The 68776-nt window shown below is 32.8% G+C and overlaps 2 protein-coding genes across 4 annotated transcripts; one reads left to right on the forward strand and one right to left on the reverse strand.

Annotated features, from left to right (window-relative positions):
* Positions 1 to 8516: 8516 nt before the first annotated feature.
* On the reverse strand, positions 8517 to 17806 carry LOC127708141 (transmembrane protein 26-like). The gene is made up of 4 exons (XM_052212980.1): positions 17762 to 17806; positions 14410 to 14483; positions 12165 to 12282; positions 8517 to 10402 (listed from the first exon to the last, which is right to left on the reverse strand). The coding sequence occupies exons 1-4, from the start codon at positions 17804 to 17806 to the stop codon at positions 9554 to 9556; spliced, it is 1086 nt and encodes a 361-aa protein (XP_052068940.1). The 3' UTR covers positions 8517 to 9553.
* Positions 17807 to 18544: 738 nt separating this feature from the next.
* LOC127710115 (protein PFC0760c-like) lies at positions 18545 to 59645 on the forward strand. Of its 3 annotated transcripts, none has more exons than XM_052215859.1 (5): positions 18545 to 18728; positions 38085 to 38528; positions 52506 to 52556; positions 54064 to 54145; positions 55626 to 59645. In XM_052215859.1, exons 2-5 carry the CDS (start codon positions 38228 to 38230, stop codon positions 56920 to 56922), a joined length of 1731 nt encoding a protein of 576 aa, XP_052071819.1. In that variant the 5' UTR covers positions 18545 to 18728; positions 38085 to 38227; the 3' UTR covers positions 56923 to 59645. The 3 variants fall into 3 exon arrangements, with proteins under 3 accessions (XP_052071819.1, XP_052071817.1, XP_052071818.1); XM_052215857.1 differs by lacking the exon at positions 18545 to 18728 and adding an exon at positions 23366 to 23532; XM_052215858.1 differs by lacking the exon at positions 18545 to 18728 and adding an exon at positions 23366 to 23532 and having other exon boundaries at positions 54067 to 54145.
* Positions 59646 to 68776: the final 9131 nt, after the last annotated feature.

A 68776-nucleotide genomic window follows, 5' to 3' on the forward strand; every position in this document is an offset into this window, starting at 1 on the left:
AATCCATCAATGGGGATTATGTCCCTTATACATTGGTAAAATCAATACAGTCATAATGTAACAAAGTTGCCCCTTCATGTACCAAGCATTTTTCACTATGTAAATTTTCTGTATCTACAACCATTCGGGAATTATAGGGAAATGAAAGACATATAAAAATCTAAAATATGACCTTGACCTTTGACCTTGACCTATATTTTCAAGTTATGGTCCAATGATCTCAAATCAAAAGACCCTAAGTCTTTACAACTTACGGTTCATGAGATTCATATGCATATTGAAAAGTAAAATATTCAAGGGGAAATAACTCCTATAAGAAGTCACTGGATCGCTTCGGTTAAAATTATTTCAAGTTGCGACATGTGGCAAGGAACATTTAAAAAAAAAACATTTGCCGCTAACTTATATAGTTTATGAAGAGTAGCGATAACAATGGTTTTTGTAATTGGGGAGATAACTCCTATAAGGTAAATAGTACACTTTGGTGCCCCTAATACAAGATAGCTTTTATTAACCCGATACTTGGTACCAAAGATCATTTTGATATGTTGCGTACTTTTTTTGACTTTTGACTTTGAAAACGGCGGAGGAAAAAGAATAATAATAATAATAATAAACAAACGAAATACAGTAAGGTCTTTCCATTAAGAAAGGAAAGACCTTAATAATGACCGACGAATATCAAGAACTTCGTCAGTGATTGTCTTTATTTTATATCCACATTTTTTAATTGATCTTGATGTCAGATCTTTGATAGCTTTGTGTTGATCTCTTTGTATCAATATGGTTTTATGTGTCGTTGGGTTGCCTTTTGGTTGAAGTATAGAACACATCACCCTGTATTCATATTTCTCAGGATAAATGTTTTGACTACAGAATTATGAGTGGTTCGAGCAGTTGACTAGTATGCATATTTTTTTCCAAGCGTGATATGTTATTTGATCTCGATGATATGTTTTTCAAGCTTTTCATAACGTGTCGATATATCAAAAAAAAAATTATTTTCGTTTTGTTTTCAGTTTATTTGCATTGAAGTGTAAATATACACACTAGGCAGACAGAGTATTGTAAATGACCATGTGTTATTTTTTCTTCAATCGATTTGTCTGGTAAAGTTAAAAGTTCAAATAATATCATACGTTTGTTCACAATACATGTATGTCTGGTTTCTAAAGCTTAATATAAGTATCTTTTTTATCTTTTTTGTTCAGATATTGATTTCACAGCAAAGTCAAGAAATGGTGTTTAATTTTGTTTGCTGTGATATTTGTATTGGTTACAATGCCTTTATATCTGCAGTGATATTTGTATTGGTTACTATACCTTTGCGATAGTTCAATCAAAAAATTTTGAATTAAATTCCCTGAATCATCATAATATTTTTAGTATCTATTATGAAAAGCTAGGAGGTTGATTCTTTGAATTAAAATAGTTGTTGTTTTATTGGATATAAAGTTTGTTTATTTTTCTGTATTAATCAAACAATGTTTTCAATAACCCATATGGTTGATTACATTTTAAGTAAATGTTATCAATATGATAAAATAATTGTTAAAAACAAATTTCTTTAAAAGGGTTATTTGAGGAAATTGAACTCAATGGATCGACAACGATAAAGAAATGTAGTCACTGTATAGAATGCATCTATTAATACGAAAATGCGTCCTCTTGTAGTAGTTCTGCGACCATCAGCAGGAAGGGGATTTTAAAAATAAATAATTGGTTTGGTAAGAACTGAAACAAATAACTTTGCTAAAGACAGAATGAAAATAAATATTATGCAACACAAAATGCACGAAACAAATGTGTGCAAAAGTACAAATAAATTTTCGCGCGGCGATAGCGCTAAAACAAAGAGAACATCAATCATACGTAGCAACAGACGAAAATAAATTATTTATCCGGAAAAAGTCCTCCTGAAGCCCCCTCCCTTCCAGAATATCAAATGATCGTCTCCTTAGTACAATTCACGATCCTCTTGTTCATAACTGGATATCCCAATTCCTGCTAGTATAGATATTTGAATTCTAATTTGTAATTTATTTCAATTTGTATGATCAAAATTCCAATTTTTACTGGTAGATATTGGAATTCCAATTTTTACTGTAACATATGCATGAAGTAATTATAAGTGACTGAATTAAACTCGTTTAAAGGACTTATTTTAATATCACTATGAACACATAACAAATGAATTAAAGAATAGCTTCAGTCTCTAGAATCTATACTCAACGACCGAATATAAAATATCGGTAAGTAACCATCAGTCTATACTCAACGACCAAACATAAAATATCGGTAAGTTACCATCAGTCTATACTGAAAAACCAAACACAAAATATCAGTAAGTAACCACCAGTTTATACTCAGCGACCAAACATAAACTTTCGGTACGTAACCATCAGTCTATACTCAACGACCAAACATAAAATGTCGGCAAGTAACCATCAGTCTATACTAAACGATCAAAAATAAAATATCGGTAAGTAACCATCAGTCTATACTGAACGACCAAACATAAATTATCGGTAAGTAACCATCAGTCTATACTGAACGACCAAACATAACATATCGGTAAGTAACCATCAGTCTAAACTGAATGACTAAACATACAATATAGGTTAGCAACCATTAGTCTACACTGAACGACCAAACATAAAATATCGGTAAGTAACCATCAGTCTATACTGAACGATAAAACATAAAATATCGGTAAGTAACCATCAGTCTATACTCATCGACCAAACATAAAATATCAGTTAGTAACCAGCAGTCTATAGATACTGAACGACCAAACATAAAATATCGGTAAGATACCATTAGTCTAAAGGTGCGTCTTCATGGTTCGATATTCCATCCGATTTCTATCCGATTTATTCATATCAATAATGTCGTTTCGACGGAAATCGCACCGTTTGAACACTTAAACCTGATGTCGATTGGTTAATCAAAATGTCGTTTCAAAATCGATTGGTACCCATTTTCATCCGACAAATATGAACGGAGAAACGAAAAATTTTGGCGTTGATACCAAAAAGCTGTGTAAAAAAACAAAAAAACAAAGAAAAAAATAAATTAAAGTAACACACATGTGCAGAACACTTGGTTCAGAACCTCCACCCTTTTCTTCTTTACTAACAGTGTTTATCTGTTGATATGCATGCTGATTTTTTTATAGTGCGAAAAAAAATTGATTTTTGTACCTGCATTATGTTTTGTAGAATATTCATTTTCATCATGTCTTGTGCAAGGTTATCTATTTTCAGCTCTAAACGCAATATTTCGCTAGACAAACTACATTCATCGAGCGTGCATCTATCAAACATTATTAAAGTATAAAAATCAGAAGATGTGGTATGATGGTCAACGGCTTCAACAATGAGCAAAACCTACTGTTCCACACCAGTCATGAGTATTTCAGTAAAACTTATGATTGCTTTGAATCGTAAGATTTTTTGTAAAAAGAGCCACAGACCTCCAGCTAAGTTCACTTTGCAGATTTGTATATATATTTATATATAATCGAGCTTGATATATTGAAAAATGTGATTTAATGTTTTTTTTGTTTTTTGCCCTGTCTGTTTGTTCATTTATTGTTAGTTTTTTATTTGTATTTATTTGTTTTTCCTCGTATTTATTTATTTCATATTTCTTATACTTATCACTTATCATAACATCATGGATGAAGAAAACAAAGGGTTAATTGTATGTACGTGAAATGTATTGCTATTTGGTTCTTTTTATATGTTTCCATGCATTGAAGTCGTCATACTCTGTATTTCATGTATATGTAGTCAAATTTTGTTCCAATGAAATATGTTTTCAAACTGGACTAAGTAGTTTTCTCGTTTGAATTGTTTTAAATTTTTCATATCCGTATCGCGGGGTCTTTTATCGCTTGCTATGCGGTATAGGTTTTGCTCATTGTTGAAGCCGTACGGTGAACATATTCATTTGTAGTTGCTTACCTTAACGTCATATGTTCTCTGGTGGAGAGTTGTCTCATTGACAATCATACCACATCTTCTAATTTTTATACTTTAATAATTTTTTCTGTTCTAGAGATTGATTTTAAACAAAGTTGAAAAATAGCATCCAACGAAGACATCACGTGCACCATCATGACCAGTTCGTTCTTTTTTTTTTACTTTTACTTTATCTTAACTTCATATATAATGCATGTTATGTCTAATACTGTATAATGTTATATTATTGTACTGTTATATATATGTTCTTAAAAGAAGAGTATAACTGTAGATTACATTAAGTGTGTTGTAATTAAATTCAAACTAGACAGACCTCCAGCTAACTTCACTTGGCAAATTTTACGTCATGGATTATATAGAGATTAATACACGGCCTTTTCCATATCGGCCGGGGTATCATCCCGAGACCCCCATATCAGCCCGAGACGTAGTCGAAGTGCTGATATGGGTCGAGGGATGATACCCGGGCCGATATTGAAAAGGCCATGTATTAATCTCTTTATCATATACTTCCGAAAATAAAGAAGATTGACACAGGAAGCTGATATAGATTTACTGCCCGGGCGGTTACGGCCATATCAGCCCGGATAGTGACGTCATTGGGCTGATACGGGGTTATCAGACCGGGTGTGCAAATACGACTTGTTTTCTTCCGGGGTTACACATATGCAAAAAGCACTGTATTACGCATGAAGTATATGATAAAATGTTTTATTAATCGAATCAATTAAACTCATTTGACAATATTCAGAACTATGAATATATAATAATAGTACTCTGTAACATTACGATTAACGAAGAATAATACTTGTGGGTGTGTCTATTACACCAGCTTAAAACTTGTACAAGAAGCAGATTGTGCATGTTAAAATAAATATTTACTTTCAGTAATGGAACTTTACAAAGACTGTTAATGATACTGATTACTACAAACACACAATAATTAATAATTGATAAGATTTAATCACTTTGTAAAAATATTAAGACCAAACAAAAGTAAATAAATATCGTAACAATATTTTGAATAGAAATGATTATCGGATATTTGATTGTTGATAAAGTTTACTGTGTAAATTTACTGATCAGGAATGATGGAATACGTAGATTGATTAATTGGTTTTTTGCTTGATGAATGTCCAGTGACAAATATTTCATGCATATGAGATACGATATAATGAAATATCTCATGTAATATATACCCCTGTCTACTTGTCATGGTGTTACTCGTCCGGTCGAGATGGGAACGTTAAATCTGATTCCCCGTGAAGGGTGAGTTCCATACTCCCTGCACGTCAAAGAACCTTTGCAATAACTGTAAAGTGTCAGTTGGAAGCCTAGTGCAAGGTAGAATTTTTCCATCTATCCAACATGCCCTCATTTTCCAGGAGCAGTCCTAATTTCCCGCCCTTTATTGGCCAACAAATCTTGCATAACATATCTACTGTAACAACTTTTCATTGTCCTGAATACGCATTAACCATTTATTGAAATGTTTATTTATTTGTATAGTGATTAAGATTTTAAAACAATGTTGACTGTTGTACCACAATTTTTTACCTTTTTACCTAGTATGTCTGTTTGTTTTGCTCATACGTTTTTGTCAATATAATGGAATTCTATGCGACTGTCAAACATGGTTTATGTGTTTGAGATTTTGATTTTGCCATTTGATAAAGGACTTTCCGTTTTGAATTTTCATTGGAGTTCAGTATTTTTGTTTTTTCACATTTACCACTGTTAAGGAAGTAATATTTAACCAATCAATCAATTTTGTTGTGGGTAAAACTATTTATTAAGTTTATGAAGTCCAATATAAATATATCACAGTAAGATAAATACTAATAATATGATAACTAGGACAGTCAGCTTTACTCGGCTTAATATCGGTATACAATGCTACTAGTAGACTCAGCCTAGCGTATACAATGATTGATATAATTTCAGTAACTAAATTTCCTGAATCCTTATTACATAAAATAAAGGGATATATATTAATTTATTTATTAAACTTATTGATTTCAAATCAGATGTGCAGTCATCCTTTTTCTTATCGCCATCGCAAATGTGTGCTTTTTTATAGCCATATCAGTTCCAAATAATTATACGAATGAAAGTTGGCCTACTGGGTAATTAAGTCGATCTACCACACATATCTGTTTTACATCATCTCTTAGAATTTATGTTTGGTAAATTAATAATTCAGTTGTTAATCTATTGTTTTTTTAACTTTTCATAATATTGTGTATTATATCCCTCGTTTTTTTATATATCAATATATTTTTTTTCTTTAATTTGTGCATTTTGTTCAATTCGTTTTATTTTTATTTTTGTTCTGTAAATTTCATAAAACGCAAGGCAAAAGTCAATTATATCTAAATTAAATGCCTAAAAAGGTGTAGGCAGAGCAGAACCTGCGAGACGCTTATTTGTAGTCAAGGTCGTTAATCAACCCCGTTGTAGTCAAAATATCCTTAAACATGTATATATATATATATATTGCTAGTCAAATGCGTTTTGTTAAAATATACTTTTTCACTCATTTGGTCTTTTGGAAAATGTTGTTTGTGCTGTATTTAGACCCCTCTACCAAGAAATTTGTTTTGCATGCTCACGAATAAAATTGCGGTTTTTATCCAACGCAATCATAGGTTTGAACGTTGTTTTCAATTTAGACTTGTTTATATATATACAATAAAATTGAGAATGAAAATAGGGAATGTGTCAAAGAGACAACAATTCGACCATAGAGCAGACAACAGCCGAAGGCCACCAATGGGTCTTCAATGCAGCGAGAAACTCCCGCACCCGGAGGCGTCCTTCAGCTGGCCCCTAAACAAATATGTATACTAGTTCAGTGATAATGGACGTCATACTAAACTCCAAATTATACACAAGAAACTAAAATTAAAAATGATAAAAGACTAACAAAGGCCAGAGGCTCCTGACTTGGGACAGGCGCAAAAATGTGGCGGGGTTAAACATGTTTTTGAGATCTCAACCCTCCCCCTATACCTCTAGCCAATGTAGAAAAAACAAACGCACAATAGTACGCACAGTAAAACTCAGTTTAAGAGAAGTCCGAGTCCGATGTCAGAATAGGAAACAAAAGAAAATAAACAAAATGACAATAATACATAAATAACAACAGACTACTAACAGTTACTGACATGCCAGCTCCAGACCTCAATTAAACTGATTGAAAGATTATGTCTTCATCATATGAATATCAGGCACAATTCCTCCTGTTAGGGGTTTAGTATTATACCATCATAAAATATATGAGAAGAACATAACCCGTGTCATGCCAACAACTGGTTTTAGAATAAATATGTTTAATTCCGATGCAAAGACCCTATAAGTGAATCAATATTAAAGCCAAAATATGCAATCTTTAATGACCTGACAACAGTATCGTAACTATATTAGTCTAAATTGAACACAACGTTCAAACCTATGATTGCGTTGGATTAAACACAATTTTTATACGTGTGCATGCAAAACAAATTTCTTGGTAGAGGGGTCTAAATACAGCACAAACAACATTTTCCAAAAGACCAAATGAGTGAAAAAGTATATTTTTACAAAACACATTTGACTAGCAGGTCGAACAACTGATGTTCTTAAACCCTGCTGATTTGTACACCATATCCGGATTTCGACAATTAATGTCTCTTCAGTGATGTTAGGAATCGAAACGATATTTGGAAGGCCATATAATTTACCTCAATTTAGGATAGACTTTTGAATTTTGAAAGAGTCAAAATAGGATGAACGGATCATATAAACCCGAAGGCAAATATAATACAAGCCCAAATCGCCAATGGCAGTCAGCAGGGTTTAAAAACATTCAGTTGTTCGACCTGCTAGTCAAATGCGTTTTGTTAAAATATACTTTTTCACTCATTTGGTCTTTTGGAAAATGTTGTTTGTGCTATATATAGATTCTACCACTGCATCGAGTGTGATACGATATTTATCCACTCGAGACAGTTAAATTTTCAAATTTAAAACGCGAGGCTCGCCGAGCGTTTTAAATATTTAAAATTTAACTGTCGAGAGTGGATAAATATCGTATTACACGAGATTTGGTGGTGGAATCTATTTCTCTAATGATTTTCAAACAATATGCAGGCAAACTTATTTCGTCTTTTCAAATGATCTGTAAAAAGAAGTGTTCTTTCTATGTGACGTCATCAGGCATGGTCGCCTTTTGTCATGTCGTCACAATAGGACATTCAGAGGAAAGCAAGTAAATTCGACGTCATAATCGGATTTTATCCAATGAAGAACTGAGATCAAACGAACCACACGTTGATTAAATTTTTTTTATACAATGGGTGCAGAAAGGGATAAATTGACGAAGAATTAGAGAAATATATATATAATAACGTCTAAACAAGTGACAACTCTACGACAGATCCATCCATTGAATACACGGCTAAAAACACATATTATATTCATAATTACTCTAAATATCAGCACAATGTAAAATCTGCAAATTTGCGGAAGCAAATTTTTGTTCTTCCATCGCCGGGATTCGAACTGATGCTATTCGGATATCGAGACAACACCGCCAGCACTGTGACCAGCGCTCAAGACCACTCGGCGGGCGTATGACATTTGCGCCGATTTTATAAATTTTCAATCTTTCATTTGCGTCGATTTAGTTGTTTCAATTTCGCCAATTCAATAATTTTAAGTTCCATTTGCTCCTTTTTGTATTTTAGTGCTGTAAATAGATTTTTATATCATTTGATATTTTATTGCTATACTCAGTTATTTTAGTGGATGTAAACAGAGTGCTTTTTTTAACCTTAAAATTGACTTGTTTTGCTCGAAATCCTACTTCCACCTCCCCATTGTGGCAGGGGGAAACAGTTATATGCATGTTTTAATTAATAATTCATAACATAATATGTATAACTGGCTAGCGGAAGAGGTTTATAGTGATAAATAAAAACAGTTTTTACCTGTAATTTACCTGTAAAACAATCGGCGCAAATAAAAGAAAAAATCGGCGCAAGTGAAAGAAAAAATCGGCGCAAGTGAAATGCAGATCGGCGCAAATGCAAAACGCCGCACTCGGCCACCTAGATGGCCTAGTGTTACCTTTCCTCGTTAGTAGAATCTAGAAGGTTGTGGCACAGTACATGATATATTAGGCATGGAGATGGAATTGATTGCAGATTAGCTAAATTGTCTGTCGTAAAGGATCGTAAGATGCAGTCACAGAAATAATTATTTGATAAGTACGTCTAAACAAGATTTTCAGATTTAACATTGTTGTGCTGATATTTAGAGTAATTATGAATATAATATGTGTTTTCAGCCGTGTATCACCTTCACTGGTGATCCAATGCATGGATCTGTCGTAGAGTTGTCACTTGTATATATATATATTTGAAATTGTAACTTATTAACCGGTTATGTGCTCTTCTTGCACATACTGCCTTGAAGTTCTCATATTACGGTCAGGAATCTGAGCGATGTTAATTTCTCCTGTTATTTCCACTAGCGGTAAATTATATCTCTTTATTATGATACATGTAGTTAATGATTTGTTCTTTTTACCTAGTAATGTTACGATGTTTTGCAGTTTCTACTTTTAATTTTTCTCGATTTATCTCCAACCTAGAGTTGCAATATTTCAATAGACGGCGTTTCTTCTTTTGTTTCTTCCGCAAAAAATTGTAGATCTGCTGGTATTCTACTATTGTTGAATTGATTGTATGTAGACTGTCAGATCTTGTGTTTATTCCCGGAGAAACCGATCTCAACTGTGCCTCTATATTAGCCAGATCCATTGCATTTCCATCGTGTGCAGTATGGCGGATGTCATGCGACCTACTGACTTGATTTATCGGGACGACGGGCCAATGGATTTTGAATTCTTCACACAATACACTTATAATTCTATAAAACAGCATTAAAAGCAGCAAAACATTTTTGGTGATAAAAAATAATGTACTGTACGAAGTAATATTATGCGTAGCAATGGTATATGCTCGCATTATCAAGAACGGTAACTCCTCCATAAAGACAGAAATCGTGCAACACCAGACATCTGTTCCAAGAAATATTTTTTTAATTTGAATGATTCGTCCTGGAGAACTGTTCTCACTTGTACTTTGAGTTTCTGTAAGCACAAATGTAAACTGGACTACGCTTACACTCCAAGTTGTCAAAATTGCAAAGACCAGACTTTTATCCGCGCGGACTTTTGTCTCATTTATGAGAGTAAAAAAGTCCGTTACGTCACATGCCTTTCCTATCAAAAGAAGCAATAGACTAGACAATTTGTCTCGTGATAAAGAACCCTTTGGTAGCAACCATCTTCCGAATATTATACAAAGTAGAAATGTTTGTTCCAAACCAAAAATCCATGTTTCATCGTTAAGATATATAGGTATGATAGACTGCAATATAAAAACAATGGTAGCAAAAATATGGCTATATAGACTAGTATATGACGTCTTTATACTTAATCCTTAGGATGCGTACTGATTGATACTTTTAAATCTTGAAGAACGAGATTTATTTTTTAGTGGTAATTAGCTTTGAACTAGCATTTAGTAACTGCGAGTACTCTTATATCGGTGCTTCGTGTCCATTGTTCTATGTTTGTTATTTTTGCGCTCCGTGCCGATCTATTGAGTTACGCTGATTGCATCTGATACGAGGAGGGTTGAACGCTCACAAACATGTTGTACCTCGCCACATTCTTTATGTGCCTTTCCCTAGTCAGGAGCCTGTAATTCAATGGTTGTCGTAGGTTCATGTTTGTCTTATTTGTTTTTCGTTCATTCTACTGTTATAAATAACTTAAGGCCGTTAGATTTCTTGTTTAAATAATTTTACAGTTTTCATGTCGGGGTCTTTTATAGCTAACTATTCGGTATTGAGTTTGCTCATTGTCGAAAGCCGTACGGTGGTCATTTATGTTAATACCTAGTTCATTTGAACACTGTTGGATATTGGTCTCATTAGCAATCATACCACATATTCATATTTTAATACTATCAAATAGAGAGTAGAAATATAAAGATTTCAAGGATTTTATCCGCAGATATACAAAAGTGAACATTAAGTATTTGTTTTAAATATTTTAACCTTATATACAAAAAAATAATTTTATAAGGAAAATATATGGAATAAATTATTCCCATGATGTTTTATTTACATGTAACTTTGGATCGTCCTAAATGTGAATGAAATATTTGCCACTGGGCGTTTAACGAACACCAATTAATCGATGTTTGAACGCTCGAAGATTATTACTTGAATGGATAATCGATTATATTTTAATAATCGAAATATAGAGTGCGTAGTCAAAGGTTGTATTTTTATTATGTTTATAAATTCCTTTTGTTTTTAATGAGAAAGAATACAAACTTTAACTTTTATTTTCCATTTTTTGTATTTACCAATATATCAGAATGGAATATAATCGATTAACTAATTGTTAGCCGATTTTGATTCCCCGATCTGTTGAGTATGCAAACTCTGGCAATGGTAAAACGTATGGATGAACTAGTCTAAGAATACAGTACTAATTATTAAGACGACATGTTATCGGGATTTCTTAAGTCCATCTACATTTGAAAATATTAAACACTCATAGTTTTTTTTACTTATCAAAAACCCTTTGTATACAATGTTTTACTGAAAATAACATTGCATAAATTTTGTTCGTTAGGTATAGATTTTCGGATTTTACCCTCATCAGGAACCTTCAGATCTAAACATTTGAAAGCTAGGGATGTATAAATACGAAGAAACGTTTAGGGCTATATGACAAAAAGGAACCTAAAAAGTATAGCCAATTTATCGACTTCGCAAATGGAGTTGGAATCTTAGTTTCTTAACAATTTCGTAGCTTATCAACTTGGAATTTTAGAAAAAATACTAGACACGTATTTTATAAATGATGTCGATCGATACAGAAGCACTGACTTCTGAGGTTAGTTAATGGTATAGATTATACTGATTGTGTAATAACATGTCAACTAGCTAAGTAAATATTTTTGTAGTAAAGTTTGTTTCAATGTAAAGTCAAAATTGTGCTGCATGTATTTTATACACTAAACTTTTAAGGATAAATGTATTCTGGGAGTACTGTGAAAGAATCTATAATTAAATAACATCCATAGAAAAACACTCCAAAAGTCTAGTACTTACATTTGATGCGCCTCTAGATGTTGTATTAGTCGTACTTGATGTAGTATCACGGAAGAGTTCTAGCTGCCATATGGACGGTACATTGACCAACGAATATGTTAGAATGCAGGACGAAAACCTTCAATATGTAAATGAATAAATAGAAGAAAACAAACAAACAGTCTTGTCAATCGCAATGTACATTCAGTACATATACAATAACTTTTGTTATGGAAAATAGGGATGTAGATTTTTTTCCATTGGCATGCATGTTGCTTTTCTTTTATACCACATTCAACATAAAGGGGTAATCTATTTCTGATATGATTAAATAGTGGTAAAATCAAATTTAAAAATGAGGATAAATTATGTTTAATAGATACCAACCGTTTCTTTTATTGTATCCTTGGTCCTTTAGTTCAGTTCGGTGTTTCGAAACTTCATTAATCCGACACCCCAGTAATTATACAATATAATTGATTTGAAATATCAAATAGTTTAAAAATTCCTCGTAATGGGGTCAAATCATCCTGCCAAGTAACCTTGAAAATGCCCTAATTTGGTCCGTGGCTGTATAAATTACTTTTGTGTGCTTTTAAAAAAAAAATGTTTTAAACGCATTTTGAAATGAAATTGTTGGCAAATTATAAATGTTACAAAATTTGTAAGATTTTTACACCTGTTACATATTTATAATGTGTTAATATTATACCCACTCATCTGTTTACTTCTGTGGTACCGACCATGAGCGACCCTCAAGTGTAGCCAAGGTCGTTAAACACACCCCTAGTAGTACTTCAAAACACATAATGATTATGTAGGTTGTTGTCTAGCAAACAAATTAATTAAAACTGAGGCTCCGGACTGTTTTGAATTGTTTGCTGCACGTGAGTTTTGCTCCATGTTGAAGGCTGTTCTTTTGTTTTGTTTTTTGGTTTGTCAAATGCGTGAATGGTTTTTGTTCATATATTAATTCACCATATCTTTTCTGCTGTATTCAGGGTTTGGATTATTTAAGAAAAACGTATATGCCCTCAACAAAAGGAGCCTATTACTAATGGACGAACAGGAGCCCATTACATGTACTAAAAAAGAGACTAGCAGTCTTCAAAATACAGCATGCAAAGAATAAAAATTGAGATGCACGAATATCGCAAAAATTAGGGATTGAACTCTTGTGCTCCACTAGTGACACCCGCCGCCATTTAGTAGCATAAAATTGAGAGGCGAAAGATACCAGAGGGACATTCAAACGCATAAGTCGAAAATAAACTGACAACGCTATGGCTAAAAAGAAAAGGACTAAAAGACAAACAACAGTACACAACACACAACATAGAAAACTAAAAACTGAGCAACACGAACCCTACCAAAAACTGGGGGTGATGTCAGGTGATCCGGAAGGGTAAGCAGATCCTGCTCCACATGTGGCACCCGTCGTGTTGCTCATGTTAGTACGAACCCGGTAATAAGTCTAATTTGGTAGGTCACATTCGGGGAAAAGGGACTGGATTGTAGTTACGACAATTGGAACATATCCGCTATCATCTGTGAAAAGGATATTCCATAACGGTCAACCAACTCGATGGCGTCCGTAAAATTTACAAAGGGATACTTATATTATACCAATAATACATTAGCTGAAATTTAATTGTTGTTTTATATAATACTTTGGATGTTATCATTAGTTATCATTTTATTAGGTTTGCTTATATCTTAATACACATGTATATATCCTGTGGTATATACGAAATTTGTTGTTGATCTTGGTAGATCTTCGGAAACCTCGTTATATTTATCGAAGTTGAACATACATAGACAACATTGCTGAGTACTACATGTACAGGTTTAAACCATCCCGCGCATTGACGTCTGCTGTTATCTTGCTTTGTGGAATGTGCGATGAATATGGATTAAAGTGGAAGTGGGTCATACGGCAATGATTCAGAACCCGAACGACAAAAAAAAGTCTTTGGAACATGACTGGTGTTGTTTCATGTACTAAATGTACAATATTAGGTCAATGCCAGTAAAGGATCATTTTTTTGGAAGAGGTTTTTGAAACTGGGGAAGGGCGATGTTTACCAAGCACTTCAACAGTTATGTACTGAATACAAATAGTTAATATTTGTCCGACATTAACCAAATAGTGTTTTTATTCTGCAACTAAACATTGCTACAAATATGTTTATGAAAATATTAACAGAAAAATGAAACTTATCTTCTATTCCTAAACAAAACAAGAATGTGAATAAAAGTGACGTACGTGACATGAAATCGACATTGCACGAAATATCCCTTTGTTACTATATTTGGTAGGTATAGACAACAGGAAGTGTTCTACCTGCAGTATAAAATGAATCTTATGTTTCATATGTGTTATTTTGAGAATAATAACATTACATGTATATTTCAGAAGAATCCATACTTTTGATTGGCTGGTAACAATCGTGAGGCATTGTAAAAATGTAAAAATAATAATTACATTAGATGTATGTTTCATTATTATATGTTATTTTGATTGGCTAACAGCAATCTCGCGTCATTCTTCATTTCAAAATGAATTTCATGAATTGTACCATACATGATGACACACGTTTCCACAATAAAGTGCACAGGTAAATAAAAGAAAAAAAATGATAGTAATCGTGTTTGCATGATCATAGCGAAAAAATGTAATTATAAGTATTGAATGCTTCTTTCAGTAATTTCATAGGGTTGTAAAAGCGTTGACCGTGAGTACATTTTTAGAGCGCTTCATACAAAATGTACTTCGGTCAACGCTTTTACACCCCAATGAATTTACAAAAAGAAGCATTCAATTCTTAAGTAAAAAAGTATTTAGGAATGCTTTTTGTAATTTTATTGGGATGTAAAATCGTTGACCAAAGCACTCTTTGTATGAAGCGCTTCAAACTAAAAATGTTCGCACGATCAACGCTCTTAAAACCCTGTAAAATTATATTAAGAAATACAAATTGATATTAGAAATCCTAGCGAATATAGGTATTTCTCAATAAAATGCACGTGCTATTCATGATAGCGTCACAACAATGCATAGGAAAACAAACGAGAAGCTTGAAGTACCATAATGCATACTAGAGGCGGATTTAGAGGGTTTGTCCGGAGCCCCCTCCCTTTTGTGAGAAAGATTTGGTTGATTATATAGGAAATCACTGAAGCATGACTGGAGCGGGCTCCCTCTAAGGCAGTCAGTGGACCCCCCCCCCCCCCCCCCCCCTTTATGAAAATTTCTAAATCCGCCACTGCATACGAAGCATATAAATGTAATGATAAGAATTGAATGTTTCCGCGCTTCATACAAGATGTGATACGGTCAACGCTTTAAAACCCCCTTAAAATTACAAAATAAACCGCATTCAATTATTAATTATGGAATATGGCGTTGATGGAAGATCATTGACAGTTTCTATTACTTAATTCAGACAACTGTTATACATGTAGAATGTGGATACTTACAGCTAAATATACAGAATTGTACAGTGTATAGACACCTGTATGTCCATTATTAAAGACTATGCAACTTTGTTGCACTCCAGTTATTTTTGAGCTATCTTTATCGTTTGGGTTGCTGTCTCATTGACGTTTAGGTCACGTCCCCTTTATACTTTTACATTTCATTGATGAATGGTAAACATACATCGAGAACATGTTGAATTATGTCGGGTAGTTGATATAAAATAAGGAGGTGTGATATGATTGTCAATGAGACAACTATTCATCAGAGTTTAAATGACGAAGATAAAATAAATTGGTTTTTTTCTCCTTACCATTTAAATTCGATGCCTTTTCTTTTAACTATTATCCATATTCCTTCAAAGACTATAAATCCGACAAATAAGGAATAGATCCAAAATAAATCATTGTCTCGCACAATACCGACTCGCCATAAAATTATTACGCTGTGTAGCAAATATATACATCTAACAATTAAAGCTTGGGAAATATGCGCTTTCAAATGCACATCCGTATCACAATTCATTTCAAATGAAATGGTAAATATATTATTTTTCTGTAAATATTAACCTAAATAATAATATGTCATGTGATTTGGATAATTTGTTAATAACGATTTTTCTAAGTAAATAATAAATTATTAATCAATTAGTTAATAAGAGTTTTTATAAATAATAGAATAGTTTATTAGTGATTCTTACGATTTTTTATTATACACAATAATAATTGTTTATAATATATTAATAATTATTTCATCAGCCGACTAATCTCTATAGGCACTAATATAAGGGTTAACTGTTATGCCAAATGGTAACATCAAGATATTTTCACTTGAAAGCGTTCTGCTGTAAACATAATAGATATCGTTAAAATGATTTCATCACAATGCGTCTTTAATGATTTTATTACTGTAAATTCAGAAAAAAATTGTCTATCCTATTATGGTATATTTTGTTACTATTGTTACAGGAATAGGATAGACAAATCGAATATTTGACGGAAACGTTTTTAAAAAGTATACAATTACATAATACTTTTACACATAATGAAATGTTTGTTTTTTTGAAGTCATTTAAAGGTTAAAACGTCTTAATATTTGCAATTTAGCATATAAAAAATGCAATACAGCTATCGGTAATAGGATAGACAAAAAGGGTAACAAGATAGAACTTAATATGGGGATATATCGCTAACGTATGTTCCTGTTACCAAAAACAAAACGACAAAAGTAAACCAACATGAGAGGGAATTACTTGATGTTGGGTTTATTAGAAAGATTGAAAAAATGCTTCAAACATTATGAATTGCTATATTAGACTTACGTTGCTGCGACTCTTTTCACAAAAAATCTTACGATAAAAATCGTAAGTTATACTGAAATGTGTAGGACTTACGAGTATTTTTACTCTTAAGATCTTTTGTGAAAAGAGCCGCTGGTGGTTATTTTCAAAGCCTTTGAAAACCAATTTTTAGAGGTATTTTTCAGAATAACACTTGTATTTACCGGATGTAAGCATAGTTCGTGTAATCTTCCAATGTCAAATATTACATAACTATCATGAGGAGAACATTAACTGTAACACGGTGTCGGACGGACCCATCGTGTCGGATTTTTAATGTGTTGTTTACAATGTAACAGTTCTTTGGAAGATATGTCATGCTACTTATATCAAATTATATATGCGTAATTGTATGCAAATATATTTTTCCCATTACATCCGTCTATCTTTTTAAAAAAATTTGGATGCTGTACTTAAGTGAAAAAATATATCATAGAAACTTTTGTTGAAGACCTATTAGTAAGATTAACTGATTATAGTAATGATGGGAAATCTGATAACAATAAGTATCTTTTTGGTCAAAACGTTAACTAAATGCATGGGCTATGAGAGGGTTGAGCGTTTGCAAACATGTTTCACTGAACCACATTCTGTGTATGCCTCTTCCCACGTAAGGAGCCTCAAATTTAGTAGTGTCTATCATATTCTTATTTTTGATTATAATATTTGTTGCGTAACTAAATCAGGATGTTAGTTTACTCGTTTGAATTGTTTTACAATTGTCATATCTTTTTATAGTTTGCTATGAGGTATGGGATTTTCTCATTGCTGAAGGCCATACGTTGACCTATATGTGCTAACTTCTACGTCAGGTCTCCGGTGGAATGTTCTCTCAATGACAATCATATCACATGGTACATCCTCTTATGTTTGTGCCATTGTGTTTTTCAGTTTTCATTGCTTTTAACTCAAACTCGAACTCTAACTCGGTGGTTAGATGAACAGCTGTGAAAGGATAATTATTAACTTAAAGACAGTAGCTAAGAACTATATGATAGGAGCCTGAATAAGATTGGTGAGGTGAGGTGAATTTGTTATGATAGTATTCTGCAACAGTTGTGTGTGTATGGTGTTAACATCACAATATATATTTTTTTAAAGTATACATATACATGTGTACATAATCTTAACCTGCAAACAGTTAAAAAACCAAATATATGGAACAAGATGAGATAGGACGTTTGCGCTTTTGTACCTGTAACAAAAAAGGACAATTGCGCTTAAACAATATGGACATTTGCTCTTTAATCTTTGATATACCTGAACCAAGTTGACCGGACATTTGGGCTTTTCACCTATATAAGTTTACCTGTAATCTTAACCAAATGTATCATAGTCAAGGGATGATATTCACACATTTTGTTTTTAAAAGTTAACCCGTACAGACTACAAAATCAGAAAAATTTTATTCAAGTAAAACAAGGATAAAACGAGGTATAGACTTAACAGGCCCATAACCAGGATGTTTTAGAGGGGGTTATTTGGGGTCATGACTTTCAATGAGTGACGTAGATGTAAGCTTTATTCATTTTCTATGTAACATGTAATTTTATAAAATCTTTCCACAAAAATCAACTTGTACTTTAAATCATAAGTGTTATGTAAGGAAACGACAAGATGCAACATTAACACTTAAAAAACTTCTACTTCATTCTACATTTGTATCAAACATGAAATTATATTTACAACGTACACCCTCATCATAGACTGAACTCACTTACCTATGTATAGAATAATTTCACAAGAGAACAATTAAAACTAATCAGAGGTAAGATTTTAGATTTTTTTTCTTTTTAATTTGTTTATTTCTTTTATTATTTCGGTTAATTCATTTTACTGATTCATTTATTTTTATCTGAGAAGATGTTTATTTTCTTTTCAACTACAAGGGGACGACCATTTGGTATTCGGGGGGTGGGGGGGGGGGGGGGATGAGAGGGGGGCAGGAGGATTTTGAAAATAAATAACTCAGCCTTGATAATAACAAAAATGAATGGTTTGTTCTGTGGTAGTTTGAAAATAAATAACCTGACTTACCATGTATTGAAAATAATTTGGCAGTCCTTTTAAGCCATTTTATAAATGCTATTCTGAAGTATGAGATGGCACCAGATTCTTCCAAAATTCGTCTTTTTTCATATTTTTTTCGGGAAAAACTTCCCAAATCTTTTAATAATATAAATATTAATGTATTTGAAATGTTTGAAAATGGGTTTCATTTCACTTGAGGTATATTGTCTCGTAAACATTTACCTCACTTTTATTACAGGGCCGTAACTACATTGAGGCAAATGCCTCATGTTGGAAATTTCAAAACAAAAGCTTGTCTTCATATCAAATTGTTTTCACGGCAAGTGTCTTGCAAGAAGCAAGTTCTGTTCACCCTCTGACGTAGCCCCTATTTTTTGAGATCCATGTTTCTCATTTATTTTTATTTTTCAGTGTTGATTGTCTATAATGTTTGTCGTTTTGTGTTTTATCTGTTCCCTGGTTTGTCTTTTGTTCATTGATTGCCCTTCTTTATGACTATTCTCATAGTGTTACATTCTATTTGTAATTCAGTAATTATGTTTTAAACTTGAGTTTTATTATATTTAAGGACCTTTTGTCTATTACAAACTGCTTTAAATTGTATCCCAGTAAGGAACTACATCGAGTTGTAATTGAAATGTGTTATAAAAACTGACTTGACATAGTTATATCAATGATAATCTGCCCCCTCTTAACTTAATTTGAAAAAAACATAATTGACAGGTATAAAAGGTTTTTCTGCAAACTGAAACATTTTTTGCTTTGTCCTACATATTGGTCTTTTGATGTTGTCCCTAAAATCTAAAGTCTTACACTGAATCTATATATTTTGCTTTGAGACCAGAATATTGTCAAAATATTAAAACAGAACTTGCGTTTCAGATTAAGAAAGGGTCTGGGAAACGCGCATAATGCATGATTTTGCGCCATTTTTTCTATAGCTTCTTGGGGCCTTCAGCGAACTCCAGACTCTTCGCTGTTTTTTTTTCGCCTCGCTCCGCTCGGCGAAAATGTTTGACAACTTTTAAAAGAGGCTAGTTACAGCCCAGCTTTAATACCTTGTACATATGCAATACATGCAGTTTGCAATTCAGAAGATTAACTTCCAGAGAATGATAATTAATTCTGATTGACTTAATTATTGACAATGTTATTTATTTAAGAATTTAAAAAATGTATGTTTTCAAATATTATAAATATAATTGTAAAATAGATAATCAGTCCCTTGTTTTAATGAAAATAAAAAATCATGCTTCAACAGTGCAGAAAATAAATAATCTGTCCTTTTGGTCCACAAAAATAAATAACCCATCCAAAACAAAATTAATCCTCCTGGCCCCCCAGAATATCAAATGGTCGTCCCCTAATATAAAACAAATCGATTTGTTCAATAACATTCATGAACGAGTTTTTTTTTAAACAATTAAACTTGTCTTTATTTTTTTACCTAATTTTCAACAAACTGTGTTTCCTTTCCCATCTGAAACAAACTTATTGTTCGCTAGCTTGAGTCTGGTGAAACAAATCGTCGTGTGAATCTTAAAGTGTTATATGTTCACTTTTGATACAAATGGAGATAGCAATATTATTTATATCCAAGAGCAATAGTCTTTCTCCTTATACAACTTTAATAAGAAATTTCGACACTCTACGAGTTTTTGTCAGAACTACACAGTTCTATTTCTTTATTATTGGTTGATTATAACACTCAGCTTATTCATCTAGTTAATTCAGAGAAATATTTTATAGCTCATGTTATATCTCCACTATTTTTCAGGTATTTTTGCGGTAAAATAATTGTTAACCAAATTATCTTAGTAGAAATATGTTTAGATTGTTTGCGTGGTATGAACGCATTCTATGAGCAACTTTTAACAAATCCAGCAGTCCAAAATTTGGGATATTACAGTTTAAAAATGAAATTCATGGTCTATCTCCAATAGAAATATAGGGATAAATTCCTAAAACAGCTTTGTTTGTAGTGACGTGTCTGTTGAAAAAAAAATCGAACAAAGAGTTTCTCTTCATGTATGTTAAATTTGATTCCTTATAACTTTTTATGACTCAGTCAAGTATTTATGATATTGCGCTTTTTAACTTTAATTTACATTTACCACTATAACCAAATGGGAAGTATATCATTATAAGATTCAGACGACGAAATCAGAATCAATATCCCCACCGCCTTACAAAGATGGATGGTCAGTGTCTACCACTGAGAACACTCGATCAATAGAAGACAAAGATGGATGATCAGTGCCTACCACTGAGAACACTCGATCAATAGGAGAAAGAAAATGATTCCCTAGTCTAGTTATTGTTGTTGGTCCTTTCAATAAAAAGCTGCCATTTGATTTTTATGGGGGGGGGGGGGGCTAAGATAAAAAATTTTGTTCCCCGTTTTTTTTAAGTTGTAATCTCTGTCCTGCCTTTTTATTTTTTACTCTATTCGGTCCTGCCTTTTTTTTTAGTTTATCCTGACTTTTTTTTACATAAATTGTCATCCTGCCTTTTTTTTTTGGGCAAAGTGTCTCATCCTGCCTTTTTTTTTTACTCAAAACTTCTGTTTTTTCTCAAATTTCATCCTAGCCCCCCCCCCCCCCCCCCCTAAAAATCAAACGGTAGCTCCATAAGTACCGGTGCCTCGGTGACCGAATAGTCTAAGTAGTTCATCTACTGTACTGTACCACTAGCCTGTCAACACTGAGACTGTCAGTTCCAACCCCACACGTGGCACGTGCGAAGGTCGGTGGGTCTCTGCTGGTACTTAGTTTTCCTCCACCAATAAAAACTTACCACCACAGTATAGCCAATAGTCCTGAAACAAGATGAAGAACAGCGATATAAGGACTATGCTGTGGATGTACTAGTATTTTTTGTCACAATGTATTGTGATTGTTGTCCTTGTACAAAAAGAGTGGTTCCGTATTAGCGTGATATACTGAAGGCGAATGGTTATGAGTTCGAATCAAACTATTATTGTAATATGCTTTTATTTTAAAACGCATGTACAACAGATGGAAGTGAGATCAGAGACTACTAGGTATTTGACATAGAGTGCAGAAGGTTAATAGTTCGATCCCCGGTAGAGACAAAATTGGGATCTTAAAACTGGTATTTGATTTTTTTCAAATAAGAACGTTATATTCAGGTGTAAGATCAAAGACTATTTGGGTTAGAGTAAAACGATACGTCTTATCTTGCAATATTGCATTCACCTTCGGACCTTTAAAAGAGCTTTTGTGAGAGTTCTTTTACGGAGAGAGCTAGCTAGACATTATTCCGACTCTATACGTCAGCTTAAATGTCATCATTCCGACAGCAATTGGCTGCATATATACACCCAACACAGCAAAACGAACACCTATCTTTACCATGGGTTTTATTGCGGGATGGGAACAGTACAGATGGCCTGGGGCACATTTTTATACCCAAGTTGATCATATTATGTATACAATAATCACACAATATTTTGCCTAGTCGTTGTCAGAGGTTACACTTTTCTTTATTATCATTTATTTAGTGATTGTTTTCAATTATTCATTATGAAAATAAGGAGAGGCGGTTTGATTTCCACGATATCTTTCAAGGAAAGACACAAGCACAATGATGTTATATGTAAAACCTACATTACACCATTCGATCTTCAATAATGAGCAAAATCATATCGTATAGTTAGTTATACAATTCCGGGGGACAAAACGTTAATTAATCAATAGAGAAACAACGGCTTAATTCAATCTTATAACATGGTTGTTTGTCCTTCCTCAACTATAAATTGGATTTCTCCCTTTGTATTTTTAACCTGACGAATCGAGACAAAATAGATGAGTCAGGTGAGCTAATTAATACACGAATGATTTTAATCTTCACGTGCCCTAACTTCCCACCTTTTCAAACAAATGGGGGGGGGGGGGGGGGGGGGGGGGGGGGGGTTAGTGCAACAGTAGCAGCAATTAGATGAAAATCTCTATGTCATACTAACATATTATTATTTATTGTTTACTCCCTTTTTAAAGTTTTAGACTGAGAAGTGGCACGTACTTACAAGTACATGTGTATTTGATGGCATTCCTCTGTTCATTTACGACCTTGTCTCAGGCTGGTTAAAATATAAATCTACCTTTTTGTATGAAAATATTATACAACCAATATGGTTACAACGCCAAAATACATTTTGTTAACTTTATTTTATTTTTAAAAGCAATTATTCCTGAAAATATCTTGTTCCTGTTTTTTATCAGAAATATAAAAGATAATTTACAAAAATGACGTAACTTTATCTTTAAATAAAATTTCCTTATTTCTACGTCCTTTTGTGTTTCTTTGTAAAATGTTATCTACCTTTAAATAATAAATTTAAATTCAACCTTTAGAAATTTAAAATGACCTGCATAGCGTATAAGGATAAAGTCAACAACAATATACCAATTCAAGTATGTAATGAATCTGTTTAAATGACTTCCGGGTGTACATAATTTTTCATAAGGATGCGATGGATTCTTCTAGTCCTGGATGGATATATCTTGTTTTAACATGGGGTAAGAATTATCTAACTGATAGTAATGTCAAGTGTGTGATAGGTTATAGAAAATCTCTTAGATTTGTAGTTGAGAAACGTATATTTACTTGGGGTATCTGACTCTTTACTATTAATGAGTATAGTATAACACTGGTATGTTGTACGTTTGAAACTCATGTAAAAAGTTGTCATAGATATAAGAAGATGTGGTATGAGTGCCAATGAGACAACTCTCCATCCAAGTCAAAATTTATAAAAGTAAACCATTATAGGTCAAAGTACGGTCTTCAACACGGAGCCTTGGCTCACACCGAACATGTTTATTTATGGTGAGTTTGCATTGGCTGCCTTGTCATGGAACAAATTACCGTTCCTTTATAAAAATGAGTTCCCAGTGAAAGAAATACTCTGTCACATTGCTATTTTTTCTTATGTTTTAAAATGAAACTATATTTACGACATACGAAATATAACTATGTTGTTTTCGCTGAAAATAATAACACATAGTTTGTTCCTGGAGGAATAAAGGACATATAAAAAATGAAAACAACGCGTTATAAATTTCATGTGTCCGAATATGTGCTTCAAAAGGAACACTTATATCGTTGTTCATTATGATAGTACAGTAATAATCTACATATACATGTATGTAAGGAGGAACACATATAAATTGGCAGCCCTACCCGGTAGTGTTATTCACATCAACTTTACCTACATTAATACATGTATATCATGATTATAAAAATGTTTGGTGTTTTCTGTATATAAATGACCTTTTGACATTGATTGAGTTTTACCCAATTCGTATGGTAAAGGGGAGACTTCCAAATGTATTTCTAATAATAGTCAAACCTGCGACATTTATGTCGTGGAAGCGAGACATCATAGCGAGCTTACATTCCATCGTCATGGGCGGTGTCAATATTTAGATTCAGTCTCTGGTTAAATTTTGTTTTAAATCTTATTCACGGAATGTTATAAAAGTTGGACCGAAGCTTTTTTATTACAAAAAAAAAAAAAAAAAAAACAGTGTCCAGAGCAAAATTTGAATTGTTTTTTTCATTTTTTCGTATTTTACTGATAAATGGACTTTACTATATTAATATTATTAAAATAATTGTTGTTTTCATAATGGTTATATGTCCAAGGTCTGGTATAATGGTTGAGGATGCATGTAATGGCACGAGGCAACGCCGAGGGACATTACAGCATCCGAGGCCGAGGACAAATAACAGGGTCAATTTGAAAACACCAATTTCTTAACACTTTTATTTACCAAACGGTCAGTGTGTAATATTCAACCAAGCCAAATCAGTTTTTTTTTGTGGAGAAATGGTGTATATAAATATATAATTATACCAAATGCAATATTAAAAAGAAACTTTTAAAGTGATGTAATGGAATGACATGTAAATGTAAACGTAAATATAGTTTTATTGTTGTCCTATTCAAAACAATTTACGGCATACAAAATTCGAGATTTCATTCTGGATTTTAAAACTCAAAATTAAATAAAATGATACACACCCTGGAATGTATTATGTAATAATAACTTGACAACAGGGTCAAATAAGATAAGGCATGAGTCTTGGGAACTTTCAATTTCATTTTCTTAATGTTTCTTTTCCCAAGAAATGTATTTGAATTGATAACAACTGAAAACCCGTAATAGCGCTGATTATTCATAATGGCACGGTTTCTTCATAATGGCCCTGTTTATTCATAATGGCCCTGTATTAATGCCCTGTTAGTCTTCAATGGACCAGTTTTGCTCTTATTAATAAAGGGACAGTTTCATACAAAACTGGTTACAGACAGTCCCCAGGAATTTCTTTTTTTTTTTACACAACATAATTTTAAACCTTCATGGATTATTATGAAACTTGGACAGAAGCTAATTTTTAAGACCAAGAAAAAACATCTAAAGAAAAAAGTTAGATGAAAGAAATATCTATTTTTATTGATAACTGGACTTACTTTTTACAGGCAATATTACACTTAAACACTGACAACACAACAGCAATCGTAAGGCCACACCAATTTGATTAATAGTTCTTTGGATTTCCCCGCTCCTGTTTTGGAGAAATTGAAAAAAAAATATTACCGCTTCCGAAATTTTTTGCCGATCCAAAATTAGTTTTTCCTTGAATTTTTTTTCACATAGACTCTTTTCTGTTGCATATAATTCTCCTATCGTTTTAAATGCACGTGTGATAAATCGATTTGTAAATAAAAGGTCAACAGAAGTATACCGCTGTTCAATAGTCATAATTCGATTAAGCAAAAATAAATCCGGGTAACAAACTAAAACCGAGAGAAACACATCAAATATAAGAGGAAAACAACGGACACCACAAACACTGAACTACAACAATAAACAATCATTTACCATATAATGAAAACTATCAAATATCTTTCAGGGGCATTTTTTTGGATACATACACATATTTTAATTTTATTCAACATTTGTCATTTACCTAACTAACATACTTCCTAGGGGGGGGGGGGGGGGGGGGTTGTGATTTCACAAAACATGTTTAACCCCGCCGTATTTTTGCGCCTATCCCAAATCAGGAGCCTCTGGCCTTTGTTAGTCGTGTATGTTTTTTTAAATTTTAGTTCATTTATATGTTTCGGAGTTTAGTGTGACGTCCATTGAACTAGTACACATATTGTTTAGGAGCCAGCTGAAGCCCGCCCCCGGATGCGGGATTTTCTCGCTGTGTTGAAGACCCAATGGTGAACTTGGGCTGTTTTCTGCTCTTTGGTCGGGTTGTTGTCTCTTTGACACATTTCCCATTTCCATTCTCAATTTTATTTCTCTTGTAAAATGCATCTGCTATGCTTCCTAAATATATATATATATGGATTTAAATGAAAGTTCACATAGACAAAGCTTACTTGAAGAAAATAACCAAAATTAACTTAAAACCACAGTGAGACAAGAAAGTCTGATATGGTACATGCACCAATAAATCAAATTATATGCATTAGAGCATATGTTTCTCCTCGTTTTTCTATGAAATAACCCAGTTATAACATGTACATAAGTTGAACAACTTCTAAATCACACAATTTAGAAAAAAAAAAGTATACCGCTCGCTTCACTTGTAGAGCACTCGCCTCTAAAAAACTCATTTTCAAGAAATATATAAAAACAAAAAAATTTCGCTCGCTCGCCCCATATTTTTTGAAGCTTTTGTTTAAAGAACTGTTAATCAAATTGGTGTGGACTAAGCAAGACACATTTTGTAATTGAGACAATTGCTTTTCTTCAAAACCATTTGGCAAGACTTTAAAGTCAATTAATCATTTTCAAGTCTACACTATTTTTATTAATATTAACAAACTAAATGACCATATAGAACAATTACAATGTTTAAAAAAAAAGCAATGAATCAAAGCATGTAAACGGTAATGTGCTACATGTTCATCCACCTCGGAGCCCTCCCACCGGAACATTTTACAAAATTGACCACCTTAATCAACGTTGACCCAGCCAAAATATTTCATGTAATGAAAGGCATCTTAATATAAAAACAGTCGCAAAAAAAGTTTGTTTCAAGTATATTTTCTTACATTCTCATTGTTTTTACCCAATTCGAACAAAATAGAAATTGTCTTATTGATATATGATGTATATGAAACAGTCAGGTTGATTCGTATCAAGTTCTTGAAGATATATTTCCTTTTGAAGAAGTTATCACCTTGAAGATAAGCAAACAGACGGTTGTTATCAGATGACATTTAAATTAAAGTGATTATACTAGTCAACAAAAGTAACGATACACAAGTTTGAACTTTAATTTATCATGAAATATAATAAATAGGATGAACTGTTAAATTATCCAATGAAAAACATTCATTTGCAAAGCAAATACATATCATTAAAAGAATCTGACCGAATTGGAAAGTGAGAAAACACCGTGTTATTGAACACAGGGAGTCAAATTTATTTTGCGGAAAATGATGACAAAAGTTGGCACTTAATTTCGAAGATAAGTATTCAAATATCTGCACAGGCATTTAAAATTTTAGCCAGACCATGTTTAAAGTTTAAAGTTTAAAGTTTTAAGTTCTAATGTCGAATTTTGAATTTTGGGGTGAAAATACGATTTTTGAAATAACAAAAATTGCAAAAAAAAAAAATATTTGCCTTAAATCAATGGTTTTGGTTAGAAAATAACACTCTGTAAATATTAGACCAATTGGGCAATTATCTACCTAGGTACAGTGTATCCAATTTCATTATATAGGGAAAATACATTGCCTTGTATCGTTTCTTTTGATGACTAGTATATGATACTTCAAATTTATGAAAACATGTTGAATATGTTTTATATATACTTAAATGGCTGTGATTTGTATATAAAACACATTTACGTGGACTTTCTTTTAAAAGAAAAACTTTTTTTCTTGTAATCAAAATCTCCATAAATGTTCTGCTATTGAATTATTGTCTCCTCCCGTACTCTTATTTGCCGACAGCTTTTTTTTGTATACAATGACTTTAACCATGAGACCTCTCATTAGAACTTCCGCAACCACACAGCGAAAGTGCGAGTGAAAAACCGCGATGAAAGAAAAGGTAAACAGAGAGTGTTTATTGGTTCCGAAAGGAAAAAAAAATACATTGTACATTAAAATATTTAAAAACTGGTATGACACAGTCTAATTAATCAAATGGAAACGGATGGAAAATATAAAAAAAAAAACATATACACATTGCTTTATCTTCTCAGTCATCTATTTTTCACGTACTTCATGATTCCGTGTTGCTTGATTATTAAGGTAAAGGTCGGTTAACTAAGTCACCAAAACCGAAAAGTTCCAATCATCGAATGAAATATTTTTTGTGCCGATTATATGTTATGGTAAATTTTGTAATAAATGTTATAATAAGTGCACAAAGGATTTGGTTTAATGTATATGCATGCATTGGTTCGGTAATATACTAACATTATAATCACCAGAAACTTGTTTCATATATGCCTTTTGAAAAAAACTTTTTATTTTCATGACTTTTGAAAAAAGTTTTCATTGACGAATTCGCAGAATTCAATGTTAGAAATAACAAATACATACGTCATGTTTTGTTAATAGGTCATATTAGACATTTTCGGAAACTATAGTTCACAATAACTTTTAAGTTGACGATGATAATTACAGGTACACCTACCTGTAGGTCATCTCAAAATACACAATGTCTCGAAAGATGTGGCTACATGCTTAATAAGCGAAAACAATTAAAGAAAATGTTTTAATTTCGAATGAAATCAGCAATCTGTTAACAGTAGTTTATCTGTTTTAATCGTCTGATTCTGATGAAGAGCTGACTCAAGGCTTACAATATTTTAGGTATTTTCTTAGCCATGAATTTCTCATAGCTCAGCCGTTTCCTTTTAACTAGCTGGAGACAACTGGAGAAACAGCCGAAACCCTTTTATACATATTGAAACAAATGTGAAATGATATTTTCCAGCGTAACACTGGCAGGACACACAAACTTATCCTAGAAAATAAAGTTGTTGTTCATGCTGTGGCTAAGATCATATCCGTGATTTCATATGCTAACCGGTTTTTTTTTTACGTAATCGTTACCACAATACATGACGAAATTATTTTGTGCAATTCCGTGTTTTACCAACATTTTCATAATCTAGTACAGTGGCCATCTCTAAATGAATGGAGAGCAAAAGTGGGAAAAAAATCCCAAAGTCAACGGACGCTATTGACGGTACCTCAACGGAAATTTACAGGTCACTAGTTGACCCCAGAAGTTTTATTTTTCAGGACATCGCCATTTTCATTGTATCCATACTCAGGTCGATAATTTTGGCAAAATTTGTTATATTGATTCCGGGTTTCTGGGATATCAAAATGAACCGCAATAGTTTGCAATGATGATGTCAACTGGTAGAAATACTGAGCTTAACTTTCCTGAAGTGATAGTTTTACTGGCTGATAAACTATATCCTCTTATGGTACCCTATAAACGACAACAGATACAGCGAGAACCGGACAATTTAAAAGGGAGGCGTCGAAAATTTAATAATTGCATAAAAAAATACAGAGTTACAGTTGACTAATAAATTGGAAAATTGACGAATTATAGAGCTATGGGAAGTCTTTGCAAGCAATCCAGCAGAAAACTCTGTCAAATTGTAAATATGTGTGCTGCTTTTGTATGCAGCCGTCGCGACTTGTTTTGTTGATTTAAATAAAAGACATCTTATGCGTTATTCGCTTTTCAATTTATCAATATTCAGGGGCGGATTCAGGCGGGGATGTGGCGGGCGTGCGCCACCCACCCCCCCTAAAATTTGCAAAGCATGGGTTGTCCTCAGCTTAATAATATTTCGATAAGTTTACCTCCGCGAAAATTTAAGTTTGCGCCCCCCATCCCTAAACCTAAAATCCTGGATAAGCCCCTGACATTGTACACTTCGAGATGGTCCCTATAGAATTATCTGTAAATGTCATCATCAATGTAAACATAAAAGTTTTAAACAGTTTTCGAAAATGTCTAATAATAGTATTCATTGTACCATTTGTCAGCAATTATATACTTCTACATATAAATTGAGTATCGTTTGATTTTGCCAGTTTTAATGGACTTCACCTTTTTTAATTTACCGTGAAGTTCGCTATTTTTGTTAAATTTTTTTATAAAAACGTATAGCAGACTATAATAAAATTACATTTTTGTGACATAGAAATGTATTGATTCAATAGCCTTTCTAGTTCTACGCTCTGGAGATCTGGTATAATAGACAATGAGAAAAATATCCTTCCCCATGTTCACAGAACAGATATCGCTGTACTATCTTCAACAAGGAGCAAAACTTTAGCATATAGTAAGCCATTAACTATCCCTGGATGACCAAACGTGAAATAATTCAAAAGGGAAGAACAACTGCCTCAGGCCAGTTTATGCTGAAAACAATAAATGAAAAAAATTTTGAATGAAAAAAATTATGACAGAAAGTAACCAATGACGACCTCTGAATGTCAGGATCACTGCTTAGTACAGGCACACAATGTGGTGAGCTTAAAGATGATTTTGATCGTATAACATTCCTTAAAACATGAAACAGTGATGTTTTAAATCATACAAACTACAAATCAGTTGAAAAGGGGATAGACTCATTACGTCGGTACTAGACATAAATAGACGAAAGACACAAAGTAGCGACATAACAGTATTCGTAGTTACTTAAAGCTAATCCAAAGTCAAATTCCATAATTAGAAATATAAATTATATTTCCCTTGAAACTAGAACTACTTTAAAGTCTAGGTTGAAAGTTTGCAAGGACGATAACGACTACAGAAAGAGTTTAATTTGTCTATTCCAATAAGGCCATAACAAAGAAATCAATATGTGCTGCTTAAAGGACTCTTACCTTTGCAGTTGTGTCCTAGATTTTTTGGTATTTGTTTAGCGTACCATTTCGATGCAATGAAGCCAACCCGTTTCAAGGGATTTTCTTCTAACAGTGTATTCCTACTGCTGTTCTATTGCACTACTGTACTCGATTTGGGGAGGGTTGAACGCTTACAAATATGTTCAACTTCGCCAAATTTTAACTAAAAAGCCTGTAATCTAGTAACTGTCGTTGGTTGCCGTCCGTCTTTATCGTTTTAAGTTTTATGTAACTATCTTGAATCTGGTCCATGAGGTCGCGTGTTTTCTCTATTTAAATTCTTTCACATTTGGCTTTGTTCAAATGGTTGGAGAAAGGGTTGTCAATAAATTATCTAAATAGGCATAACCAGTTTCCTTGCACAAACAGTCGAAGTCGGAAAGCTGACTTGTCCTAGTCGAAATGAAATATTTATGGAATTTAAGAGCGCTTTATACGCTATTTTGGTTGTTGATGAAAACAGGTATAGTTACCTGTACTTGTTTACATCCTTGAACTTCAGATGATAGGTGTTTCGTTGACAATCAGACCACATCTCTATATTGTACTTTATAATTTTTTCAGCTTAACCATTAACAATATGCAAGTCATTGAAAATTTTAAAAAGTTTTATATCAGTATTTTTTACATGCGTGCGTTGAGCACCGAAAGAAGCAGAAGGCTTACAATGCACAGTTATAAGGCAATCAAAGTCTTAATGACATATAATATGTCTTCGGTGGCTTTTTTTTATTTATCTTATTTATCTATTTAAACATTTTTTTTCATGGGGAAGGGGGTCTTAATTTTGTCGTATGAATAAATACCTACTACAAAATACTAATCACATTTCGCAAAGTCAGGTAACTCTACGTTATAAACGCTATCTTAATAAATTTTAAAAGGTGTAACTAATACACTTAAAAAACCACTTTATGTAAGAGCGTGTCGACCACAAAGTTATATAATGTATCGAAGGCGTATACGTCCGTTTTAAAGTATCCTGAAGTATAATGTCTTAATTTTACAAAGTCTAGGCGGAATGAGGAAGTTAAGTCAACGATTTGTTTATTTGCTAATGTTTTATGTTGTCATTGTTGAAAGTTTAAATATTTATAAATCTTATATATCTCCATTGGAAGTTGGAAAATCATTATTAAGCTGTGTATTTATTTTTCTTTTGTTTTACAGTTATTGTCAGTCGTAACACAACCGGGAAATAATTTGTAATTTTTAAACACATTTTTATTATTGTGTTAATAATTGTTTACAATGACAATTCTGTCATGACGTGTTCTAGCGTATTGAAAATTAAAAAAAAATGACTAAAAGGGAAATAATTCAGTGTTTTATTTCTTTGATTAGTATCGAACTTAAGCAGGTTCTCAGTTGTGCTTTCAGAATAAAAAAAAAGAAAAGAAAGGGAAGTTTTACAGGTTCCAACTAAAAACTTAGGTGTTTCAGAGTATTTTTTTTCTTCCATTGTTAACGTGATTTCAAAAGAGAGGCGAAAGATACCAGAGGGACATTCAAACTCATAAGTCGAAAATAAACTGACAATGCAATGGCTAAAAAAGAAAAAGACTAACAGACAAACAATAGTACACAAAACACAACATAAACAATTAAAGACTGAGCAACACGAACTCCACCAAAAGAACTGGGGGTGATTTCAGGTGCTCCGGAAGGGTAAGCAGATCCTGCTCCACATGTATTCAAAAATATTTTGATAAAAGCGGTGTTTAACTGCTAGATTCTTGAATCGGCTTTAAACATGTTTGGTTTTGTTTTACAAAAAGCTTAAATTGTGTACTTTTTATATATAATTATACAATCAGAATGTTAGAAGGTTGCCTCGGTGGCCAATGTTAAATCAAACTGTTTACCAGGAGCCTAAGTGTTCAGAGGTTAATTGTATTATAACAAGATGTTTCAATTACAAGGGGTGTATTAATTGAAATAGTATCTTGGAGAATGGGGCGTCAAAAGGAATGACATTGAAATGTTATTTATAAAATTACAATAACAGTTGACAGTTAAACTACAGCAACAATTATAACATAATTTTCAGAATATCGAAGCTCAATTAAAATTGAGTGTAACTGAAAAATGGCTCAATGACCTTTTACATTTAATTACATGAGTTTTGCAAATTATTACAGTCAATGATAATGATTTCTTGTTTTCCATTACTGTATCCCTTGCTGCCAATCTCAAGAGGTATGGATGCATGAAAACATGTTTAACCCCGCCGCATTTTTGCGCCTGTCCCAAGTCAGGAGCCTCTGGCCTTTGTTAGTCTTGTATGTTTTTTAATTTTAGTTCATTTATATGTTTTGGAGTTTAGTGTGACGTCCATTTTCACAACTAGCACACAATTTTATTTAGGAGCCAGCTGAAGACCACCTACGGGTGCGGGATTTTCTCGCTGCATTAAGACCCATTGGTGGCCTTCGGCTGTTGTCTGCTCTTTGGTCGGGTTGTTGTCTCTTTGAAATATTCCCCATTTCCATTCTCAATCCTATGGAAGTGTCCTTTGTATTTTCATCATTCAGACCATCAAAATAGGAAAACTGAATAACCTAATCGAACTAGAATATACAAGAACAATAATATAAAACTTTAATGAATTTTAAACATATTTACATAACATTTAAGCGCTATGCACGTTGAAGAAAATGATGAATTATTACACCTTTACTTCTTTCTGTAAAATGTTGTATTAAATGACACAAGAAAACAAATAAATTAGTTTAATCTGATTTCTTATATATTGTAAATTACTTCTTTTCTATAAATTTTTCATTTTCTATAAATATCAGTTTTTAGCTCCCTTTAAACGTGTGTTTTGTTATGAATTAGGCCGTAAGTTTTCTCAATTGAATTGTTAAATATTTTTCATGTCAAGACCTTTTATAGCCGACCAAACAGTATGGATTTTTCATTGTTGAAGGCCGTATGGTTGCCTATAATTGCTTACATCCACTTCATTTGAACTTTGGTGGATAGTTGTCTCATTGGCAATCATACCACATCTCCTTATTTTTATACTATTTGTGTAATATTTAAAACACAAACAACATAGAGTTGTAAAAAATGATAGAACTGGTATTAACACACGGACTGTAAATTTTAAAAAAAGATGGAAAACATTTTAGCTTCCCTTTCTTTGTATTTATGATTCTGTCTTATTGTTGTTGCTGATAAAAAACCAAACCGACCGTGCGAGACTCTCATGGGTAGTCAAGGTCGCTAAAAAAACCTGGGAGTAGTATAAACCAAAAATTAAGTATATATATAAAGATAAGAAGATGTGGTATGATTGCCAATGAGACAACTATCCACCAGAGAACCTACAAATGTCGTAGGTTAGCAACTATAATAGGTCAATGTGTGGCCTTCAAAAATGAGCTAAACCCTAATCGCATAGCAAGCTATCAAAGGCCCCGAAATGACAAATGTAAACCAATTCAAACAAGACAACTAATGGTCAGAGTTATGTACAAAATAATAAACAAAAAACAAATATGACATACAGCAACAAACGACAACTATTGAATTACAGGCTTCTGACTTGGGACAGGCATAATGTGTCGGGGTTGAACATTTCTGTGGGCGCGCAAATCCTCTTCCTTACCTGAGACAGTGGTGTAAAAGCACAGAATAAGAACAAACTATAAATATCAGTTGAAAAGGGCTGAACTCATTCTAAAGAAGTTCATTGGATGATACCAGACCGTTTTTAAAGTATTCTGAAGTATAACGTTTTATTTTTACGCAGTCTAGGCGGAATGAGGAAGTTAGTCAACTATGTGTTTATTTGCTAATGTTTTATGTTGTCATTGTTGAAAGTTTGAATAGTTATAAATCTTATCTATCTACATCCTAATCAAGCTGTGTATCTTGTTTTTATTTGTTGACTGTTATTGTCAGTCGTAACACAACAAATGATTTGAAATTTTAAACACATTTTATTATTATGGTTATATTATTTATAATTACAATTCTTTTAGGTCTAGTTCTGGCGTACTAGAAATTAAAAAAAAAATCATAAAAGCTTGTTCAACTGCTGGAACCTCTTCGCTGGACCATATATTTCTTTTATTTATTTATTTTTTCACAAAAAGTTTAAATTGTGAACTCTGAGGTCAGTTGTATATACGATCAGGATGTTAGAAGGTTGTCTCGTTGGCCTTATAGTAAGCCTCGCTTTTCGTCCTGTTTCTAAAGCTCGTTCAAATAAGTTTTATATTTTCCGACAATGTACATATATTGTATACTTATCTGACTTATAAATCGTATTTATTACTTCTCTTCCTATATTTTTTTAATTTATCTATAAATAACAGTTTCAGCTTTATTAAGGTATTTCTAAATGTGTTACATGTTAAAAAAACTCATCATAAAGTTGTAAAACATCAAAGCACTGTAACACTCATACTTTAAATTTAAAAAAAAAGATGGAAAACATATTAGCTTCTTTCTCGAATACATTTTTGATTTTCTCTCTTTTTTTCTTTTTTTTTTTAGATAAAGCTAAAAATTAAGTTTCGACACAGTTTTGATTAAGTTTTTTTTCGATTGCACTGAAAACAATTACTTTGCATTTTTTATCATTAACTTCACATCTCTTTGTTTAATATGAACAATAAGCAGGATAAACAGACAATCATCAACTTCCTTTTTCTCTCTCTTTCTTCTCAATAATAATAAGAGGATGATACAACACTTATCTTTAGTCATTTTCGATGCGATAAAATAAGCGTTTTTTTTTGTTTTTTTGTTTTTTTGTATTTTGTTTTTTGTGGAAACAGGGGGAGGGGGGGGGGGGTGCAGTAAGGAATGCAAATGACAAAATGAAACACCAATTCTCTAAAGGTCAAAGGACAAGGATGCACGTAATATCACTACAGATTACCTTATATCCTCCCACAAAGTATATCTTCAAATGACATATTATGTTTACGTATGCGTCGTTAGAATATATCATCTCATCTCAGAGAAGTTGAGAAACCAAATGTAGTAACAATCATATATAACGAAGTATGTATCCTTGCGTCGCTTCTAAATTCCAAATTGTACCATCTGTACATGTTATTCAGGACGGACATATTTATGCAGAGTTAAATAAAATGTTGACTCTTGATATACTATATACATGTATATATATAAAAATTATACTACTAAAATAACGAGGTCCAATTTGTTAGCCGACATGACGTAAAAACGACGAATCAAATAATTCAACTGTATATATAACTAAAATAGGACAATGGTGTTGTTTAAAAATTACACCATTCAATGCCCTTTTGTTTTCCACATAATTAATATTACCAATAATTAACAATTTCCGGGTCGAATCCGATACTGATACCAATAGTATATGTCACATGTAGTTTCTCCCAGTAGTTGTTTAACATCTGATACACTATAGTACACTATTTAACAACTTTAAAAAAAAAGTCTGTTTTCTTCCACTTCAATGCCACTGTTAATTTTGTTTAATTAGTTAAAATAAAAATTAGATTAAGTTTATTGTAGTAGGACAACCAGTATGGGTTCAAACAGAAAGATTTGAAAGCAAAGAAAACTGCATGTGCACCTTATTATCAGCATGACTTTATCAGATAACAATACGAATACATGTTCTAAATACGTATAAGTATATACAACGAATAAAACGAGAAGATATAGGGTAACGTCCATAAGACAACAACTAAACTACAAAAAATAATTAAAATAAATGTATGGGACCAATATACAGACTTTTACAGTCATAGACATGTGCTTTTACAATATGCCAACCAGTTTTATTATTTATCTGTAGATCTCAACCTTCCCGTTTTAATAACCTAGATCAGTATATAAACAAAATGTGCATTGATATTTTATTTGTCTTTTTATGTTGTAATGTTACACTACTGTTTCACGTTAAGGTGAAGGTTGGCGCCTGTTAAAACGTTTAAACCCGATGCATTTTTATGCACCTGTCCTAAGTCAGGAGCCTGTTGTTCAGTGGTTGTCGTTTTTTGGTGTGGTTCATAAGTGTTTCTCATTTTTTATATAGATTAGAACGTAGGTTTCCCTGTTTGAACTGTTTTACACTAATCATTTTGGTGCCCTTTGTAGCTTGCTGTTTGGTGTGAGCCAAGGCTCCGTGTAGAAGGCCGTACTTTGACCTATAATTGTTAACTTTTTATACATTGTGACCTGGATTGAGAGTTGTCTCATTGACACTCATACCACATCTTCTTATTTATATTAAAGAATATACAAAATAAAAACCAGTACAATACATGTACAATTTTAGCAGCAAACCTAAAGTGTTTAAATGTTGGAGAAAGTTGTTTTCTGTCAGTTGTTAAACAAAGGAGACAAAGTACCCAGTGATATGTCAAAATGTTAGAGTGACATTCAGATGTACACCATTGGTATAACAGTGTGCAAACTGAAAATGCAAATTGATAGGACTTCTAGCATTGCAGTTTCTGTCTACCATGGAATGAGGGTATGGGTGGGGTTTACATAATAGAAAATAACGCCAAAAAAATATCGAATAGAAAATTATGAGGTGCTAAAATATAAAGAATGGAGAACAATGGCTGCAAACTATTAAGAATAATATAATAATGGGCAAACAATATACAGATTAGCTGAAAGAAGGGCTTAAAAAAATTGAGAATACAGGAATGAATATCCCCTCCCCTTCAAGACCCTCATAGTATGTGTTTTATCAAGTTACTCGCTGAAAGTCAATGATTATTCCAAATACATTTAATGATTCACCAGATCGTATATCTTGAGCCATATCAAAATCATTACGTCAACGAAAACCATACTCCCTTATCATATTTCTGTTGTGCCTTGGTCGTAAATATTTGTTTTGTAGGAAGGTGATAGCAATATTTAAGTTTTGGCAATGTAGTTCCTGTTGAAAGTTTTAAATTATCATTTAATAATCACCATACGGAAGCTTCGAAACTGTTTCTCCTGTATGATCCATGGCTGTTATCTTTTTATTAGTATTTTATTATTTCTAATTAAATTTCATTTTTAGTGATGATGAGTGTCCATAAACCTGTCTGAACTATTTCTCCTATAATTTCAGAATTGTGCTGATTTATTTTCTAATTAGCTTATAGTATTCATTATTTTCATTCTCTTCAGTTTGTGTGTATGGGGTTACAATCACGAAGGGATCGACGATTGCGACGACAAGCGTGACATCGACGTCAAATATCGTCACTTCCGCTTCAGAGTACACGACAATTACCGTAACCTCCACAACAAACAACCAAACTCTAACATCTATGAATCCTACAGCAAATTATACAACAAACGATACTACCACCGTTTTAAATCAAAGCGTAACAAACTCTACAATCACAACTTCTGATACAGATACAGTTACCATGGATACGACAGCTTCAACGATGCCCTATAACACAACACCAGAGACAACGATAGAAGTAACCACGCCGGTTAACTCAACCATAAATACAAATGACAATATGACAGCCGTCATTAATGCCACAACTACTTATATGCACGATAATGTGACTACCTTCATTAATGCCACAACTACTCAAATCATAACCAGTTCTTCAAATGGTATGTATGATGTATTTTTATAAACTGTACTTGGAACTTAACTACATATGCATATCCATTATGATATGAACATTTGAAAATATGCCACATTAGGGTTTTGACATAAATGTCGTAGTTCACTGAACAGTAAAATGAGAGAGCAGGTGGGGCGTGGTGTCCTATAGACACACATAATTCGTTTTAAATTTATTTTACTTTTATATATATACGTCAAAAATGATACAACAACCATGACAACTGATACTCCAAAAAGTACGTTAAAATTGTTATAAAAACAAAACTTCAATAATCATTAAAACACTTCGAACAACTGGTATTGTATACCAATAGATTGATGTAGAATAGCGACGAACCGATAGAAATCATGAACATCACATATAGAGTATTGCATGAACAATCGTATAATTTAGGGAAATAAATCAAATGAATCCATTCAAAGGAATATATGAACAAATGCGAGAATTAACAAAAACTACCAAGCCTCGAGGTATTTCAAATCTTCAATGATCATATACGTTGAACTTGGGTAACCTTCAGAAAAATCCCCAAACGATCGCTGTGGCAACATAGAGGCGAATGATTGCCCAAGTGATGTCCCGACTATGAAAATGAAGTTTCAACACCTTCCACCTATATATGTTTATCCATGTCTTGAAATTATTTACAACAGAGACAGGCTCATTCTCTCTGATAAACATAGACCATTCAGGGACAGTCAATCGAAGTCATCTACTGAATATTTTTATGAACAAGTAGGGAGATAAGTAAAATATAAACGATCTTTTGTTTTCCTATTTAACGACTTCCTTGACAGACACTTCGGCTTAAATTAACTAGGAATCTAATGGACAACGTCCCGTGGCCGTGCGTGTATTCATGTGTCTATTGGCTGTGTATCTTCACATCCTTCGAAGTCATGTACATCCATACGTCCCCTAGTCGTGTATTTATACACCCTTTGACTGTGTAGCTATATTTATCTTACCTCCTATAGATTTATAGAGATATGATTGGTTAAAGGACTACACGTGGTGACTATGTATATTTGATATAGGGTGTCCTAAAAATTATAGGGTTAGCAACCATACATGGTTAGTTACCATATGGGGTTATTAAGGAGTTACTTCTCTTTCAAAACAAAAATGATGCCACAACCCTTCATAAAAACAACACGGTGTTGAGGAAAAATCTGAAAGGATTCAACAGACGAATAAATTGATGATGAAAGGTTGAAATAAGTTCATAAAACATAATTAAAGCTAACAAGTTGTTATTGTTGGCATGACGGGTTTACTTCCATTTCAAGTGTGTACACGGTGTGCTAGTTCACTAACACACCATGTAACTAATAATACATCCCACAACTATATAAAAAGTACAAAAAATAAGCTATCTATATCCTATCATTTTATCTTTCATGTTTCCATTGTATATTTTCTATAGAAACATCCATTCATTATGATTTTTTTTACCTGAACCAGACCATTCTGTGGTCAGTAATTATAGTGGTGGTCAGTTGGTTGATATCTTTCTTATAATTAGTTAAACCAGGAAATTTCAAACGGCGACATAGGGGAAGGTCTGATCTACCTTAAAAGACGATTTTGACCAACTTTATCTGTTTTATCTATTATCTGGAAAACCATTTATAATATTAATAACAAACAAACCGAAACTGTAATCTACAAAAAATATTTAATCAAGAAAGATTAAACAGATAATCACCCGACTGAAACTGTCATTTGACTATTATTGCCTTATTCCCCATTGTTTGCATGTTTGCTTTGAAACTACTGAACCAATGGAAAGTTGAAAAATGTGTGTCTAATCCATTTGTCCTTTTGAACAATAAAATATATATTTATACTACTGAACCAATACTTACAAACTGCTTGGAAAGTTGAGATTTGATGAAAACTCGTCACATTTTCAGCATTAAGGCAGAATATGATGCTGTTTCAGAGAATTTATACGAAATGAAAGCAATTGACAGTCAACAATCTGATCTTTTAGTGGGATGAAGACAAACAATTTGATTCCATCATATGCGTTCATTTTGTATGAGATAATACCCAACCAATATTAAAAGTCCATTGACATATCAATTTACCATATATTTAGTACTAAATACAGCAATTTTGTATATCTAATAAAGGTTCTTTTCTCCAGTCTGTATCATTTACACTGTATCGCATACCCCATATCGCATAGCTAAACCCGTATCGCATACCCTGTATCGCATACCGGGCGTGACGTCATATATCAAAGTTGGACATATGACGTCCAGTTGCCGTATTTCCTTGCATGATACGAAATGTAACAACATTTAATTACAATTTCAGAAAAATACTTGCAAGAGAAAATGGGTGATTTATGACAATGATTTAGACAAGAAATTTGGAAAATGATCAAAATACCCATTCTCTCTACACTATTATTTTGTTTAAAGTACATGTACATGTGTTAACTTTGATGGAATCGAACTGAGGTAATAAAAGTATGGAATTTATAATTTACTATTCTATAGCTTTTGTATTAATTAGCGATACGTCATGTATGTACATTGATACTTTTCCTTAATAGCAATGTTTACTTCAAAATCTCTATTATTTTGAATAGTTCAAATATTAAAAGTGATTTAAACAAATTAAATGTACATGTATCATTATGAGGTTCCAAATGAGAAAAAGCAAATTTATAAATTACATGCATCCAAAAGAGGGTAGGAAAGAAATTTTGACACCAAATACTTGCAAAACAAAATAAGTAATTTATGCCAGATAAGGACTAGAAATTCTAATGATGTATTATTTTAACAAATGACTAGATTTCTCTTTTAATACAAGTATTAAACCTCATGTAGTTGTTATTATTTTGTTTTTGCTTTAGAATATGATCCTTGATGTGATATTGTTGTTTTGTTTATTAGATCAAAAATAAAATGTTGTTATAATAATATTTATTCATAAGTATCAACATTATAGTTTCATTTGTGAAAATTCCAACTCCAATATTTAGTTCGAAGTATGCACATATTTAGTGCAGCAAAATTGGTACCCTGTCGAATATGTGGATAGATATAAGAAGATGTGGTATGAGTGCCAATGAGACAACTCTCCATCCAAGTCACAATTTGTAAAAGTAAAAGTTCATATAAAAATTTGCGAAAGCAAATTTTCAGATCTAACATTGTTGGGCTGATGTTTAGACGAGTTGTATATTCAGAATGTACACAGCCATGTATCACCATCACTGCTGGTGATCCGATGGATAAATCTGGTGTAGAGTTGTCACTGGTTCAGACGTACTTATATATATATATATATATAACCAGTCTAAAAGGGTACAACATCACCAAAAAATGACAATAAACGAACAAATGTAACTATAAATATTTCGGATAACAGATATCCTTCATCAGTATGAGCACGATGTAAAATGAATCAGATCAATCTATTCTGATTATTAAATCTTGAATTCTATACAATAAAAAAGTGAAACAGTTTCACCCGAACATCATATGTAGAGACGCTAATAAATTTTTTAAATTTCCCAAAAACGACTCAAAGACATGCCTAAAATGAACTAGTTCCGAGTTTAGTTCCAAAATTATTACTGCGTTACAAACCATGCACGATGACGGTCACATAGATGAGGATACAATCGGATATTTAAAACCAGAGAACGCCAAGCCTGGTCGATTGTATCTTCTTCCCAAAATACACAAGGTTAACAACCCTGGTAGACCCATTGTATCCGCAAACGGCCACCCGACTGAGAAAATTCGGAATTCGTAGACTTTCATTTAAGATCTCATGTAGAAAATCTTCCTTCTCACATTCAAGACACAACAGATTATCTTCGTAAAATGGAATCCATGAACCCTCTTCCTCCGGAAACCCTCCTTGTCACTTTAGATGTCACCTCATTGTATACCAACATACCTCATGATGACGGAATACAATCGTGTAAGGAAATATGGGACTCTCGCAACACCTTAGAACCACCTACCGAATGTTTAGTCCAGCTGCTCACTCTGGTTCTGAAATGCAACAATTTCACCTTTGATGGTGAACATTACCTTCAGATAAACGGGACAGCGATGGGGACGAAAATGGCACCGTCATACGCCAATATTTTCATGGGAAAATTAGAGAAACAAATTATTTCAACATCTTTATCCAAACCTCTGTCTTGGTTCCGTTTGATCGATGATGTTGACATGAAATGGATTGAATCCCAACAAAAATTGGATGATTTTATCAGACATGCAAACAACGCGCACCAGTCAATTAAATTTACATATGAAATTTCCGACTCCAAAATATCTTTCTTAGACACTACTACATCTATTAAGGACGGTGTCATATCAACAGATCTCTACTATAAACCTACAGATAAACATCAATACCTTTCTCCCCAAAGCTGTCACCCCAAACACTGTACAAAAAGTATCCCGTACAGTCAAGCTCTCAGAGTAAAGCGGACTTGCTCCTCTGAGGAGGCCGTCACTAAACGGTTACAGGAACTTCGCGGTTTTTTGACCAAACGAGGTTATAAGAAATTGGACATAGATAAGGGATTTGCGCGTGCTAATAACAACAGCCGCAATGACCTATTACAGTACAAACAGAAGAGGCGCAACAAAATAGTTCCATTTGTTTTAACATACAATCCCGCCTATACTAACCTTTCACGTTTGATCCGTGCCAATTGGCAAACTATTGCCAATCACCCAAAATTATCCAAAATCTTTCCCAGTCCTCCTGTCTTAGCCTTTCGGAGACCAACAAGTCTGAAAGACTTATTTGTGAGATCTGACGTCTCCTCTAATAAAAGCTGTTCAACTGCAGGATGGTGCAAGTCGTGTGGTAACAGACGATGTCTGACTTGCCAACAAATACTGAATACTCAAACATTTACTTGCCACTCCACTGGGTCTGTGTACACTATATTTTGTAATGTAACTTGCAAAACACAGAATGTTGTATACCTTCTTCAGTGTCGATGTGGCATGCAGTAAATTGGCGAGACAGAACAGCCATTCAACAAACGCATGAATGGTCATCGAAGTGACTATACCTGCAAGCCCGACCTCCCCTTAAGTCGTCATTTGAGATCACCTGGGCACGCCCAAGCTGATATCAAAAACCTTACAATCACAATCATAGACCACAACGAGGGTTGGTCAAGGGACGAAAGACTTGCTCGGGAAAGGTTTTGGATAAGAAAGCTAAGGACAGTTTCCCCAGAGGGCATAAATGAAAAAACATAGAATGAGTCACTAATTTTCCCTACCATCACTCATTTTCCTGACATCATTTATTTCCAGTTACTCCGGCTTCCTTACTTGACTCTTACAGTTTTAAGGATTCTTTTGGATTTTTTTTGAATTTTACTAGTTTAAATACCAGGGTTCTTTTCATTTGGTAGGGATGTACAAGTACGCATCTACGTCCAATTTTTTAACCTTAGCCCAAATTTACTATTATTTTTTCTTTTCATTATAAAACTACTATTTATTTGGGATGATAAATACGCAGCCTCTGTTTGACATATTTTACCAGCTTATATCGATCAGTGCTGTTTTTTTTTGGGAGGGGGGGAATGTATTTACACGCACTTGTTGTAACATCTTAACTGACGTCATTTTGGAATTTTAGAGTTGTGCCAGTTCATATCTCTAATTACTTTTTTCATTTTAGGCATGTCTTTGAGTCGTTTTTTGGAAATTTTAAAAATTTATTAGCGTCTCTACATATGATGTTCGGGTGAAACTGTTTCACTATTTTATTGTATAGAATTCAAGATTTAATAATCAGAATAGATTGATCTGATTCATTTTACATCGTGCTCATACTGATGAAGGATATCTGTTATCCGAAATATTTATAGTTACATTTGTTCGTTTATTTTCATTTTTTGGTGATGTTGTACCCTTTTAGACTGGTTAGATATTATATTTTGTAGTGTACTGTATCATATTTATATGATCCATCGCCCCGTAAGATTTATCGTTGGCTATTATTCAGTCATTTTATATATTTTATCATCTTTTCCGCAAGTTTATTGTTTTCTGTTTAGTATTAAATTTTTAATTAAGATCCATTTATTACATCGGTGATCCGTTTATTTGGCAATCGCCAATGGCAGTCAGCAGGGTTTAAGAACATTTGTTGTTCGACCTGTTAGTCAAATGCGTTTTGTTAAAATATACTTTTTCACTTTTTTGGTCTTTTGGAAAATGTTGTTTGTGCTGTATTTAGACCCCTCTAACAAGAAATTTGTTTTGCATGCACACGTATAAAAATTGCGGTTTTTATCCAAAGCAATCATAGGTTTGAACGTTGTTTTCAATTTAGACTTGTTCATATTTTTTCGTTTGGGCTTGAATTATATTTGCCTTCGGGTTTATATGATCCGTTCATCCTATTTTGACTCCTCGAAATTCAAGAGTCTATCCTAAATTGAGGTTAATTGTATGGCTTTCCAAATACCGTTTCGATTCCTAACATCACTGAAGAGACATTAATTGGCGAAATCCGGATATGGTGTACAAAAACCTTTGCACCTTTTGTTTGCGGTATATCATCTTTCTCGCAAGTTTATTGTTTTCTGTTTAGTATCAAATTTTTAATTAAGATCCATTTATTACATCGGTGATCCGTTTATTTGGCAATCGCCAATGGCAGTCAGCAGGGTTTAAGAACATTTGTTGTTCGACCTGTTAGTCAAATGCGTTTTGTTAAAATATACTTTTTCACTTTTTTGGTCTTTTGGAAAATGTTGTTTGTGCTGTATTTAGACCCCTCTAACAAGAAATTTGTTTTGCATGCACACGTATAAAAATTGCGGTTTTTATCCAACGCAATCATAGGTTTGAACGTTGTTTTCAATTTAGACTTGTATATATATATATATATATATATATATATATATATATATATATAGAAATCCCTCTGTTTGTCTGTCCATACTCTTTGAAAAGATGGTACTTGGTAGCATTGTTGTCCACATTGATTATGTATACAAATGAGATCAGATTGCAGTATAATATTAAAATAAACTTGGTTAAACTTGACAGCATATATATTGGGAAGGTGGGTTGTATTCTACAGGAGGGAACAGCTGACAGTATCATTAGTGAATGCATTTAAATACATGGTCTTAAATTGTATTATTTGAAAGTTTCATACATGTAGCTCTATTTTATTGAGCATGTAATAAGGTAATTAGAGACATAACGAGGTGGATGTATCGTTCAGTATGCACGATCCCGAATTTTGTTATGACTATCATAAAACGGGATTTTAAGCAAATAAGAAAGTCTTAAAAAAAAACAACCTTCAGCTGGAAAACTACAGGAAAGTTAAGGATATTTCACGAATCTGATTCTATTAAAATATATGATAAACAGATCAATACATTGCAAAATCCGTATCGCATGCTGTATCACCACTCGACCAATATCATCCCTTGGGACTGATATTGGTTCCTCGTGGTGATACAGCATGCGATACAGATTTTGCCATGTATGGTGTGTTAGTGACCTAATACGGTATACATGGGGTTAGTAAATTGCATAGATAATATTAGTTACATGGTGTGTTAGTGACTTAATAAGGTATACATGGGGTCAGTAAATTGCATATGGTGTGAGAGCGAAGCTCGAATCCCCATATGGAATATACTGACCCCATATATATCGTATTAGGTCACTAGCACACCGTGTAACGAATTTATCTTACCGACTATCTTCACATGACTTGTGGTATTTTGACTAGCGGCCTATCAAAAGTGATCAAGTCTTCAATACTTAGTATTTAGATCCTACTTCCATTTGTCTATACAGAAAACAAATGCCCACAATAACAACTTTTTAGCTTTAAATTTGTTTTATGAATTTATCATTACATGTATCAATTTCTTCGTCTGTTGAAACCTTTCAGATTTCATTTTTTGTTTTGAAAGGGAAGTAACTCCTTAATGCCAACAATAACAACTTGTTAGCTTTAAATATGTATTGTAAATTTATTTCAATCTTTCATCATCAATTTCTTCGTCTGTTGAAACCTTTCAGATTTTTCCTCGACACCGTGTTGTTTTTATAAGGGGTCGTGCCATCTTTTTTGTTTTAAAAGGGAAGTAACTCCTTACTTACCCCATGTGGTAACTAACCATGTATGGTAACTAACCCTATATTTTAGGACACCCTATCAAATATACATAGTCACCACGTGTAGTTCTTTAACCAATCATATTAGTTACATGGTGTGTTAGTGACCTAATACGATATATATGGGGTCAGTAAATTCCATATGGGGTGAGAGCGAACCTAATACGATATATATGGGGTCAGTAAATTCCATATGGGGTGAGAGCGAAGCTCGAATCCCCATATGGAATTTACTGACCCCATATATATCGTATTAGGTTACTAGCACACCGTGTAACGAATTTATCTTACCGACTATCTTCCCATGTGGTACTAAGACTAGCGGCCTATCATAGTGATTTAAAAGACTTCAGTACTTAATTTTAACATGTTTAAGAACCTAATTCCATTTGTCTATACAAAAAACCAATGCCAACAATTACGACGTGTTAGCTTTGAATTTGTTTTATGAATGTATTTCAATCGTTTATTACCAGTTTCTTCGTCTGTTTAAACCTTTCGGATGTCATTTTTTTTTAAAAGGGAAGTAACCCCTAACTAACCCCATATGGTTGTTAACCGTATATGGTAACTAACCATGTATTTTTTAGGACACCCTATATGAATTATATATGGTCACCACGTGTAGTCGATTAACCAATCATATCCCCATAAATCTATAGAAGGTAGGATAAAGAATAATACATGGCAAAATCTGTATCGCATGCTGTATCACCACGAGGAACCAATATCAGTCCCAAGGGATGATATTGGTCGAGTGGTGATACATCATGCAGTACGGATTTTGCAATGTATTGATCTGTTTATCATATATTTTAATAGAATCAGATTCGTGAAATATCCTTGATTTTCCTGTAGTTTTCCAGCTGACTGTTTTTTTTTAAAGACTTTCTTATTTGCTTAAAATCCATGATAGTCATAACAAAATTTGGGATCGTGCATACTGAACGATACATCCACCTCGTTATGTCTCTAATTACCTTATTACATGCTAAAAAAAAAAGGGCTATGAAACTTTCAAATAATACATTTTAAGACTATGTATTGAAATGCATTCACTAATGATACTGTCAGCTGTTCCCTCCTGTAGAATACAACCCACCTTCCCAATATATTTGTTGTCAAGTTTAACCAAGTTTATTTTAATATTATACTACAATCTGATCTCATTTGTATACATAATCAATGTGGACAACAATGCTACCAAGTAACTTATATTCAAAGAGTATGGACAGACAAACAGAGGGATTTATATATATATATATATGAACTTACGTACCTTGACCTATGATGGTTTACTTTTATAAATTGTAACTTGGATGGAGAGTTGTCTCATTGGCACTCATACAACATCTTCCTATATCTTTTTACTTTTACAAATTGTGACTTGGATGGAGAGTTGTCTCATTGGCACTCATACCACATCTTCTTATATCTATCTACATATTCGACAGGGTACCAATTTTGCTGCACTAAATATGTGCATACTTCGAACTAAATATTGGAGCTGGAATTTTCACAAATGAAACTATGATGCTGATACTTATGAATAAATATTAAAATATTATTAACAACATTATATTTTTTTGATCTAATAAACAAAACAACAATATCACATCAAGGATCATATTCTTAAGCAAAAAACAAAATAATAACTACTACATTAGGTTAAATACTTGTATTAAAAGAGAAATCTAGTCATTTGTTAAAATAATCCATCATTACAATTTCTAGTCCTCATCTGGCATACATTACTTATTTTGTTTTGCAAGTATTTGGTGTCAAAATTTCTTTCCTATCCTCTTTTGGATGCATGTAATTTATAAATTTGCCTTTTCTCATTTGGAACCTCATAATGATACATGTACATTTAATTTGTTTAAATCACTTATAATATTTGCATTATTCAAAATAATAGATATTTTGAAGTGAACATTGCTATTAAGGAAAAGTATCAATGTACATACATGATGAATCGCTAATTAATACAAAAGCTATAGATAAGTCAATTATAAATTCAATACTTTTATTACCTCAGTTCGATTCCATCAAAGTTAACACATGTACATGTACTTTAAACAAAATAATAATGGAGAGAGAATGGGTATTTTGATCATTTTCCAAATTTCTTGTCTAAATCATTGTCATAAATGACCCATTTTCTCTTGCAAGTATTTTTCTGAATTTCTAATTAAATGTTGTTACATTTCGTATCATGCAAGGAAATACGGCAACTGGATGTCATATGTCCAACTTTGATATATGACGTCACGCCCGGTATGCGATACGGCTTTAGATATGCGATACAGGGTATGCGATACGGGTTTAGCTATGCGATATGGGGTATGCGATACAGGGTTAATGATACAGACTGGAGAAAAGAACCTTTATTAGATATACAAATTTGCTGTATTTAGTACTAAATATATGATAAATTGATATATCAATGGACTTTTAATATTGGTTGGGTATTATCTCAGAAATGGATACAGAAAGACTGTTGACAGCAAAATCTAATAACAATAACTGAGATCTTCAAATCACTATATCTTCGTTTCGAAAAAGTGGGTATACTGTCTACCTCTGACCATTCTTCCCCTTAAGTTTTCATTGCGTTTGTCGTCCTGAACATGCATGAAATATTTTTCACTGGACGTTAAGAAACTATCAATTGATTAATGAAGCTACATCAGAGCTTCTCGAAATTTTACCGATGATCAAGTTACAAAGGTGGAAAATTGTATGCCGGAAGATGAAAGTAAAATTAAGAAAACTTAGATAAATAAATGAATAAATAAATAAAATTGAATTATATTGCATTGATTGCATTGCTAAAGTTTTGAGAACAAAAAAGGGGATGTAAGATTAAGTAATAAATAATTAAAATCCGATTTCTAGAGTTCTTTTGAATATAGCTATAAAAAGTGACGTTGAGAAATCAGGTAAATAAGCTGTCATCCCCTGAAAGAATAAAAATGTTTTTAATTTGCCGTAAGAAAATAATACCAAAGTGTTTCCATAGTCCACTAAAATAATCCTGTAAATTAAGTAAAGATTTTTAATAATCCATTAATTGCTTTTACATAACTAAATAAAAGATATGTCAATCATATAAATCTTTACATAAAAAAAGAATCATTCCCCCTTTTCCTGCATAACAGAAGGGTGGAGCAAGAGGAAAGATTCTTGGTACCTCAAAAACCGGCATTTGGTGATCTAAAATAACAGTGTTTAGTGAAAATTCGGAAGGGAAATTTAAATGGAATGTTGGACAAAAACACATATCATAAACCAAAAAAATGGAAATTTCCTAAAGTTTGAACCTTGATCAATTTTACCTGTTTTCTGTTTTATTGTGATGAGCTTTTCGGAACCTATCGTTATTCAAATTTGTGGAGAAGACATGGAAAAAAATCGGAATAATACAGAAATTAGATTTAAAACAAAATTATCGGACCATGATTGTGCAATATGTTTTCAAAATATTGTGTGAATTGATGTTGTATATATATGTTAATATTATGTGAGTAATGGTATGTGTGATTTGTTCAAAAAAAAATTTCTAAAATAATTCAAATTCTTAAAAAGTAAGTAAGTTTAACTAATGGAAAATGAATATATATATATATATGTGAGTTTATGTAAAATACCTGAAATAGGCTTTACATGTATATAAAAAAAATCCGAATGAGATAGGTACTTTTGATTGTAACTTGTATGTAAAGAAAAGTTTTTAAATTACTTTACATAATCATTTTGGATAGGTGTGGAAGATAGGCCAGAAATGCTTTAAAACAACATATGAGATTTGTAAGAGCAATAACAATTAACAAAGTAAGTTAAATGTGTAAATTTTAAGGTTAAGTCCAAATTCTGTTTACTTCAAGGGCAAATTTCGTTGATATGCAAAATTCTTTTGTTTAAGTGAGGACTGAGCAGCAAATTAAAGTTGTTAACCTAAAATTTCACTTCAAGCAGTCTATAGGCTCAAATGGTAGAAAAACGCTATGAAAAATGTAACGACTGAAAATGTAGATAAAATAAATAAAATAAATAAAATAAATGTTTTGACAAAATCAATCAGTTTGATAGAAAATAAAGAAGGCAAATGATGTAATAGTCGTTGATAAATATCGAAGGTACAAAGATTCGTGTATGAGAAAAACAAATTTAAAATAGAACATCGGAGAAAGTTAAAATGTAATATTGTTTGGAAGTTAAAGTTCAGGCGGTTCATATTCATTTAACTGTGAAGGATTAACAGAAATGCCTCTGTTTATAGGAGAACCCTAAAATAATGCCTCAAATTTTAACTTACAAAAGATAAAAGTACATAAAATAAACATCTGTAAAGGAAAGTTGGTTGTTTACAAATTTTAAAAAAGAAGCTTTTTGTGGATCATCATTCCATAGAAAAGGCAATGCCGAGAAAAGGCACAGAGTTCGACAAAGAACAAAGATAATAAATAAATGAATAGATAAAATAAATAAATAAATAAATAAATAAATGTGTAGGTTTGCATTGTGTGCTGCAGCGATTGCTATTTTGATATTGAGTTCAAATTAATAAGTAAATTTCCCCTTAAGAGAAATAAAGATTGTTTGAGTCATAAGAATTTTTAGGTATTCATGACACCCTTAAAATTAGTGCTATTATGATGATGGAAAATTGTATGCTTGAAAATGAAAATTAAATAAAGTAAACTTAGATAAGTAAATGAACAAATAAATAAAATTGAATTATATTGCATTGATTGCATTGCTAAAGTTTTGAGACAAAATAGGTGATGTAAGATTAAGTAATAAATAATTAAAATCCAATTTCTAGAGTTCTTTTGATCATAGCTAGAAAATGTGACGTTGAGAAATCAAGTAAATAAAGTATGAATTTATCTTCTGATTTAAATAAGTTTGATATTTAAAACTTAACTTAAATTTATAATAGAGATTCTCATTAACAAAAATAAGTTAAAATACGTTTCCTATTTAAATTAATAAGATCACATATCACACTTCAATTAGGTTGCTGTTTGGAATAAATCATAAAACAACATTGTATTTTATTCACCAGCGCCAGGCCTCGAAAGTACAAGTTTCCGAGAAGATAAACACGTCTACAGAAGGAATTACTAAAAATAAATGAGTGAGCTAGAATTCCCCAGGTCACAGGAGACAATTCGTTAGAGCAGCGCTCCCTCCCCCTTTTCCTTCATAACAAAGTTTCATGTGCGTCCGCTATACGGTATGCATAGTTTTCAAATCCATCACTCTATAACTCCTTGTTAACCGAAAACTTGTATATTCAGATTACAAATAATGGCGATGTATATGAAATGTTTATGTCATTTTTCTTAGGAACTAACGTTCTGTTTACCAAATGCGTATAGAGGGAAATCATAATTGAGCAATAGTACAGATAATTGAATTTAGAAGGGCTTTGGACATTTTCTAAATATTTTGTTGTTTTTATTCTCTGATATTATATATGTTTGTCGCATGAATAGTGTTAGCCTTTAGTATTTTTTTATCAGAGCATCCACATCTTTTCTTTCATGTTATAATGATTTTGAAGTATGCCCGAATGAATAATGATGAATGCAGTCTAAATATGGTGTTGTGCATGTATGATATGGAAATCACTTTGGTATCTGATCGGGGTGTAATTTACACACACGGAAGTTTGATTTGTGAAATCTTCACTCGAAACCAATTTCATTGATATATTTACCTTATTTAAACTTGCTTATAATCTTATACTTTTCATTCACCCTTTTAATAATTCACCCTTTTCTTTCACGCAGACACATCAATTGATAAAGTGTTCGAACAGAAAGTGTTTTCATCAGAAATGGGTAATTATAGAATATTGATAAAATGTCATTATGTGCATATGAATTATTTCTAAAACTTCCTATTTGTTTGCATTGCAGTACCCTCTAAAGGTTCATCAATATTTCATGTTTAAAGTCTAATAAAAAATCTAAATAAAAGAATATATCACTTCCAACTTGTCATACTTTGCATAAACAGCCGTCCATTTTGCCTGTGTATAGAACCAGCCTACAATTATAATTGTTTGAAAAAGGCAACAAACATGTGTTAAAAGTATGTAAGAACAGAATGAAATCTGTAATTGACAAATAGACTTTTGATATGTTTCTGAAAGACAATACGGGAGTGCTTCATTGTAAAAATAACCTGAAAAATGACCCCCCCCCCCCCCCCCCCAGAAAAAAAAAAAAAAAAAAAAAAAACGAATTAAATGCTTAAAGGTACGCTTAAATTTTAAAACCTGGAAATTTGACTTAATTTAATACTTTGTATTTTTTATTTTAATATATTTACACGCACTGTGGTAACTTTGTCATGGAGAGCACATTGCGTTTTATCACAAATAAAAAATCACTTTAAAACAACACGTGATTGTTCTCTTTCTTGAAGTAAGTCCCGTCACAGCCAGGCAGGGGAACCGGGTAGGCAAATGCTCATATTAAGTCTGTGCCTCTTTTACACCAAAACTCATAGTGGTGCTTCTAAAATGAAAGGAGGCTTATACCATGTATACGTAGCATAATACATACATACAAATGTCATATGATATAGCCCAAAAGCGGTTTTTTAAAACACCAAAAATCAAATCAAATCAATCACTAGTGCACGGAATTTTCAATTTAATTTACACATAATAAATATAATAATTTACATTATAAAAAACTAAATTCTCATATAATATATGTTTCTGATATATATGAAGGAAAGAAGATGTGAGGCATACGTGAGGCATACAGCGAACAAACAACAAAACAAAAAATGAGATCGAGGTTATACATTATACGTTGTAACTGTAAATGATGAATTTGATCATAACCAGGATATGACGGGACAAAAAAAATGAAAACAACATCTATTGATTTCATGCTTCCGAAGCGCTTTTCTGGATTTACCTTCATCAGGAACGCTCAATGTCGAAAATTTGAAAGCCGAGGATGTTTAAGAACCAAAACAGTTGAAGAGCTATACGATCAAAAAGTACTTAAAAAAAGCCAAATTTATCTAAGGTCAACTTTGCCTGAGGGAGTTGAAACCTTAGTTTCTTTGTAATTTCAAAATTTATAAACGGAAAATTTTAGAAAGGTTTGTTGTAAATCATATCTTGACTACTGAGCTGATGATACCCTCGGGGACTGATAGTCCACCAGCAGAGGTATCGACCCAGTGCTGTAAAAAATGAAAACAACACGTTATTAATTTCATGCGTCCGAAGCGCTTTTCTGTAGTATGATTTGTTTTTAATATTTCTTAGTAGTCTATTAAACAATCGAAAGGAATAAATAAATATTCATATTACATTTTAATTAGTAGCAATCATAGCCGGTGCTGCAAGTGGTGTATCATTGGTTATTTTTGTGGTTATTATAGCCATCATTAAGTTCAAGAATAGGTAAGTATATACATATCCTGCACTTTTTGATAATTTTATTATTAATGGATGCAAGAAAAAAACAGATGTCATCGTACATGTAACTGTAATGAATTATTTTGAATTTCATCAACAACCCTAAAAAAAAAAATGCGGTATGACTGCCAATGAGTCAATTATCCACAAGATTTCTAATGATGTTGGTGTTATCAACTATAGGTCCCCATAAATCCTTCAACACAGAGTAAGCTTCAAAATGCTCTGACATGACACCATATAGATCCCAATAAATCCTTCAACACAGAGTAAGCTTTAAAATGCTCTGACATGACACCATATAGATCCTCATAACTCCTTCAACACAGAGTAAGCTTCAAAATGCTCTGACATGACACCATATAGGTCCCCATAAATCCTTCAACACAGAGTAAGCTTCAAAATGCTCTGACATGACACCATATAGGTCCCCATAAATCCTTCAACACAGAGTAAGCTTCAAAATGCTCTGACATGACACCATACAGGTCCCCATAAATCCTTCAACAAAGAGTAAGCTTCAAAATGCTCTGACATGACACCATATAGGTCCCCATAAATCCTTCAACACAGAGTAAGCTTCAAAATGCTCCGACATGACAAAATGTAAAACAACACAATTTTGAAAAACTAACTGCCTGATTTATGATGAAACAATAAACGAAAAGAAAAAATATGACAGACAGCAACCCTCAACAGCAGCTGAATTACAGGCTCCTGACTTAGGGCAGGCACACATTACGAACGGGGTTAAAAAATATGTTAGCGAGCGCAAAACCATCTCCATAAACTGGGACAGTGGTGAAACAGCACATCACAAGAAAATTGTACACATCAGCTGAAAAAGCTGACCTCATCAAAACGGCACAAATCACAAGAATCAACATAAAAGTGTAATGTTCTTAGGTACCGGGAATAACTCAATGCCATGTAATTATAAATAATCACCTGTCGCAACACGCGTAAAACGTCGACATATAGCTATCAAGACGATAAGTTTACGGACTGTCCATGATGTTGCACATGCTACATGTATCTATGGATTATTTTGTCATTCGTATTATCACTTTGATAGTCATATTACAATCTCACTAGATGATTTCAAAAGGGAAAAGCAACTAAATTCCGTTCAAAACCGAAATAACTAGTATAAAACTTGAGAAAATGTACTTGTTATTTATTATGTTAATTTATTCCGATGAAAACCACTAGCAACCTATTGCATTCAAGAATTAAAAAAAGTGCAAAATCCTTTCTTGGCCTATATGACAACAGCGGTATGTTAACGTTTAATTTAATCACCATTTTTCTTTCTATCTGTTATATACGGAAGCGTATTAGGGCCATCCTTTTTTTTCAAATTGTCGACTTTAATCTTGGAATTATGTTATAGGTTATAGACTTTCCGATTTGAATTTCCCTATTTCGGTATTTTTGTTATTTTACTTTTTTCTATCTGTTCTAGGTCAAACAGAACATTAGGCAAACGTTACGAGGTGAAAAGTAGAGCATTTACAGAAAGTATGGCTTTTTCCGACAATCGAGAATCCAAGATGGCCAGCAACGATCTTCAAAGAATATCAGATGGTAATCAAAATTACCATATGATTGATGAGGAGACTTTTCTGTCCAACAGAAAAGACAATGATAGTAGTAAAGACTTAACTGGTAGGGAGCAGAAGTGTGATGCCGAAAAAGACGAAAATGGCAGTAGAAACAGCGACTCTGGAATTGATGTTAACCTAGACGAAAAACATTCTAAGCCGAAAACCTCAGCGAAAATTGAGGGCGTTGATAAACCATATATAAAACCTGACGGAGATGTGGAGCACGTATATACAAAGTCTGTAAAACGTGCTGAAATAACTGAAAATGACAATTCTTACACCGTTAACACTGAAAGCAAAGACAAATCAAAACTGAACTCTGAAAATCTGGAGCTTAACAAAACAAATGAAAGAGATAAGACGAATGGCGGTGAGATAATAGAAGACGACGAAGAAGTCTATATTAACGCTTATTCTGCCTCTTCGTCAGATTCAACAAAAGCAGTAAACAATGTTGATATTGAAAACAAACACAAATTAGAACAGAACTCTGGAAATCTGGAGATTAAGGAATCAAATGAAATTGAAAAGACAAATGGCGAAGAATATCTAGAAGACGATGATGAAGTCTATGTTAATGCTTTTTCTGCATCTTCATCAGATTCCATAAAAGCAGTAAACAGTGAAACATGTACTGAATCACTTCGTTCTGCAGTTGCAAAAACGGACAATGATGACGTATACGATTTTGCCGTACCCGTTGACAACGACGAAAAGGTCGAGGAAAAGACGAAAAATGAAAAATCCGATATTTCACATGTAAACAACATAAATATAGAAGCAGACGATCACTATGAGGTTTCTAAGGAAACTCCAAACAAATTAGAAACAGTTTCTGAAGATGCCATTTATTACAACGAGCAAGAAGATGATGATGATGTTATATATCATAATGATGAAATGGATAACAATAAAACGTCTCAAGAAAACGCGGAAGATGATACTTACGACTGTGCAATGAGTACAATCCCACATGAGAAAACTTCTGATGATATATATGATTCAACAAAAGAAAGCGATTACGATGTGACTCAACATGCAAGTGAAAAGAAGAGGTTTTTTATCCGACCGTCTACCGATGACAATTATGACCACTGTGAACTACCTACTGAAAGGGAGGATTATGATTTAGTGGAACTACCGGAAAATTGTTAATGTTTTATTGCATTGCCTTTAAGAAGAAATCTTCTTCGTTCTCTTCTTTTTCTTCTTCTCTCTTTTTCCTTTTTCTTCTACTTCCATATTTTGTTCTTCTCACAGGATTTCTCATGGATTTTGGTATGCAGACGTATTATACAACAACGATGTGTCACACGGCGTGTGGCCATGACTTTTGACTTCAAAGTCAAAATAATTGATTATTTAGGGCATTTCTTGTCCGTTCATAACCTTTTTCATCCTTTTGACATAGGGTTTATTCCGTATTTTGGACGATTTGTTGTGAATCATTAAAGGTGACCTTCAACTTTGACTGATGACCTCAAGGTCAAATAATTGCATTTAGGGAACATTTTCATGTCCACTCAAAATCAAATTTATTGCTCATAATGTCAAGACATTTCAAGTGCGCCTTCAAATGTATAGAATTTGCCCCGGGGATCATTTAACACCACCATATAAAATGATTTGCTAAATATCTCAAAAATAGTTCAGTTCCCCACTCTTAAATCATGTATATTCTTAAATGCGCCCTTTTTTATTAGTTCAGCAATCGGGGTCGTACCCTCTTCCCCCTTTCCTCTTAATATTATGAATAATCAAATATGTCAAAACTTGTCCATATTCACATCCGGATCCCTTACACAGCCATATGCATGGTCAAAACTGGTCCATATTCACACCCCTTACACAGCCATGGTATATGTTCTGAACAGCCATGACATGAACTTGTCAGTGTACCACATGTTTTGTTCCTGTAATATCGTAAAGTGCTTAAAAAGTAGAATAACAAAAATATCGAACCCCAAGGAAAATTAATCAAAACGTGAAGTCCCTTATCAAATGGCAAAATCAAAAGCTCAAACACATCAAACGAATGGAAAACAACTGTCATACTCCTGACTTGGTACAGGCATTTCCTTATGTAGAAAATGGTGGACTCATATGGGTCTTATAGCTAGCTAAACCTCTCACTTGTATGACAGTCGCATAAAATTCCATTATATTGACAACAATGTGTGAAATGTCTCCACACAACTGATCAAAGTTCTATCCGTAAACAATATATAATCGAAATTGTCATTACAAAACTTTTCTAATGCATCACTGACTTGGTCATTGGGGTCATTTTATTAAAATTTAAAAATACCGAGAATAATAAAGATCCCCAGGGGTATTATCCAAACAAATTCTTATTTGCCATGACAGTATTTTTCCTAGATATGAATGTCTTTTTGTGCGTTGCATTAACAGCATAGACATCTTTTGACAAGGGGAGAATTATAATTGTTTTAATTGATTAACATAGTTCAATCTAATTTTAAATCAAATTTCTTTAAATAATCATTTAACAACTTTCTTTCAGCAATATATGCATGTATATATATATTTTTTTATTTATTTTATTAGTATATGATATTATATAACAGATCAAAAAGGTGTAAATATGTTGAAAGTGATAAATAGGAATGTTAACCAAATTGAATGTTTTATCAAAAATATATATTGACATTTATTGTTTTTAGCTTTACATTCGATTGAATGTAATTAAAAGATTTGAAAAATTACGTACAGACAAATTTTCTCTTTCCGCTATCTCTTCATTGTCAATCAAAATGTATAACCCTCTAATTCAATAATTGCAATACCAAATACTAAATTAATGGCTGAAAGTCATGTTATAGAGTATTGCCTATACGAGAACATTATTTTTCATATAAAAAATGATTCACGTATGCGGAAAAGTTTATCAATATTTCTGTTGGTAAAAATATACACATTAAAAAAATCATTTATGTAACTTTACAGAAACAGTGTATAAAGATTGTAATTATTCATTTACGAAACGAAAAAAATTTCGTCAAGACAAAAAAAAATGCACTTAAGCGAAGTGCACGAAATATACAGAAACGTATATAAGATAAGATAAGATAAGATAAGACAAGATATTTTATTAGTATAAAATCCAAACAGACCGGGAACCACAATTACAAAATTCATATAGTTCCCTTTAATTAAAGTGTATTTTTTCTATATTTTTGTCTTTCCCTTTCTAATTCATTTCTTAGTTTTTAATGGGGTGGAAATGAAAGAAGAGAGCTGAAATAAATTTTTGGATCTTGTATTTTAACTGATTCTGATATGGAAAGAGTGATTAACCCAGGTGCAAAAAAGTTATATTTATAGTTTTCGGAACATCTCTTGACTTGTCCGTGGCCTGGGGTATGCATGTGTATTGGCTATATTTATAAGATGTTAAAGTGCAATCTTTGTGAATGTTGGATATATTTTTGGACTAGTACTGTACATTACACACACAAAAGATTTGACAAAAAGACTAGGTGCATATTTTTTTAATGAGACAAAACGTTATTAAGAACTAATAGAGGAATTTAATTTTGATCTGTGGCCAACAATCGGATTGCTACTAAATACAAACACAAGTAAACAATAAACAATGTATTGAATATATATATTGCATGGCAAAATGTGCTGGAAAATACGAAAATAGATACAGGCAGGAGTAAGCCATAATATGATTATATATAAGTGTAATTTAGGTTTAATATACGATGTCGTGGCTTAGAAATACTAAGCTGCAAATACACTGTCGGAGACTTGAATAACATACAGTATTCTTAAACTCTGCAGATGAACATTAAAGTATTATTTTATATACGTTGTAACATAAATTTTGATTAAATTTGTTTAATTGTAAATCTTAACCAAATGATGTCTCCTTGAGACCGTACTCGCCCATCATAAAAATTCGTTGGTTTGTTTGTTGGTGTTTGTCGCCGCTTTCAGCGTCATTATATTAAACATGATGGTACGTTTTTATTGGTGGAGGAAGCCCTCCTAAATACCCGAAGAGAACCACTGACAACCGGCAGGAAAACTGCCAACCCCTTTAAATTACGATCAAAGCCGACACATGTCATGAGCGCCGTTCAGAATCACACTCGACAAAAAAGAGAGACGGAAGATACAAAAGGGATACTCAATTTCATAAGTCGACAAAAACTGACAACGTCAAGGCATAAAAGGAAAAACGACAAAGATACAAAAACTTTACAAAAAACAACATAGAAAAAAATTAAAGACTGAGCAACACGAACCCAACAAAAACCGGGTGTGATCTCAGTTGTTCAGGAAGGGTAAACAGATCCTGCTCCACATGGGGTAGCCGTCATGTTGTTCATGTAAGTACATATTAGATGATGTCACATTTGAGAAAAAATTAAAAAAAGGGGGGGGGGGGTTGACAGGCTAGTAATCACTGTATTTAAACTACTTGGGCAATCGAATCACCTGAATTATAAAAATAAGGGGCTGAGGTTGATTGTCAATGAGACAATTATCCACTAGAGACTAACTGACATGGATATAAGTAAATATAGGTCTCCGTTCGGTCTTCAACAATGCAGGAGTTCTCGCAAACACAAATATCACAATGACAGCAATGGCTGACATACAGCAAAACATGGCCTCTATGTAGAGCAATTTGGAACAAAGAAATAAGATTTAATGGCGTTCTTTTTTTATTTTTAATCTTTAGTATTGTCGATACAAATGTGTTTCTGCTTTATACCGATCTGATGTGAGTTAAGTTCTTTTCAACTGATTTTTATAGTTTGTTCTTATGTTGCATTGTTATAACACTGTTCTAGGTTAGGGAGAGGGTTTGGTGCCGGCAAACATGTTTAACCCCGCCACTTTCTGTATTCGCATGTCTTAAGTCAGGAGCCTGTAATTAAGTGGTTGTCGTTTGTTGCTGCATATCATATTTGTCGTTTGCTCTCTCTCTCTCTCACTCTCTCAAGGAACCTGGTTAAACAAAGACGACTATACGTGTTATTCTTACATAGACTCACTGAAATGATGCACAGAATATTTTGACAGAATAATGGACAAATGACGCCTCCACGAATTATTATTTGACCTTCATGATTGTTACATAACTGAATGAGACTTGTCACCAGATTTGTACTTGCAGTAGCAACACTACCGGTGCCGCACGTGCAGCAGGAACTGCTAACCCTTCCGGGGAAAGTGAGTTCATCACGGTTTTCTGGTGGGGTTCGTCTTACTTTTCTTTGTATAGTGTTTTGTGAACTTGGATGGAGAATTATCTCATTGGCACTCATATAGTGCACATCTTCTTATATCTATTGTTCGTCGTTTTGTCGTTTTCGTTTTGTTTTTATTTGCAGTTCATCCCGGTTTTTTTGGTGGGGTTCGTGTTGCTCATTCTTTAGTGTTCTATGTAGTGTTTTGTGGACTTGTTCGTCTTTTCGGTTTTTTGTTTTATTTTCCCAAGGAGCAAAGCGTTGTTACGTTTTTCTTTGACTTATTAGTTTAAATATTATATCTACTTGATATCTTTCGACTTTTTATTACATTCTTTGTCAGTTCAACTTTCAAATATCACACCGTTACTTAGAAATAAATGTTACGGTGTTTATATATCTCAACTTGTACGATTCGCTCGTGTATGTAACAATGTTTTAGATTTTAATGAGAGAAATTTATGTATTACTGAAAAATTATTACACCAGGGTTTTCGATATCACAAACTAGTCAAAACATTTACTAAATTTTATCATCGGTATAAGGACATCATTCGTAAATATAGCTCAACATGCAGACTTCTCATACGTTCAGGTATTTCACATCCAATTTTTTATGGAAATATTCTTTATAAAGCACAAAAATGTCAGTATTCACCTCTGAAGCTAACAAAACCTTTAAATAGACTTATTAAAAAGGGATATAGTTACGATACTGTTGTCAGGTCATTAAAGATTGCATATTTTGGCTTTAATATTGATTCACTTATAGGGTCTTTGCATCGGCACTAAACACATTTATTTAAAAACCAGTTGTTGGCATGACACGGGTTATGTTCTTCTTATATATGTTATGATGGTATGATACTAAACCCCTAACGGGAAGGATTGTGCCTGATATTCATATGATGAAGACATAATCTTTCAATCAGTTTAATTGAAGTCTGGAGCTGGCATGTCAGTTAACTGCTAGTAGTCAGTTGTTATTTATGTATTATTGTCATTTTGTTTATTTTCTTGGGTTACATCTTCTGACATCAGACTCGGACTTCTCTTGAACTGAATTTTAATGTGCGTATTGTTATGCGTTTACTTTTCTACATTGGCTAGAGGTGTAGGGGGAGGGTTGAGATCTCATAAACATGTTTAACCCCGCCGCATTTTTGCGCCTGTCCCAAGTCAGGAGCCTCTAGCCTTTGTTAGTCTTGTATTATTTTTAATTTTAGTTTCTTGTGTACAATTTGGAGTTTAGTATGGCGTTCATTATCACTGAACTAGTATATATATGTGTTTAGGGGCCAGCTGAAGGACGCCTCCGGGTGCGGGAATTTCTCGCTGCATTGAAGACCTGTTGGTGACCTTCTGTTATTGTCTGTTCTATGGTCGGGTTGTTGTCTCTTTGACACATTCCCCATTTCCATTCTCAATTTCATATATTTTAGAATCAACTAATACAATGTTGACCTTCACCAGACTAAATGTACTTATAAAAACACTAGGAAAGACAGAAAAAGATAAAAACAAAAGTGATCTAAAAAATTAGCAAATTGGCACAGACGAAAAATAATATTGAGTGCACTAGCTTGTTATGTCTGTATGAAACAAGTAAAACTGAAGGCTTTGACGTGAATTAAAAGTCAACATTCCTGAAAAAAATGTAGTTGAAAATGCCAAATCAACTTATCCATCACACTCTTTTCGTTGCTTATAAAGTTATATCCTGCGAATAGCTATATACCTTCCAAAAAACTTCAGTAACTATAGTACAATTTTTCCTCAGTAGTTTTTACAAAAAATATTTGTTCAACTTTAAAATCATGTTTTCAGTTCCATGTCAGTAAAATTTTCCGATGCTTTTCACATCTTTCAAAAAAATATTTTGAACTCAACGATCCGCTTCTGCCATATGTTAACGCCAAATGATAGACTATATTAAGTAAACTTGAATTGAATATTTAGAAAGGATAGAGAAAGGTAAGCTAGAGAGCCGTTAGCATGTTTCTAAATAGTTTATAACTGGCGGAGAAAGTGACATTATTTTCGATTATTAAATTTTTCATCTTAAAAGTGTCCAGTGGCAAATATTTCACGAATATTCAGAACGAGAACAAATTAATAATAAACACAATCGGTAAATTCTGCTAGGTAGGTCAAGCAGGATGAGCAGCAAGGAATTAAAACTGCTACTCGAAACGAGTCGGATAGTTTGCTCTGCTTCAGACTACCTGTGGACCTTTTACAAAGTTGTTCCAAGGTTGATAAAAGTGAAGATTGAAGACTCACGCACCCTGCACGGGGGTCAGATTTTACATCCCCATTCCGACTGGACTTGAATGCGTATAATTACATCCCGCACATCCAAACGGACGCCCCATTATTTAAGTATATAGACTAGAATTAAAAAACCAGCATGATAATCATATACATTAATCAAAAGCGAAAATACATAATAACATTGTCTGCATGCTGTGTTTCTCGTCGAGGTTGTGTGAGTTTTTAAGATGATTGACGTCAAATTTATACAATATGATAACTTGTTCAGTGTAATGGCCTGACCATTAAGTATAACCACGATTGGGCTCAAGCATTAAGACTATCAGGTGCTGAAAATTTATTCTCAAAACCAATCTAACGAATGGTAAAGAGCTGAAAATACAAAATAAAATACAATTTTACAATGTGTTCAATTAAGGTTATAATGTATGAATGTCAAGTGTAGACAATAGCAAGGTCCATAGAACGCGAAATAATCAGTGGCGTAGGTAGACTTATAATGCTGTGCACACAGAAGTTTTTCCGAAATTTTTTGACCCTTTTTTTGCAGAAAATGAATCTTTTTTCGATCTCAGATGGTTAAAAAGATGCGCCTCAAAGGTCATATAACCAATTCATCAATGCAAAACTATTCAATGATGGTTGGACTGTCGGTCGACTCGTTCGTAGGTGCATGCGGGTCCATCGGACACAAACAAATAATATGCCTATCAATCAATATTCGTGGTAAGATTGTTGTTCCAATTCCATATACTAGTGAGCGCCTTGATCTCTTTTGATTAGGGTAAATCATGGTTAATTGAATGCATAGTTAAGAAACATATTTTTGTGAGACAGAATTTACTACAAAAGTTCGCTAAATGATCCGTTAAAATGTCGTTGTCCTGACTGTGCCTTCTAGTTTAAAGATACTAAGCTCTGGTTTAAGGGATCCGAGGGCCGCTTATGGTCCCCTGCAGGTCCAGGACAGCGCCCGAGGAAGTCTGGGGATAAAGCCCCAGATGTTCAGCAACCAGAGAGGGTAATTTTGAAGTTGAAGTATGCACAGTTAAGTGTTTTGCCATATATCAAATCAAAGACCTAAAACTGACTAAAAAAATCATTCTAAAAACTTTGCAATGCTCGCCAATTTATTATGCTTCAGAGAAAGAAAGGGCTAGAGAACTGGATCATCTCATGACATATATATGTTAACATACGAAAACAAAGCAATTAAAACAATAAATTTTTAATTTGGTAATATATGAATGTGACTTTCGTATGTAAGACTGAAGTTAACAACCGAGGTCCTTTAGGAGAGTAACATTTTCCTTCGCCTAGCATTGTTAAACGTGTCAACAACTTCTTTAGTGTCAATGTCAAAATCAGAATGAACGTGCAGCAGCTTGCACTGCTGCAAGTGAAGAAAGTCTTTCTCGTCCCATGGTCGATCTCAGATACGTTTTTACGCGTTTCAGAGCGCTGAAAGAGCGTTCAGGAGTAGCGCATGAGGGTGGCATGGTGAGAAGTATTTGCAGAACACAGAATATATCTGGGTAAAGTTCTTTCGACGTCATCTCCAATGTTGCACAGAGTTGGTCTGGTTTCTTAGATGGATAAATATCCCATCGCGCAACCCATATTTTAATTTCGAGAAGAAACTATTATGATTTTTTATGATTTTTCTTTTTGCCATTTCGTTTGTGCACGCAGGTGCGTCGTTGCGTCAATGCATACCCAACTATATCAGTCCTATTCAGGACCGATAACTCTGTCGATAAATATTGTCGGGTAAACAATGTTGTTGAAATCAGAGCAATTGTATTATATGTCTCTGTTGAAATGTATACAATAACAATTTTTTTTACACAAGTTTAACTTTATATCGATTTATTGAATGCCTGGATTTTGCTTAAAATATTGAATTAAAAAAATAAATAATAAAATCATATTCAATGAAATCTCGTTTAATTTTTTACGAAATAATACAAAATCCATTTAAATTAAAATTTGAATCAAAATATTTCTTTAAAATAATTATAGAAACATAAATATTAATTTGATTATCTTTTAAAGCAAAAATTATTTTTTAAAGATTTTTTTTTATAATATTCATATTTTCTTAAAGTTTATTATGATACATACTTCTTCTGGTTTGACACGGGGAAGAGAAGATATTTATTTTTACAGTTATGAAAACTTTTGTATATCACAAAATTTAAACTCTGGTAATACATGTATACACAGGATGTTTAATGTCACCTGGTTGCTTTTGCTTTGCACGTCTACCTGACAATATATTGTAACAGTTATGTAACATTACATCCAAAGTCAGAGTTCACCTGTTCGTCAAGTGATGGGATTTTGAAGGTATGGAATATTTATCTATAATAATTGTTGGGATTTTTTTCTCTCTTGGGACGTAAATATTTTTTTGTTCAAAAAGGAATGTATAAATATATTTCTAAAGAAAGATAAATTATACAGAAAACAGGAAAAAAACCTTTTAAGAAAAGAAGAGAAAAATTTTATTATAAAATTTTATTGTTAACTATTTTCTGGTAACAGTACATCCTGGATATCTGTCAAAATAAAATGTTCCCGTGTCACACTTAAAATAATATTTTTTTAATCAATAAATTTTGAAATCAATCATATCGAAATATCACCAAAGAAAATAACAGAAACATCAGAGATTCTACATAAAAATTAAATTAAATCAAGGAAAGTCTTACTATACAAATCCTCGATTTGATGCAACATTTCCATATACATCATCCGCCATTTTGAAAAATCCCGAAATATTCACTTTTTTAAATCGATTTTTGACCGAAATTGCCCAGAAATTAAACTGTTTTAAATAGTATTTTTCGCCAGATATATGTTTGAATATACTTAATCGATTTGCAAAGTTTTATTTTTATTAACGGAATTTCTTTATTTGTTATACAAGTAGACATGGGTATCGGTACATTTAGCATTGAGTCAACGGAGAAATAACGAGAAAAAGTACATGTTTTTACGATTCTCCAGTGACAGAATTTAATCAAAAATTAAACTGTTAGGACCAACATTGTTTGATAGAAATATGTTTGAATATCAAGGATTGATTTGCAAAAGTTAGAAAACGGGTCAGGTTCATGAGAAAGCTAAACTTTATTGAAGCACCTATGCATTTTATATGGGGCAATATAATACAAAATGGCGGCTAGTATACGTCACAAAAGTCACGTGATGTCTGACTTAGTTGGATATGGTAGCTACGCCACTGAATTATAAGGCTGCAGTTATTAAAGGCGAAGTTTCCAGTATGTCACGGATAAAGAGTTCAACTATGTGAAGAACGATTTGAAGGCATCAAATACAAAGTTATAAATGTAACTCACTCTGTGGTTAGCCACGAATTGTGTCCTAGATGACGTTTGTACTTCTCCAGTTCTGGAATGACCTTGCAATATTCAGTTCGAGATACGTGTAAGAAAAGGAAAGGCAACGATGATACGATGTTTAAAGTTCTTACAAGCTCTTATAAGGTTAAAGATGAATAATCCTCCTCAACTGGAACACATAAATGATTAAGAATATAATCAAACGAACTATAAAAATTGAGGAAAGGCGTAACAGAATCAAAGTTCATACTTCTTATAAAAAACCAATATAATACTATACTACAAAATAAGCGAAAGGATTAATAAAAAAGTTAAATAAAAACTAGGGTTAACCCTAACTATTTGACAATCAAGACTCTGCTTACACAGGAAAAAAAAACAAGGCTCTACTTACAAGGGAAACAAACAAGGCTCTGCTTGCAAAGGAAACAAAGAAGGCTCTGCTTACACAGGAAACAAACAAGCCTCTGCCTACACAGGAAAAATAGTCTGAGTTCAGACAAACCTGTGCAACTAGAAAATTTGTTAAGGCCTGATACGTAGGATGTAGCTATCTTATGGATAAATAAACTTTTTGTTTCAGCAAACCAAACATAGTGTTGGATTTTGACGTGGATTGTTTTTCGTTGCTACAGAAAGAAGATGTTAAATTAAATAATGTTAGGTAAAATATTTGAGATGTTCCCCTCAAGTATTAATCATATAATATTGTAATGACTGGTATGACCAATAAAAGGATATCAGCAGAACAATAGGTGATTAGTCTGCTTTGTATATGTAAGAGAATGATAATCCGTTTCTTCATGATTAAGTACGAGCGTTAGCGAGTACTTATCATGAAGTAAGGGATTATCATTCTCTTACAAATTTAGAATAGTGTAAAGTGCTCAAGGCTGAAATGATCCCTTGATTAGTTTTATTCAAAAATTAGTTTCATTGTCAGTATGGTCAGTGTAAATTAAATGTTTATTATTGATGCATGACTTCATTTTTCAGCATTTCATTTATGGGTTAGTTTTAGTGATGTAAGGACTTTTTTTTTATAATTTGGAAAATATTTTAAAAATGTGTTATAGACATTAGGTGACACAACAGTACAAAGAAAAGGTAGAAATTGTATATGTTTCCTGATTGTGAGTATGAATATAATCATGTAATATTCTAGTGAGGAATTATCCTTTTTTTTTAATTACAGTTTAAATCAATAAATACATTTGAGTTGAAACTAATTTTATTTCACAGCCAATATTTTTGCCCGGCTATTTAAATCAAATACTATTTCATTTGGAAATGTTCTAATAAAAAGCCTTTAAAAGTTTTAAATATACATTGTAATCAAATTCCTGTTTTTTTTTAATAATTTTATAGGAATATTGGAAATAACTATTCTTCACAACCGCTGGGTCAGTAATCAGAGTTTTGGAAAGCTAAAGATTTAGGTTATTTTTTTTATTTTAAAACTTGTTTTCCCTTTTATTTTGCATTGCTTTGATATTGTTTATATTTTAGTAATTTGAAGTTATTAATATATTCATAATAACATTAAAGGTACAAATTTTACTGCACCAGTAAACTTCAACATATTTTGATTTTTTTGTTTGTTTCAAAATACAACTTTAAGTCAGGTTCAATCACTGTGATAAATCCTTTCAATCTGATAAATGTGCTTCGGGGCAGTTGTAACTCATTTATAGAAACTCTTTGTTTTGAACTATAAAAAGACGCAAATAATTGGATTATCCCTTACTAAGAACATGATTTACATTTATTCCTCACAATTACGAGCCAGCAAATTCTACAATTTCATTGGTCGAGAGCACTTTGCTATATTCTAAACTTGATTGGTTTCATGTTTCGTGCTAAACGCCCGGTGGAAAAATGTGGCATGCATATTTAGGAACAGAAGTCAGAAATATCAATTGAAACCAAAGCTAGATTCGGGATGAAGAACGAAATTATATCCTATATATTTCGAAAACAAAATCTCAAAATGTTTAAGGATAATAAACAAAATCAACAATTTATATATTTCCCGGTCGTTTAATACAAAATGGCTTCGAGTAAGCTGCCTTTAAGTTTTTGAGTATTGGTAGTAAGATAATGGATATTTTCAAAGGGAATGAATTTATCCAAAACAAG

This window comes from Mytilus californianus, unplaced genomic scaffold, assembly GCF_021869535.1.
Source record: "Mytilus californianus isolate M0D057914Y unplaced genomic scaffold, xbMytCali1.0.p SCAF_7, whole genome shotgun sequence".
Lineage (NCBI taxonomy): Eukaryota > Metazoa > Mollusca > Bivalvia > Mytilida > Mytilidae > Mytilus > Mytilus californianus.

Bases quoted from the DNA above. Each gene is read 5' to 3' on its own strand.
- LOC127710115 (XM_052215857.1), top strand. From the start codon at position 23,487: ATGGATTCTTCTAGTCCTGGATGGATATATCTTGTTTTAACATGGG. The intron at 38,529-52,505 runs GTATGTATGATG...TCTTTCACGCAG, and splicing joins CATAACCAGTTCTTCAAATG to ACACATCAATTGATAAAGTG. The intron at 54,146-55,625 runs GTAAGTATATAC...TATCTGTTCTAG, and splicing joins ATCATTAAGTTCAAGAATAG to GTCAAACAGAACATTAGGCA.
- LOC127708141 (XM_052212980.1), bottom strand. From the start codon at position 17,806: ATGATTGTCATTGAGAGAACATTCCACCGGAGACCTGACGTAGAA. The intron at 14,484-17,761 runs GTTAGCACATAT...TACTGCAGGTAG, and splicing joins ACCGGAGACCTGACGTAGAA to AACACTTCCTGTTGTCTATA. The intron at 10,403-12,164 runs GTAAGTACTAGA...TTTATATTGCAG, and splicing joins CATCTAGAGGCGCATCAAAT to TCTATCATACCTATATATCT.